The sequence below is a fragment of the Argiope bruennichi genome, chromosome 4, assembly GCF_947563725.1.
Source record: "Argiope bruennichi chromosome 4, qqArgBrue1.1, whole genome shotgun sequence".
Classification (NCBI taxonomy): domain Eukaryota; kingdom Metazoa; phylum Arthropoda; class Arachnida; order Araneae; family Araneidae; genus Argiope; species Argiope bruennichi.
Genome location: NC_079154.1, coordinates 49,159,244 through 49,231,332, shown reverse-complemented (window position 1 = coordinate 49,231,332; position 72,089 = coordinate 49,159,244). Strand labels below are relative to the sequence as shown.

General features: G+C 30.1%; 1 protein-coding gene and 1 non-coding gene across 2 annotated transcripts; both read left to right on the top strand.

The window, feature by feature from the left end:
- The first annotated feature begins 27,153 nt into the window (after nucleotides 1–27,153).
- Nucleotides 27,154–61,443, top strand: LOC129966015 (heparan sulfate glucosamine 3-O-sulfotransferase 3B1-like). Its single transcript, XM_056080348.1, has 2 exons — nucleotides 27,154–28,866; nucleotides 59,820–61,443. The coding sequence occupies exons 1-2, from the start codon at nucleotides 28,466–28,468 to the stop codon at nucleotides 60,436–60,438; spliced, it is 1,020 nt and encodes a 339-aa protein (XP_055936323.1). The 5' UTR covers nucleotides 27,154–28,465; the 3' UTR covers nucleotides 60,439–61,443.
- On the top strand, nucleotides 33,247–33,317 carry Trnag-gcc (transfer RNA glycine (anticodon GCC)). Its single transcript has one exon. It is a non-coding gene; the product is annotated as a tRNA-Gly (tRNA).
- Nucleotides 61,444–72,089: the final 10,646 nt, after the last annotated feature.

Genomic DNA, 72,089 nt, shown 5'->3' with positions numbered 1-72,089 from the left:
ATTTTTCATTATTCCTGCCTTTTAAAAATATAAAAATTGTTATTCCGTTAAAATAAAAACAGGTTTATATAAAAGAGGAACTTATATATCAGTTTATTATGTCTGCTTAAATTTGAAAAAAAAATATATATGTTTAAAATCAAAAAATAAATAGCGCATTTACATCGAAAGAATGTAATTTTACGACCTTTCATTTACTTTTTTAAATGTTAGTTCGTGATCTCGGATTTTCAAAGCTTTATATAATAGATGTTTTCAGAATTGGGGGAAATGTTTATTTTATGAATCTAAAACTGACTAGTTTTGCCAGAAAATTAATTTAACGTTCCAGATGTCTTATGATTTTTAAAAATCGTAAGCACTTTTGTTAAATTAATTTTAATATATCAATAAGTTTAAATTTGGTTAAATAATGCATTAAAAGAATTTCAAAGCAATTTCGAAAATTGCAGTCCAAGTTGGTTCTTAGACTTAAAAGCAGAAAAAGTATAGCCATTCTTTTATTGCAGTTTTCCGAAACACGGTTTAGACACAGCTATAAAGCGATTTTCTGGGGTTGCGAAGTAGTAATCTGACTGGAGAAGAGACGGCACTTCAGTTTTTACGTTCGACGTTCCCCACCGAGTCTTGAAGCGTCAAAAACCGGAATTCACAGTCCACAAATTTTACGACAGGTTCGCCCAATCCAAGAAAATCTTTTCACACTGCGAGCTAGCAGCTGATAAGTTCAGTCGAAATTTCTTTTTTGTAATATTCCATGTTTTGTTTCTTTTTATATTTTGTATTGCCATAACAGCTATGATATAACTCTAGAGTGACTGAACTTGTAAAATGCCTGAGTATAGTGTTCTCGGGGAGCCTCTACCGAAGTTATTACACGGTAATGTTATAGGAGGCCTGAATACTAATATTTTTCTGCATTTCATGGCCAAAGTATCAATCAAATCAATGCCGTATCTAATGGCAGAAAATTAAATTATAACACTCTGAATGATTTCTACATATATGAATTAAACGATCCTTTGAAATCCTTTAACAATATTTTAATATTTCAGTAATGGTGTTGAGTATATTTTTTTTCCCATCAGCTGCATTAAAATTAAGGATTAGAAATTCTATGGAATGCATTACAAATTTTTCTTGAGAAAAGAGATTCTTAAAAAATGAATAGTGACAAATCTAGTCGCTCTTTAGACTGACAATACGATATCAAGATCCTTTAAAAAAATTTCTGTCTGGTAACCATTCTTTACTCAAAATTATCAAATCTCATAAATAAATGAAAATATCCCAGCATTGCAAAAGAAATACGAAAGAATTGCGCAAGTAATCTATGCCAGTCAGCCCCCCACACACACACACATTTTGCCTGTTATGGGCTCTTTCTCAGTTTTCAGTGAGAAAATGCCGATTTTTCAGTTGCATTAGGAAACGATTGCGCTATGGCAAGAGGCTGAATTTTTACACAGATATCGTCCTCCCCATCTGATCGCGGTTCAAAATTACGAAATCCATCCCAAAAAATAGCCCTAGTGTTGCTTTAAAACGGGACGTTAATATAACGAAACTTAACAGGATTTTTACATTTGCTTAATAAATATTAACTGGAACATAGTTTGATTATATAACTAAGACAATATTAAGCTCAACCCCCACCCCCAGCCAATTCTTATACTTTTTACACTATGCCAAGGTAAAAAACAAACAAACCATAACCTTTATTTTAATGTTTATTATGCCTCCGTATCTGGGAAAACCTTTACTATGATTTGGATTCAAAACGGTGGTACTGCAACACCACAATCGGCACTTTTAAATTTCAAATCGGTTTTAGATGACATAGGATTTATTGTTTAAGATAGTTTAATTGTAATGTTCCGAATATATTTGCTTGTAAACACATAATGATTATATAAAGAATAAATATGGTATTGAAGTAACCAAAATGTGTACATTATGTGCAATCTAACAGTTTCAAGATCACTTTGATCAACAGAAAAGCCACATGGACTTTATAAGAACAAAAGCGAAAATTTACAGTACAGTTCCTTGAATTCTTGGATTTTTAATTTATTTTAAAGGCACCAACGTAATTCAATACGGTCAAGTAAATGAAATTTTAAATCTATAATTGAAACAGGAGTTATTTCTATTATCTTCCATCTGAATTTTCTACCTTCTTTCAGAGGACAGAGTTCATAATAATTTCCCATAATGAAGCATTTCCTTCTTGATCAGATGATTAGAACTTCAAATTCCTTTCAGAAGAGAGATTTGTAATTAGCAACTCGATGCACACACATTGTCTTTTTCAAAGGCATCAGGAGGTTTTGCAATATACCGAAATAATATGCCTCATATTTCACTCAGAATCTGATGTGTTCTTTTTCTCCTGCAAAAAAGGGACTCATTCCAGCCTTAAGTGGAACTAATTCGAAGGACAAAAGTTTTCTGAAAAGTTACGGTCGCAGTTACCCCCTGTGTAACACGAAGACCGCAATTACAACACCTCTCGTGGCTCTAAATTGCCCCGCCATCCGGCGTGATTTAGGCACCTTGAAGTCGCTGCTGCCCTGTCACCTCGACGGTTCCAGTTATAAATTAGCGTTAACGACGAATACGAGTGCAGAAAAGGAACAAAGGAACACGGAAATTGCGCGCCAACCCTTTTCGGGCGAGAGCATGTTAACAAGCTGCGCCAACTTTGGAGCTAAATTAGGCGAAGGTAATTTATAAGTTCCCGAATAATAGCGTGCCTATCCTGGTAGCAAAGGCGCCATTTTTTTTCCACGCTTTCTTTCTTTCTTTCTCTTTCTTTTGAAAAGTGGGAAAAAGTAGTCTTTCAGACTCTTTCAATGGCTGCAAAAGTTTCATATCGGAAAATTCCATTTTACCCTATCTCGTAAATTTCTCGTCTGTCTCAATTTTGACGTTGGCGTGACACTAGAATCTGAATTATTCGTTTCAATAATGAAAATTTTTTGGTAAATCCATTGTTCTTCGGGTCCCTAATTGTTTTAGATTGAATGGTAGATTCTGATGTAGGTGCCTTTATTTTATTAAAAAAGTCATTTGAAAGAGGACAGCGTGTGAAATTTATGACTAGTTTGTTGAAAACGATGATGATGTATTAATACTCTTTGAGTGCAATGGTGCTTGTTTTCTTTCAACACATGCTTTCGTTTTGAAATCTATCATTTGTAGAAGAATGATGAAAACATGTATACTGAAATGGCGCGAAACAATAACTAAAATAGTCTTACATTTTTTCTTCATTTTGTTATTGAATATTTGCGTATTTACTGAAGCGTGTTTTAAATGACAGTATTTAAAAAAATCTTTAAATGTACGTTGGAACAAAAGAGCTTTCTACTTTATTTTTCATTTGATAATAATGTAAGATTTATTAAATACAAGCTTTTACCCGCGACTTCGTACGCGTGGAAATAGATTGGAATTTATAGCATCAATGGCTTTATCTTTTGTTAGTCCTGTGCATGCATGAATTTTCAACGCCAATTGGGGCAACACAAATGTATGAATTTTCTACGCCAGTTGGGGTAACGCAATACAGATTATAAATTTTTAATTTCCTTTATTCTGTTTTATTTTAAATTAAAAGTACTTCAGAATGAATCCGAACGATCGATTAATTAACAATGTTTAATTTTAAATGCATCAAACACCAAGAAAATAAATAGAATCGTTTGAAATATTCGGTCGAAAACACGTTAAGCCTAACCTGATTAGAGTAGGAAAAAAACTGAAGCCTTATTCATTTTTGGCGGGATTTGGCCTCAGATTTTTGGCTAGAAAATTAGTTTTTAATTAATAAAAAAATAACCACTCAATTAACTGGAATAAATAGTAGCCTATGTCCTATTCCAGACTATAATCTATCTCTCAGCTAGATTTCATCTCATTCCGTTCAGCCGTTCTGACGTGATTGACTAACAAACATCCATCCAAATTTTCACATTTATAATAGTAGTATAGATTTCATTTATTCAAACTTTAAATTCCATTATTTAATTGATAATCTAAAAAACTATTTTCTTGCATGCTTTATTGGAGCAAAGTATTAAAGAAATTCCTTATACAAATGATACTCATGGTGTAATGGCTCTCATAATATAAATCCTAAAAAAAAAATTGTGTACATCTTAAAACTCTCCATCGATATTGGTCACTACAACCTCAAAATGTCCCTTGTTCACAAGTATAGATTTCTAGATAGCACTTTGTCCATGGTTGTGAATGAAATAGCTTAAGTCGAGTTTTTTTAGAAATTGGAAGGGGGTGTAAAATTTTTGTTACTCCATAATTCCTTTATAAATTAAAATAGCAAAATAATTAAGACGAGCACTTTCCTTCCACATCATAATGAGGTTGTTTTTTTTTTTTTTTGTTGTTGTTTTTTGTATTGAAAGTTTTTTCAATAATGGCAATAGCTTGTAAATCTGAAAAGTGGTTTTCTCTCACCTACCCCAATTTCGGAATTTTGAAACTATATTTACGAACCTTTTAGCGAAGATCTCATAATTTGAATCCTATTCCACCCTAATATCTCTTACTCTTATTAAATTATGGATGGGAATGAAGACTTATATTTCTGAATTAAAGAAACATGTCTCCACTTACCATCAAACCGATGGACAGCCTTTTTAATAAATATCCTCGCGATATCGTCCGGTATTCTGAATCTTGTACAATATGGCCGAAAATATTCATTCAGCATTCTTGAACATTATTACGGCATTCATAAAATCCTTCAACAATTGTGTTTTAAATGGGATCCTGAGGCTTCCATCAATAAGTCTTTACATCTTCACATAAAGTTTTTTGCACATAAAGCCCAGTCAAAGGGCCGCTGTGCATGGGTATCTATAGTGCATCAAGTCATTCCGCAGATGGGATAAAACATCTTCCCGTTGGTCCAATGTAAAATTTGGAAAGCTGGTGCTTTACCATCTGAACTTAAAGAACTCTTAAGATCCATCCCATAATAGTCATCGTGCAGTTTCAAAGAGGAACATTATTATACTTGCAACTAGACTAGATTGTTTGAGAATTGCTTTGGAAAAATTATTGTTATCTTTAAAAATAGACTGGTTAGCAAAATTTAATGTATTAAGACTAATTTCAGTATCGTTATGGAAAAGTAACATTTCTATCTCTAGTTATACGACATAAGTATTTCTATATGGGAACAGTTATCTATTATCCGATGATAAGCACAACCATTGAGTCAGTAACACGCTCTTCAAATTTCCAACGAGTGAGAGAATATTGACGGTTTTTACATGTCCGAGTCCTTCTACTTAATGGGTCTTCTTAAATAAAATTCGGATTTTACAATGAAATTCATTGTCTTGATGGGAGGGGGAACTATGTATTCAAGATCGGGGTATTGGGGTATTTTGGTGTCCTGGAACTGAAGCCAATACTTCAGTCACCAGGTTATCGCATCCTTTTGAATTGGGAATGAAAGTATCAACGTCTCGTCGGTGAAATTAACAATAGTTGATCATAAAAGCTTGCTCGATGATAATGACACCAGAATTATGTTATAAAAATTCTGTTAAATAAGTTTACTAATTTCATAATAAAAATGACATTCTCATTTTTTTTTCAAGTTTTCTAGACATAAAGTCAAAGTTGAAGGGATGTAATTTAAAATTACTAAAAAATCTGCTTACATGCGAAAAAGATTTAAGCAAAGTCAGAAATTGATGAAAATGGTAAAAATGAGATTGAAAAAAAAAAAAAAAGTTCAAATTTCGTTGGTTGCTTTTATAGCATTAATTATTTTCTATCCATTTTCAAAGTATTTTTAAATTAATTTAGTGCTATAAATTCAGCTAAATAGTTTATTTAAAGAATTTTAATTATTGAGATTATTGTATGGAAAACTGAGGGACTGAGAATTTAAGTAGAATGATAGTTGATAGGTATTCTAGATTTCACATTTCATTATCGTAAAAATCGAATGGCATTTGCAACATGATTTAATACGGTGTGGACTGATATTGCATTTGATAATTTTCTTATAAGCATTTGTAATGAAATATTAAGAGTTTTCCCATTGTTACAATGTAGATAGACAAAAATATCCATCCTTAAACAGTAGCACTCCCCAAGGGGGTTTCAAGTTTCAACAGGACATTTTTTTAAGTGCGTTTTGTAGGAAAACAATAGGTACAATTCTATTCATTTTCAAAGAGTGTAAGCTTCGGAATAATCAACGTAATCAGGGGCTTTCTGACTGGATGGAAATGGAATTGAAAATCTTATTGAAATTCTAACTTCAAAGAAACTCTGCCATCCCGATTGTTGAGAAACTATTAACTCAAGAATTGGCGATGATTTGTCATCAATAACTGCATTATGCTTTTGTCATATTCTGTCCCGTTTTTATGTCTATATTTTTACTTCTTTTTTTTTTTTAATTCTATTCTATTAATATTTTTCCCCTTTTTCCTTTTTTGAACTATTTTTTTAAAGTGTTCTTATTTTCTAGTTTTTATTTTTTATTATTTGGTTCCATTGCTTGGCATTCTGAAGGGAATAAGTAAAAAAAAGCTGTCGTTCTCAGAATTAGCACTTTGGTCATCTGCCCTTTTCTTTGATGTTTTCCTATCGGATGGGATGCTTCAGAGAGATATAGGTTTGAGAGAGATTCAGATCTTATATTATCCTTAAAAATTAAACATATTGGTATCTCTAATTACTAAACGGACAGTTTCCTATTCAAATGTACCCTTTATTATATCAATACATATGTAATTGCCAGATAAATTACCAGCAATTAACAATAAATGTCAGGGACTCTTGAAACAGGTGGTAAAATTTTTTGATTGATTGACTACCCATCGATATGCCATTTCGAGTGTATATAAATTTAATAAATCTGAAAAAAGGAATAAGCTTGAATGACGTAGTTCGCTTTGTAGTTCGTCCTCATAAAGAGTATACCTCTGTTAAATTTTGGATCAAATCTTCAAAGGTCTTTGGTTCAAACTGCAGGTTTGAAGTATTGATGAGACATTTTATATTTTTAAATTAATTTTAATATCCATTCCGGGAAAGCAATTTATTTACAAGCTGACGCAGCGCGGCCCAAAAACAGAAGAAAGAAGAGCAAAAAGGGACGAACAAATGATCATTAGTCTTATATAAGATGGGATTTCCTGCCACGCGCCAATGGAATACATGCTTTGACCTTGAGAAGGGCAACAGAAGTATCACTTTCATTTGATACATACTTCATTGATACGTCTCATTAATTAAACCGAAAGTGGAATTGGATCACAAAATAGGGGAATATTTTTAGAATGAAGTTACTATGGGCTAAATTAAGATAAAATCTTGGAAATTAATTAAAATGAAATTAGAATTAATATATATATATATTTAATATATAAATTCACAAACGCATTGACAAAATTAAGGAATATTGTTATGAGGAAATGACGACAACAACAACAAGAAAAAAAAACCCTGAGGGGGTCTCACCAAAACTTTCTCGCATACTCTCTAATAAATTTATCAGACCAGAAAACTCCTGACATGACATTAGCTTAAAATAGTTACGAAATACGAACTTTTTTGCAGGAATTTAGCAGTTTTACTGAATCTAACATGTCATCCTTGGCGTGTTATTTGGCGATTAATCGATGGCACGCATTTAATAGCATCCAAAAATCGAATTAGTGTTTTAGACACATTTTTCTCAACTGATTTAAGCAAAAAGGGGACACAAAACTGCACTTGTACTCACAAAATCCCATACCAAATTTCATATATTTGTCATTTTGTTTTTTTAACTATCATGTTTACATATTTCCGACCAGGTGTCTACACCATTGATGTTAAATCAATGGTGTAGACAATCAATGATGTAGACACCTGTCACTAATTAAATGACTTTGTGACAGTAATTTTTACTGACCTAAAAATTAAAACAAATTTTTTCAATCTAGCTCTCTCTGCTTTATTATTGCGTTTTCTTATATTTGGACATCCGGACTGACGGATTTCCTCTGAATAGACTTTACACAAAATTTGATAGAAATTTGCAAATTTGATGTGAAGACTAAATTTCAACAGTCTAGCTCATATAGCGTTTTTGAGTTACCTTTGCCACAGGCAGACGGGCATTTTCCAAAAATGTATTTTTCGTACTCATGGAATTCTAAAATGTGGAAATTCGTCAAAATCACTATTTCGAATTTTTTTTTTACAGTTACTATACTTCCTCTATACTACGTATAAGAGGAAGTAGAAAGGAGATATTAATTAATTTTCGAACCCTGTTGGTGAAACCTAAAACATATATTTAATTTTCGTCACTACACGATGCAACAAGCTCGTCATATTGTCGAAGTATATCAGAAAACAGATGGGAGGGTGGAGGGGCTATTCTCGCTGTTTTTATTTTCCTACATGTTAATGAAATGTGATTGTCATTGAATTCGAAGATACATACAAAGCATAAAATCAAAAATATAATCTTTAATAGAAAATGTCAAAATATCTCACATTGCCAGACACTGTTATATGCAACACCACAAACTGCCTCACCCATCTTTGCATTCAGAGAACATGTGTCTTCTTCCCTCCCACTTTATGTCCATACTTAGCAGGGAACCTTACACCGCTTGTTACGAGTGACGTTTTAATGTGCGAGTGTGGCACGCTTCCCGCTTTAAGCCGGACACGGCGGACCGTTCAAGAAAGACGGATCAGTGGGCATCAGTAATGAGCGGGGCCCTAATCCGATTACATGGCCCCCCTGCTGCTCATTGCGACGCCACAATAATTCAATCCCACTTCAATGCCAAATCGATCACGAGGACACGTCAGAGAACATCCAATTCGTTTTAATAGGACTTTGCTATTCGCATATTTAAGTGACGTGGTAACAGGAAATTATGAATATTGAGAGATTTTTGAATGCTGGTAAAAGCTTAATATTGGGAAAACAGCCAAGGAGCTCAACACCCAAGACCACAGGGACATTTCATTGAGTTGAGCTTAAGTAAATGCTTCTTGAAACATTAATTATCTGTTACATATCTGAAGCATAAATTACTATCAATATGCCTGTTAGTTTTTTTCGAATAAGTGTTGGCAAGGATTAAAGCATTATTTTTAGGATCCCCCATAATCATGAGCAACTCTAAAAAGCAAAAGCAAAATAATATTTCTCTTCTTGGTACCTTGGAAGATTGGATATCTGTCAGTAAGTTTCTTTTCCAGGTTATTTCATCCAGTTTTTCAAAACTTCTTGCTATATCTTCCCTCACTATTTATAATAATACATTTTGCAATTTTTCTCACTTGTTAATTTTTTTGTCCAATTTCGTTGTACACTGTGATTTAGCTAAAAACAATTAATATTAAAATACTTTATTTCGAAAGCATGCGTAAGAGAAGCTAACTTTTTTTGTAAAAAATTTAATTTCTATTAAATTCATGCTTTTTTTTAAATCTTATTTTAACGCAGTTGAAATCTTAAATAATCATATTTCCATATTAATAGATTAAAGCTGGGGAAACCAATATTCCGAGCGAAGAAGTTGGCCGTCAAAGGTTGCTATTCCATCGATAAAATATTAATTAGAATACAATCTTGCTTCCAGCTTCCCCGTAATATTTTGATAATAAAATGATTAATAGAATGTGCTAACCAGTTAAATAAAAATTAAGATTAAATATCAAACATATTTTAAATAAATTCAATTAAAGTAGAGCTTATTTAGAAGAAGAGTATGACTAAAATAGTTACAAATAACCATTTTTTCATTTTTCATTTCATTACGATGAATGTTTCTTATTTTTATTGAAAGAATTATAACGGAAATTTCACAAAAAAGAAATTGAAAGCTTTATGTTTGATATATTATACTATTAAACATTTTCTAAAAGCTTGCTTTTCAAAGCACCTATCTTTCCGAATAAAATTAATTATGATAAAGCCGCCCAGAAAGCTTTACCAGAATTCTTCATCCTGGAATGTGCAATATGGATGAAAAAAAGAGTTCGGCATCTTCGCCGAAATTCCTGAAAGCGAAAAGTTTCAGAAACCAAAAGAAAATGCAAATTTTAATCATTCGAGTTAAGAGCAGCGGCAACAAAGACTTTATTAAATTCCATCTTATAGCGAAAGCAAGAAAAGAATGTCGCCTGAATAATGCATGAAATAAAAGAGCAATGAAATATTATGCTTAAACTAAACATCAATAGAGAGAAAACAGTAACAATAAACGTTTTCCAAGGATTTTAATTTCTGGGCAGGCATCCAGAAACAAACAAAAAAAAAATTCCCGATTCGATGAAAATTTTGAAAATATTGCCACCATATTAAATGAAAAGTGATTTAATAAATGATAAGATACAATGATTAAAATTTTAATTTTGGATATTTGGTGATGAATATTTTGGTACTTTTATCGCCAAATATTCATCAAGCTTTCTTTTTTACTCATATTCATGGAGAGATAGGATTTAGAGTTTTCACTTTGAGATTAAAGAATTTATAATTCAAAATATTCCCCTAATTTTCGATTTTTTTTTCTTTTTGGACGTCATGAAAATTAAATTGTCATGTTAAAACTTCTCATGCTGGTTATACTCGACAGAGAAACAGAAAGACGTTTCCATCGTCATCTCACAGGTGTAGATTCTATCCTTTTCTTAGAGGTTATACCAACCAGTTAAAAATGCTACTCCTGAAGTGAATTGGATTTTTCTAACGTTCCTTTCTTTCATTCAATGAGGCCTGGTGATAAGGCCTGGCTATGGGGCGGGCCGCGGTGGCCTGGTGGTAAGGTCTCGGCTTCGGAAATGGTGGGTTCCAGGTTCGTGACCCGATTCCACCGAAGAACCGTCGTGTAAGGGGGTCTGTTGCACGATAAATCCGTTATGACCAAATGTCCTCTCGCTGGTGTGGCGTGGAGAGGGGGGGGTGCCAGCTCAGGTGTCGTCCTCGTCATCTGACCGTGGTTCCAAATTACGAGGTCTGTCCCAAAATAGCCCTAGTGTTGCTTCAAACGGGACGTTAATATAACCAAACCAAACCAAACCAAACTGGCTATGGGGCCAGAGTGTTCCACGTTCGTGACCCGATTTCTTCCGAAGAACCATCGTGTAAGTGGGTCTGGTGCACAATAAACTGTCGGGCCAAATGTCCTCCAGTTGGTGTGGTGCGGAAGATTGGGGAAGGGGCTGCCAGGTCAGGTGCCGTTCTCAGCATCTGTCCGCGGTTCAAAATTACGAGGTCCGTCCAAAAATATCCCTGTTGTTGCTTTAAAACTGGGCTTTAATATAACTAAACTAAATAAAACTAAACTCTCTAATTCATTAATCTTTTTCGACTCATTTTATTCCTCTTACTTTACTTCAAATTAGTAGCTAATAGTTATTAAGGGTGAAAAAGAGAACAGAATTTCCAGAGTTGTTGAAGAAAATGGGAAATTTTTACTTTCAAATTCTGGAAAAGAAGGCAATACTATTTGCTGTTTCCACATAAAATCTTTGTAAGATAATACTCGGTTCGTTACCATAAGAGTTGAAGTATAGCTTCAAAATGTAGCTTTATACCAAATTAAGTTTAAATTACCCATTCTTTTTGTTTGTTCCAAAATTTGTTAATTAAATAGATGAAATCATTCATTTTCAATTCAGTACAAGAAAAAAAAATTAAAGCTACATATTTATAAACAAAATATTAAATTATCATCAAAACAGCATAACCAGAGATAGTATAAATTTTATAAATTTCAAAAACTTTCAGTAAAAGCCCTATTTGAGTCTTAGATGATCGGAAATTACATTTTTAAAAACCAAATTTTGATTGATAGAAAGTATATTTATTATTAATATAACCGATTCATATATCTTCAAATAAAGTGATGAATGGGAACTATTCATTATAAAACTAAACTTCCCAGTCTTTTCTTATTTGGAAAGCTATCTCTTGTTTCTTTGAGTCAGTACAAGACTGGGCAAGAACTGTAAATTCAGCTAGATGTAAATAAGTGAGAGAGATAACTTTTATTTTCCTTCATTGAAATTCTATTCATCAGAAAAATTCAAGTATGTTCTAAATGCCTGGTTCTTAGAAATTTGGATTAATATTTTTGAATATGAAAAACAGAAAATAATTTTCATTAAAAATAAAAGAACCTATCCTGAAAGTTTTAAGCTATTATCTTAGGAACTGTACACTTTTACTATGATTTAAGATTGTTTAGATACAAACAAACACCAATCGGACATTTTTAACGCGCACTCACACACATTTACAAATTTATTTCTTTGCTTTTATGTAACGTGAGGCAGCTCTGCTGGTACTTGACAAGGGCAATATCAAGTGCAAGCTTCGAAAGATCTTTTAGCTGACTGCAGCTTATATTTTCATATCTCAGAGCCTCAGTATGACAGTGATAAATTCTTAATTAATTAAGGATTTAACTCTTTTTATTACAAACTGATTTAACGAAATCAAATCTTTCGCGACAGTAAAAACGAGGAAGGGGAATTTATAACATTTTCGACACTTAAAGTCTTCAATATTGTTTGGAAGTAATGTATTTATTTTTATATATAAAAAAATGACTAAAATTATTACGAAAGTCCAACTTTTCATGTCGTAATACATTAATAACGTGTTAATTTTAATTCATCTTTGAATTTTTGTGTCATTGTATGCCTTTTTATTTCATGCAGTGTATTTTAACTTTGTCACAGGTTGCAAAGATATATGATACATGAAACATTATTAAATACTAGAAATATTATTAAGTGTTATTAATTATAAATTTGACAATATTCGTGAAATAAATGTTATTGTAGGTGCTAATATAATGAACAAGACTTTTGAATGATTTTATATGTTTTTATTCGGAGTTTTGATATAATGCATAAGGGGAAAAAAGTAATATATATATACTATATAACTTTTTTATTATTTGTTTGCACATTCCTCTTCCATGGATTAAGAAATTTGTTCACATTTTAAATTTTTTTCAAGTTTGATAAAAATAAAAATCATTTTTAATTCGTGTTTCACAATGTACTAAAATCTACACATTAACAACTATTTGGTTGATTGGGTTTTAATTAAATTATTAAAATTAGAATAAAGAAAATTCTTTGTATAAGTTTAGCATAAAACTTTCGAACTGATTTTATAAAAAATTGTTTCCCAAACATCTTTTGAAATATTCTTATGATACATTTAAAATTCAAAGGTTGTCCTATATAACAATTATTACGAAGCTATTTCCATTATTTAAATCTTATAGATGGCAAATTATTTTAGAAACAATAAGGGTCTCATTTCAGTATATATATATATATATATATATATATATATATATATATATAATTGTTACGAACCTATAATATTGCTACCCGGCACGAATAGAGTCATCGTAAGAAAGACCGCTGTACGATCGGTCCTGTACGTGCTGAGATCAATGAACTTAGAGCTTGGCGACAGACTTGGCGAGCATTTGGCGGCTTGGCGATAAATTTGGCGAGTTTGGCGACTAAATGGATAGTACCGGAAAGTTCGAGAACTTTCAAGATCCATCCACTAACAACCGAGATGCAGCCAGGTACGCCCTGATTGGTCAGAAGATTCTAGCCCCGCCTCCCGGAACTATAAAAGACGGGCACTCAGAAGCTACGGGGTAGTTGTTGTGTGGATCGTCCGAGGAAGTCGTGTGTATCGGCGGAAGTTGTGTGTGAGAGAGTCGGAGTCGCCGACACGTAGAGACACTGGAGGATTAGACAGCAAGAAAGCTGCTGAACTATAGCAATTAAATGTGCTGCGCTATGTCAATTGATTAGCGGTATTTGTTGTAGAAAAATTTGTAACAATATATATATATATATAAGAAAGAGTGCAGTTTAGCTATTTTCTTTGGGCCATTTTTTATGTATGTTCGCCAATGTAGGCATAGTAGACCAATCAGAATTTCAAAATTATGTAAGTATTAGTTTAACAAAAACTTTCATTTGAGATGATAAGAAGCAGTATAACAAAATGCTTGATATTTATTGATACGGCGAGAAACCAGTTAGTCGTTAAGGCTAAAATCTTATAATGAAATTAAATTTTCTTATACGAAATATTAGTTTAATACTTGAGAAAATATTTTTAACCAATATTTTGCTTATGTATTCTATCAAAATAACTACAAAAGAACGCCTTTATATAATTACCTTCTCTCAAATGCATTTACTTAATTTAATTTGTTTTCTATTTGCAGGATGAAATTTTGCAATTTATTTTTCTTTCACCTTCCAAGTGTACAAGAACTCAAATCTTGCACTTTTTATTGAAATAGTGCTTTTTTTATTGAAAATGTCAAACTCTATTGATAATTGTGTGACAATCCAGTATCTTAATAATTTAAAAAATAATCATCATTTAATTGATTGATTGAATTAAATTTCGATTGCATATTAGTGACGTCATCTGGTAATGACTTGAGGTATTCTGATTTCAAGATTAAATGGTAAAAAATATTTAAAATAAAAAAATCAACTATTTAATATACTGATAAAAGTGTCTTTTTAAAAACTCTTTGTAGTTAAATTTACTAAGCTTTTTATTGATTCTGTATGAAAAAAGAAGCGAATTGGGTTCTCGTTTGCTTTATTTTCTACGAACTATTCTTGTCTATTCTATAAAACTATATTTGTCTATTCTATAAAAATTTATGAATGTCCTGTAGTGAAGAACAATTCACTACAAGACCAAATAGCTCCACTCATTACGGGGATAAAAAAAATGTGAACATCACGATTCATTTTTAAATTAATTTAAACATCGAATAAATATTCAACATCTAGACAAGCGTAATACTCGCTATCATCCAATCTGCACATGCCACAATTCCCTTTTCTCTGTCCGATCTAATCTCACACCTTCTCAGATTCCATTTCCTGCGAAAAACTTTCCCGTCCGTCATTAATCCCCCTCCCCCTCATTCTGCTGGTTCCTAAAAGAACAAAGGAATAGAGGGGGGGATCTAGGGGTGGTAACTGGAAAAAGAGCCAGCAAGTCAGTCAGTGAGAGTAACAGAAATCAATCGGGATGTCGCAGCAGTGGCCCCCGGAGGCGAATACCTATGCGATATTGTTAATCGATTAATCGATGGGCCTCTCTCCTCCCGGGGATGGGCCTGCCTTTGATCAGTGCAAAAGAGAACCGGCTTCTTTTCGATTAATTATCTGGAAAAGAATGTTTTCCGGGGGGAGGGTTGAGGGATGAAGACGTGGAGGACCCTTCTGGGTTCGTTCCTCGTAATGATGACTTCACCTCTTGGGATAGTTGTGGCGACGTTTCTTCTTTCTTCTTACGCATAATTACTTTAATCGCATGATGCATTTCCCGCAGAGTTTGGAACATTGATTTCAAATTCGATTTTAACATTTTATTGAATAAGGTGTGTTTTTTTTCTATTCATGAAGAGAAAAACCATTTTCAATAAGTTGGATTTATGATTAAAAAATTGTTTCCGAGTTCAATTTTTTTGATCAATTCATCCTTCTAAAATTTTTAGATAACATGGAGTATTTAAAGATTTCTCAGTTCATTAGGAACTATGAACATTTCCCGTTTATTTTATGAACGCCGCTGAATATTTCAAAATCATTCTTAAACCAACATACAATCTGCGCCAAGATAGAAATGGGAGTTTTATTTTAGGAGCCTTTCTTCTTGGTAGTAAAATTTCATGTTCTAATTCATTTAACACATACTAATGTCTTGTTTTGAAGCCACATATCAACTATTGTGGGACAATTTTGAACCGTAGTCAGATGACGAGAACTTCCAAACTTCCTCACCGCAGAAAGGGGGGACATTTGGCACAAGACGTCAGATTTAATATGCACCACTTACTCTCGGCAGATTAGTAGAATTGAATCTCTAAAGAGTAACTCTCCGTTAAAATCTTGTGGAAGCTGTCCCTTTTATGTGTTTGTTAAGATAACGCTAGTATAAAATGTGGTGGCGTATTTCAACTACGCAGGCTAGTCAACGGCTTAGGACCGTTGGGATGAAACGGCGCCATGAGTAAGTCAAATTACTTAATTGTCAATAAATAAATTTGTGAAAAATATAAATTCTATGAATGGTGAAATATTAGTTTGGCATTATCATTTTATCAAGCATATCTGGTGATGCTCTTCTATGTTTCATTATGTTCTCTTAGTTATGAGTATGCTTGTAAAAACGAACATCTGCTTTAATAACATTGTGCACAAACATGGATACAGACAAACTGGAATCATTATAAATAAATAAAATAAAATAAATACATAATCGTAAAGTCAATAAAATAAAAAATATATATTCTAAAATGAATCATGTTAAAAATGGGCTGAAATGTAAAACTAAATTCACTGCTTTATTAAAAGAGGATGCCTTTTAATGTGCACTACCTAGGGTCACAAAATATCTAAATCGCCACAAATAAGATAATTAGTAGTAGTGTGTCACTGAGGGAAAAAAAGAACATAATTTAAGTAGTAAGTACTACACCATGTTGTCCTTCAAACAAGTCACAAGTGCTTTTATCTGATTTTTATCGGAATGGAACCAACATTTATAAACGTATACTTATATGTGAGTAAAAGCAGTTTTCAGATAGCGGAGTGATTTTCGCATTCACGAATCAAGGTGATAAATCTTTCGTAGCATGTTAGCTGCTGAATCACATTATCATGATTAAAATGACAATCCTGTCGGAATACTGCATTACTTGACATACAAGTATTTTTTCTTCAAATGACTTCAAAAAATTTTTCTTATTGAAAAATTCTGTTGCAATAACTGTAATGCAGGTGCTAACTGCTCAGGGGTATCTATGCCATTGAATTAGTTGTTTCGCCCCTTCGGTTCCACTTAACGACTTTGCCATTCTTTGGTTTATATCAGATTTCATTTAGAATAAAAACTCATCTGCTAGGTATATCTTAAAATTCTACACTATAGAAAGTAAATAGCTAGAATTGTGTCATTGGTCATGGCGTTTTATGAAAAAATAGTATTGTCGTTAGCAGATGCATGTCCTATTAAAAATCTTATCAAATTTAAATTCATGAAATCTATTACAGAAATCCATCCATATTCTTTATAAAAAGAAAGAAAATAGTTTTTTTTTTGGGGGGGAGTGGGATTAGGGATTAGTGATGTTGTGGATTTTGTTCTAGTGAACTCATGATTTGCCCGAAGATGAAAGAAAGCAAAAAGTAAATCATTTTCTGGAATAAAGGACCGTTTAAATAAGAAGGAAAAATAGGTAACATTTTGATAGTCCCTTATCATTTTCAAAAGACATTTTTCCTCCGTTTTGTAAAAAATTCAATAAGGTGCCGATATGGTTATACAGTGAAAGAGACCGTAGTAAAATTTAAATTTATCCAACAGTTAAAATAAAGAAAAATAAAGTCTAAAAGGAATATAGCTACAAAAGAGCAACAAATTTAAGACTGAAAACGGAAATATACAATTATTTTTAATATTTGAAGTTTTTATAAAACATATATGATATAAATAAATAAAAAATACTTTTTTAAAAATACAATGGTGATAACCATGATGTAAAACTTTATTCATTTTAAAATAATAATTATAATGAATAAGTAAATAAATTAATTAAATTTTGTCTTTTATCATATCTATCATATTTTTGGATTCCTTTCTAATTAGTCTGATCTGCTTTCTTTCTTAGATCCTTAAAGCATTTTCTTTTTTCTTACCATAAAATGATATTTTAATTGAAGTTGCCAAATTTAAGATTAAAAAAAAAAAACTGCCAGACTTTTAAGTAAACGTTTTTGAGAAAAATTATAAGAAAATCGAATATGGTAAAATTCTATACCATTTAATGAGAAGACGTTATGATAATATATACACACACGTTAAAACATGCATTATATAAACGGTGTTTTCCCTAATTTGACGTACCTTCTTTTAATCAGTGATAAAATGTCAAATGAAATACATTTGGATGAAAGAACAAATTTTAGCTTCACCATGGCCAATTTCCCTGAGCGATATGTTTTTAAATCGAATTTTAATCTTGTTTACAAGTACATTTCTAATAATCTAACTAGAGTTCTAGGTTAATGATTCTGATGTTATACTAATACTAAATATATCTCAAATAAACTTATTTGTCGCTACTAACAAAATAAATCAAAGGCTATTTTTTCTGACTTCGTTTGTACTGACATGATTTCGATGGGAAAAAAATAAATAAAAAGGACGATTGCCAGACGAACACATTTCGAACATTCTATATCCCCTTTCCTCCCCAATGTAAGATATTCTTTTCCTCGGAACTTTTTCTCCAGAAACATTCCTTTCCCCTCCTGCGAAATCCCCGTGGAGCTCCCCACTCCCTCACTTCCATTTATCTCGATGGGAAATCAGTTCGAAGGAAGAAAAGTCTCTCAGCCGTTATCCGACATCTCACCTCGACCAAACGATTCTCTCCTCTCTTTATTTCATGTCCTTTGGAAGAGAAATCGCCCGGATTATCTCGCAACGAGAATCGACAATTATTGCCCCTGGAACAAGCGGCGGGAAATAATGTCCGCTTCACAAGATTCGTCGGAGACAAGTCGGAAGAAAACTTTTTTTGCTTCTTCCTTTCAAGTTTATTTTGAAAAATTCTTAGCAAGTTTTAGCAGGTAGTTTTCTAAGGGTGCATTGTAAAAATGAATTTAGAAATAATGCATTAATTATGCCTCAGTGACTATAAATTTATATTAAAAAGAGCTTGGTGCACCATGAAATGTAAGAAAGTAAGAAATTTCTGATTTAATAAAAGAGAATAAAGCTTCGCGCTATATGTAGTTGCAAAGGGGAAATGAAATTTGCATGAAGTGTTTTTATTTCTTAAAATATGGGGAATGGTTTTGTCTGTGAGATTCTATAAAAAAGCTGTTCATTTGTTTAAAAAAAAACAATAAGTTGTATAAGGAAAGGAAAAAATTAGTATGGTTTCATATATTAGACAAAACGTATCATTGCTCTAATATATTATTTAATCAAATCTATAAATTCTTTTTTTTACTAAGGATAGTGAAATTAATGGTAGTTACCAATGACGTAAGCGAATTTCAAGAATCATTTTTGTTAATTATATAATCAAAGTATGGTAAAAGGATTTTTAGTGCATCGGCAATTCTATTAAAAAAAGAGAGATGATAATGGATGAAAAAACTGCACGATCGAAAATATAAGATTCTTTTTAAAAAATCCCAGTTTGAAGTAATAGGTGAGATCGTAATCATATATGCTTTATGTATTTATTAGTCCTTTATTTTAAACTAAATAAACGAAAAAAATTCAAATATTGTTCATTTTTTTCATGACACTTAGAAAGAATACAGAGGGTATAAATATAATGGTACACTTTAAAACTTGATAATTAAATCATGTTCGGTATAATATTTCAAAAAAAAAAGTCCGAAAATTATGAGTGTTTCGAATGTATGAATTCTTCCTCTAATAATCCATATTGATATAAAAGATTTATGTAAATACGTAATTATTCAACGTTTTAATGAATTTGTTTAAGCCATGCTGATTTCCATTCTGATGTTGAAGAATTTTAGAGAAGATAACTATTTGTACTTCAATTTCGGATACTATTTTTGTTGTTTCTTATGGTATTTACCATAGACAAGCCGGCTGATGAAATCAGCGATTTTAAGCCTGTGAGAGTGTCTCTTGTTTCAGTAGCGCCATCTAGGGCCAAGAGTACGACGTAGTTACTCGTGCGTCACAATACTTTTTACGGGGTGGACTTTATTCATGCATTTCATTCACTCATCCACCAGTACCCCTAGTGGTATTGTCTCGACATGGAGGATTTTGTGGCCATGACAGATTTATACTTGCACCAGCTATTACATACATGGTGAGTCTTCGGCCGCGGGGTTCGAGCTCGCAACCCTAGGGATGCGAATCAAACGCCTTACAAATCAGGCTATCCCGGCCTCTTCGCATGCTATTTATGAATTAATCGAAAGAGAAAGCGTTTAAATATAAGTTAAGTCACTCAATGCTATTTTCAATTTCTTCAGTTGATTTTGCCATCCAGAATTCGAGCATTTCCAATATCTGACAAAATCTTACAATCTCTAAATTGATTTGAATTTTGAAACTTTGTGATAATTTACATTTTGTCTATTTATTATTTATTTAAAAGGCATATACATTTTTGATTTCCCGAATTTTTTTTTTTTTGTATGCGATGAGAAAGTATTATAATCTGCAAAAACTTGAAGCTCAAAAATTGGACGATTCTTCGCGTTTCAAATATCCTCGAGTGTGGAAAACATGTTTTTAGAATTATGTCTGTCTGTCTGCCTGTTTGTTTAGACAATAGCTCAAAAATATTTGCAGACAGATTGATGAAATTTGATATTTAATAATTACTTCGAATTTGTAAATTTCTATCAAATTTTGAACAAAAACCAATCAGAAGTCTGTCTGTCTGGTTGTACGAATGCAAGTCAGAGAACAAATGAATGAAGAGTGCTAAATGAATAAAATCTTATACAGAGATTTGATATTTTAAGTGATGATCGGTATCCAATTTTAAACTAAAACCGACAAGAGGTTGAGCGTCTATTTTTAAATGCATGTAAACACTATAACTGAAAAATGTAATGATTTAAATATATGAAATTTGATATGCGATCTTGTGATTACATTTTTAATTTTGTATCCAAATTTGGTTTTAATCGTTCAATTAAAAGTTTCAAAATTAGAGATTTGTGTTCTGGTGCTTTTGTATTAACTGCATTCAGCGATGAATCGTTGAAAAGAAATCGCCAAAGATCTCACTCTAATAAGCACTTGCGATCAACTACTGTTCACCAATAGCATACAGTTAATAATATCTAGTACGTTTCTTCGAGAATATACGAGGAAACTTCAGGGAGTCTACTTCCGCTGATTTGTAAAAAGAAACGAATTTAAGATGAGCAATGAAAAACTAAATTAAGTTAGTTTACTGTTCTTAATATACATATATAACGAAGCATGCATCGCCATTTAAATAAAAAAAAAATATTAAGCAGATTCCGACTTTTGTACGTATAAGATACATTCTTATGGAGGGACATAAATTTTCTGTTAAGAACCATCCATTCTTCTTACCAGAAAACGCTTAGTAACCGCGATTCAAGAAGATTTAGTTTATTTATTTCAGTTGTCGATTGCAGTGGACTTACATTTGTCTAACTCTAAGCCGCCCTCACTTATCCCTCGGGATCATCCATCAACGCTCCACCTACCCATAAAAGACAAAAAAAAAAAAAAAAGTATTCCATTCGAAATGGGGTCCATCTTTCTCTCGTTCCCCTAAACCCCTGATTAAGAGGCAGGCATTAAGAATGTAATTCATCTGACGTCTGGGGAGGTTGGCTAATGAAAGAACAACTTCTGGGTTGAACCTATTTAGAAAAGACAAGGCTTCTTCAATGCTTCATATATTTTTTTACCTCCCTTTCCACTCGCAAACGGTATTAATGCTTTCGAAACCCACTTGCGAGTGTCGGAGCAATTAGAACCTAGGAGAAGAAGGCAAGGGCTGTTGAGCTAAGAGGGCCCTCTATCGAGATCTTAGCAGTTATGTTTTCCAGATGCTGCCGGGGCTGTAATTAGGGGCGTAGGCAATTATTTCGGGGAATTATTCTTTTATGAAAATGAATGGTGGAATTGAACTAATAATGCTCTCATTCTCTCTAGAAATTACCATTTCCTTCCAGAAGTACTTCAGACAATGAGCAGACACTGGAATGGACTTAAATGCTCAACGCTTATTTTATTCCAAAGATGTGAAATAAACTTTATTTCACTTACTACCCCCAGCCTTTTATGAGAAATCATTTTCGTAAATTTAATTTTAAAGATAATTGCAAAGGAATGTGCAGAAAGCATTACAGTACCGAACACTGGACGTTAATGCTATTACATTGAGAAACGCCTTTAATTAGACTCTGGAGGGACATCATAAAGTAATGAATTTATTAAATATTTCTCTAAATGGAATGGGCAATTATAGAGTGGAAAGTATTTTTAAAAGTTATGCGCATTCCAATCATGAATTTATGATTAATAGTAATCCTATGAATGATGAAAAAAAAATCCATTTAGTTTCATCAAATATGCTTGTAATTAATAAAAAAGAATACTCACTCGTCAATCTTCTCGTATTCTTCTTGAATATGGCGCATTTTGAATTTAATTTCTTCTTATAGTGAAGAGAATTGAGTATTCATTTTGCAGCTCTCCATTTTGACCGTCTGAATCCGAAATTTCAAATAGATCTACAATTTTTATGACAAGCTCTCAAACTATTCAATGATCATGTTTGCTAACTTTTCTATTTATCGTAGGAATGTACACACCAACATTAAATTTCTTTAAAAAAATTCTCCCTTGAAGGAGTCTGTCTAAGACATATATCTAAAATATTTTTGTAAAAATTATGCGTAATTTTAATTAATTTATTAAAATTAATTGATTTAATTAATTTTGTAAAAAGCTAATTAAAATTCAATCATCTACCTTCATTTTTTTGTCAAATACTAGTTGATATTCCCAGGATTAAAATATTATCAAATATATTATTTTTAATATAGAAACTACTTTGTATAAAATATAGGGTGTTCATTAATTATTGTCGGGGTTTCCGTACCTCATAACTTTCGAATAAAAAATATTACGCAAAAACCGATTGCGTATTCGTAAATTACAACTCAAAGAATTTTATTAATGATATTAAAGTGTAAAGCTTGCACAATTTGCACTTTATAGGCATTCAGCTGAAGGCGATTATGTATTCGTAAATTACAACTCAAAGAATTTTATTAATGATATTAAAAAGATTAATGAATTTGCACATGGCTGCCCTTCGTGGCTCGTAACACATAGAGACGAAATTCGATTTCCCTCCAAGTGTTCTCTAGCATTTGTGGGGTAACATTTTGGATCGCAGTAACAATTCTGCGCTTCAGTTCATCAAGGAAGGGCACAAGGGTGTTGTACACAATGTTCTTCACAAACCCCCATAGAAAGAAGTCCAGAGGTGTTACATCTGGTGATCTCGGAGGCCCTGGGATTGGTCCACCTCTTCGCATTGTTGCCACGTAAAATTCTTTGAGTTGTAATTTACGAATACATAATCGCCTTCAGCTGAATGCCTATAAAGTGCAAATTGTGCAAGCTTTACACTTTAATATCATTAATAAAATTCTTTGAGTTGTAATTTACGAATACGTAATCGGTTTTTGCGTAATATCTTTTATTCGAAAGTTATGAGGTACGGAAACCCCGACAATAATTAATGAACACCCTGTGTAATAATAAGTGTGCAAAATACTTTTCAATAAGTAATTATTAAAATAAAAGAGAAATTATAGCAATAACGATATGTAGTTCAAAGTCTTACTATTACACAGCATAAGAATCAGTACTTTTAATTTTTCTTATTTCAAAATCATCTGCATTAAATTTTCTAAAGAATTAATGATAATTGAAAGAAAAATTGAACCGAAAATGAAATTGGTATCATTGAATAGCTAAAATTTTTAATTTAAATTGATTCTTTTTGGAATAATTTCCTTCAAAGTGTCTGTAGAGGAAAGCAAAATATTGGTTAGTTTCTTATAGCCTGAAGCCATCAATCTTATTTAACATCTGTTTCATTTGCTCACATGATCTTTATTTCCTTGCTGCCGTTTGGGTTACTGATTTGTGCTCATTTTTAGGCATCGAATGAATCAAATAAAAGCCAGGTAAATAAATAAAATAGAAATAGAAAAATAGTGGTAAAATAGTTTGAAAGTTAATATTAAGACTTTGGAATGTTTTTAAAAAATAACAACTGAACGAAATTCTATGCAGATATTATCACTGAAATGGTAAAATTTTGAAGTTGAAAATGGTTTTAAAATATTTCTTCTAAAACAATTTCCCCTGAAATTACGGGGGTGATGGCTAAGTTCTTATTAAATTCAAATTAATTGTGTATTTAACTAATTCTTGAATTCTGAAAATTGATAGTAATCTTTCTTCTGCCTTAAATAATAAGTGTGCAAAATTTTTCTGAATTCACACAGTTGTTTAAGGGATGTTGTTGTTGTGGTTTCTTATGGTACTTGCCATGGGCAAGCCCGCTGTTCGAAGACAGCGGATTTAAGCCTGGGGGGGAGCGCCTCTTGTTTCTATAGTAGCGCCATCTAGGGCCAAGATTAAGGGATGTGGAATATACATACATACGTATCCGCGATTACTTTTATTTATATTAAAATTATATTCACATTACAAATAAATATAACCGCAGAAAATTAACTAGTGTACAACGGATTTTGCGATTCTTGCATCGAATTTACCATGCCTCTTCTATCCGTAAGCTAAACTCTGTCGTTCTTCTGTAACCAATTTAGTCTTCAAAAATATGTATGATCGTAATGTATGTTTAAAAATATATATGAAAAATATGTGTTCTTTTTAGGCCCTTAAGTGTTATAATTGTAAGCAAAAAATTTTATGAAATAATTAATTTGTCATGAAAGCATTGCAGCATAAATATGCATATAAAAATCTGGTTAGAAATCAAATTACAAAATGCTGACTTTATCAAGACGATAATGCTCCTATCCACATTGCTAAAATAGTCCAAAATTGGTTTGAAAAGCATGACAAGGAAGTAGAACGGCTTGCTTGTCTTCTTCAGCCTCCTAAAACGGACATTTTTTCGGGCATTTGTGGAGACATTTGGAGTCAAAACTGAGTGCTCGATTTTTTCCACCGTCTATACTTAAGGAATTGGAGACTGATCTCTAGAAAAAAATAGTGTCATATTCTATTAAATGTTGTTCATGTCCTCTATACATTCTTTTTATAGAGGACATTATGCATCCTACAGGATTTTACTTTATTTTGATAGTTCATATACACAATGAGCAGAACAATTACCAGGCTAATAAAATAACACCTCTTTGACATCCATCACAATTTAACGTTTTGGAGGAGGAGTCGTGAGCGTTAAGCTATGCAAAAGACTATTAATTGAAAATAAACACTATTCATATTTCTTACATAATTAACTCAATCATCTTAGATAAGTCCATATGTGCACTGTTAAAGATAATACAATGTTAAAAAAACATTTCTTAATTTCCTAGCTACTGGATAAGCAGAATTACAAAGACAAAGTATAATCTGAGAATAATTTATGTTAAGTATTTAAATAAAATAAATATTAAGAAATAGATACGTTACTACAACAAAATATTAGTATTGTGCATTTTTGAAACTTTTACCTTTTTCTTTCCTGAACTTTTCTACCTAAGTAGATTCTTTTCCATGATTTACACTTCTCTACTTCCTTGAAAAGTGTAAAATTAGAGAAAGAATGTATATTTTGACAATTGAAATTAATATCTTTAGGTAATTATAATTAATAGTTGTTCAATTGTTAATTAAACTATCACAATATTCAGAGAAATGCAAATAACTAATTTTTTCGAAACAAAAGTGTTTTTTATCACATTGTTTATTCTCACATTACATAAGATCTCTGGGATAAACCTACGAAAAAGTGAATTCCCATATTTAAAAACGTCATAAAATTTATGATCTTTAATGTAAATGTTAATTTGATTTTCTAGGCCATATGATATAAGTGAGTTTCTTTATGTGATAGCAATCATCATTTAGCTTAAAATGCGCAAATAAAAAACAATTTCATTATATGTATTGAATCGATTTAATTAATTAAGCTCGAAGCAAATTGGAAATTTTAATACAGATAAAAGATTTAACTCTATTTATTGAAAAGTTTTTTTCACCTCTCTTTAACTATGAAGCATTTGTAATTGATCTTAGATAAAACTTATTATAAATTCAAATTTTCGGAACTTAATAATATAATAGATTTGATTCATTAATCTTTATACTATTTTCAAAATTTATTTTTAGTTACATAGCAGTGAAAACGTGCGTGCAACTAAGTATGTACTGAATATCGTCACAAAGTGCATGAGTATTAGCGCTGTCATTAAAACGAAGAAAAGTACTATTGTAAAATATATTTACAAAGATTTGAAAAATTTTTAAAAAATGTACTGAATTAAAACTAGAGCCATTAAAAACCCATTTTATGAATTTTTTTAATGGTGTCAAATGTGCAAAGGGGGACTTTTATACAAAAATATTCTTCGAAGTTAACAAGAACTTTGCAATTTTTTTAAAGAATACGAATATAATTTAAATTTTCAAAAACGATTTCTTTCTGAGAACTTATTAGTAAAAAAATAATTATGAGTCAAATTTACTATATTTTGGTCTGAATGATTTGGCTGCCTTGCAGAAAGATTGAAACGATGTTTTTATCGAGCATGTCACATAATGCAATTTTGCACAACATGACAGTCTGTAAATATTGTCATATTAAAAAGTAAGAAAAAATATAGTTTTCTTCAAATGAACATCATTTTAAATGCAGCTGTAAAAAAAAATGTATTTAAACTGTTCTTTTAAGTATTAAATCATATTAAAAAATGCATTTAAATTGTTCTTTTAAGTATTAAATTGTATTAAAAATGTATTTATTGTTCCTTTAAGTATTCAAATTTTTGAAGCATCTAAAGTAAAGCAAAAAAATGAAATTTTAAAATACTTTTTTTTGTTAAATATTTCTGATGTCATCATTGAAATTTGAATGTTGGTGTTTTGAAATTAAGGAATACAGACAATAGTATGCCTATTTCTCTCTCTCTCTTTTTTTTAATTTTTAGAAGCATTTTTAAAAAAAACCAATGATTTAAGAGATATTTAGCATATGTTTACCTAATAAATTCTTTCTTTTATATACTATATCCTTTTTATTTAAATTATAAGAATAGATACTTTTCTAATGAAAATAAATTCTACAAGCCAAATAAACGTAAAAATTCTTCGATATTCATCTCCATTCACTTAGCATCCGAGATACAGCTCTTCAGGTTTACTAATCCTCCCTCCAGGGGGCGTCGCGGATGCCATCGAGAAAGGGGGTCGGGCGTTCGACGGAGGGGTGCTCCACTTTCCAGACGATTTCAGCAAGGGTCGGCTGTTCCCGGATTTTTCTCCCGGACTGAGAGCAATTTCGCGCAATTAGCCTCTAACAGCTCTTTTATCTGCCTGGGGGTGTGAGTCTCGCCGAAACCGATTACCTGATTACTTTTTAATTACTTTATCGATAATTCTAGCGCGATTATTACCTCTTTTCGGCATTGCGACCCACCTTCCACGTGGTGATGAATTCCCTGGACGACACCTGACTTTTCGGGCAGGGATGGAAAATGAATAGGATGTCTGCCCCACTCAACTTGACAACAATGATTCATTCATTGGATTCCAGCTGTAATTAACGACATCGGGAGGAATGGTTTGCTAGTGGAGAGATAACGGTACGTTTGATCATGGAAAGCAGAGCCTTTGTGATTTACGTGAGATATTTGTAAACAAACAATGGCATAGAGGATTCTCGATGAACTGACTTACAGAACTGGATTTGATGAATGGCATCAGAAATTTCATGTTCCAGTTTTGATCGTAAAATCTTTCAGATATAATTAATAGCAAGTTCTTTTTCTATAAGGAGTCGATAGAAGAGTCATTGATAGATGAATAATTGTGTCTCATGATTCATTGATAAAAACTAATATGGGAAAAATAAGAAGTTTTTTTTCCTCTTTATGTACATCGTTCTGAACCCAATTTAATATTTCCTTATCTGCTGTTATTCTGTGATTTAATACAAGAACTATCATTAATTTTCGAGATTTAATAATTTTGTAAATTATTGTAAGAGAAATAGCATCACAAATGCAGTCTAAAAACGTATGAAAAATGGTCTCTTATAAATTTTTTGAGGAAATAATACATATTATCTCTAAAAACATTTTGAAGAAAACTTTGTTGTGAACGCGATTTAATGCAGCTATGCTTCAAGAAATATTTGATGGAAAAAAAATATGATGATGAGACTTAATTGAACTATTATATTGGCTTCATATATAACAGTTTATATAAATTATTTCGAAGTTATCAAAAAGTTTTTAATAAAATAAAAATATCCTCCTAAAATCGCATTGACATAGGGGTCAAAACAAACATAAATACTCATATAAACAAATTTCCACTGTTATTCTATTTATATGTCTTACATCAATGAGAATGGATCAGAAAATTTTCTAACTTCTCTGCACTCTCAAATAATTACTCTGAAAGTAATTCATTAAAATGTGGACATTTAATTTGTTATATCTCCATCAAAGGTCTGAATTTTCACGTCTGAACTGACAATAATGAGATATCCAAATTTCCAAGAAGGTTTAAAATGAAATCTAGCTTTTGATCTCCTCTAAGATGGACTTAACCGGAAGATGCCGTATCTTTCGAAGAATGCTCACCGCGACGCTCGTCTGTTGTTCTGTCATGTGTTACCTCTTCTCGCATCACCCCCTGACGATCACAACGGGGGAGGAAGGGTCTCCGGATGAGGGAGAGTACGACGTCCGGACGTGGCTTCCACGTCGAATCAAGTCCGGATCGGAAGAGGCTGCCAGCAATGTTTCCGGAGAACTGGAACGTGTGTGGGGCAACGGCGGAACCCAAAAGCGATTGCCCCAGGCCCTCATCATTGGAGTCAAAAAGTGTGGAACTAGGGCCTTGCTAGAGTTCCTGAGGCTGCATCCGGATATTCGAGCGACGGGTCCGGAAACACACTTCTTCGACAGGTTTTACGATCGAGGATTGGAATGGTATAGGTAAGTTGCTGATTGGCATGATAATCTTACAATACTGGTTATAATATTCGTAAATTGCAGTTAAAAGATGTTTCGAAACACTTTATATGGCAGACCTTCGAATCTATAACATTAAATTTTATATAAAATTTCTTCTATAGTAGTAGATAACAGTACTAAAGCGTTTTTCAAAATTTCTATTAGATTTTTAATTAGAGAATTCTTAAAATTGAAAAGATTATACTCAATCATTTCGAAGCATATCGTAGCACAAGAATTAAATTTATAACATTTAAAATTCAAAAATTAAGTCTTTTAAATAAATTTGTATTTGATTTGTATAAATTTGTATTTTTAAATTTGTATTTGAGCAGTTTTTTTTTCTATAATTATAATCAATATACGGAATTTCTTAAAAATTCCGTGTATTTATTTTCTTTTTCCTTTTTCTTTTTTTTTTATTTGTTGTCAGTATTTATTCACACAAACTTTGCGAAAATATTAATTACAATTTTTTTGTGTACACATTATAGCTGCAGTATGACTAAGAGAAAATTTGGATTTTTAAAAATTGCAGTAACTATTGAATTTTATTGCCATTTGATTTTGACACGTATCAGTTTGTTCATTCCAGAATTTGTTGATTCCTCTAACTAGAAATGTTTCAGTTCCTAAAGGCGATTTTTTAGAAATGGTCGCTGTCAGTTTGTCTTGTCTATGAATATCGAAAACTACTGCAATCATCCAAATTTGTATTAGATATGTTACCGTTAAAGTATATAATGCATTATTTCATAGAATACCTAGTTATTCCATGAAATAACTGATAGTGTCTATTAAAGTGTGTAATATGTTATTCATTTGACACTTATTCTATGAAATAACTAGGTATAACTAATTATTCTATGAAATAACTAGGTATTATATAAATTAACTAATGAGAGACAGTTAAAGTGTAAAATAAACAATTTATCTAAAATGAAATTAAACTAATGATAGACAATTAAAATGAAAAAGAAGCAATTTATCTAATTTATGCAGCGTATAAACGGCATTTATGGAAACGTACCATAAAATCATTTGTTACAACAAGGATTACTAAAATGACACTTGGAATTACAAAGAACATTATTTCTAAAACAAAAACATTTTTTGTTGACACACTGGGTTTTACACTAACATTTTTTAAATCCCTGACAGTACCTAAACTTTGAGCTGTAGCAACCGACCGGAGCGATATTTCTACATCCGGTACTTCTTCGATTTTAATTAATTTTTGTTCGCAGACACTGAACTGGGATCGGGAATATAATTGTTTTATGCGGCCGTTTCTTGTGTCCAATTGCAAAAATCCTTCTTCGGTTATTTTTATGATGATAGCTAAAATAGATTTGGCCTCACCTTTTCCTCTGTCAACTTCAGGCACTGGGATACGGACGGTAAACCCTACAGAGGCTTCAGAATGAGATTTATCCGACATTAATTTCATCTTTTCCGCTTGAATTTCTAAACATTTTTTTAGACTTTTCTCTTTCTCTTTGAATATTAAGTTCATTAAAACACAATTTGCAGATTTTCTGCTCAACTTCATCTTCTGAAACATAATCTTCCGAACATGATATATGGACAGGCTCCATACATTTGAAGCAAACTATATCTGGGATTATTTATGGGATTACTGGGATTTTCGTAATGGGATATAGATTATTTTACACTTAAACGGGCTGCAGATCTTTATTCTATGAAATAACTAGTTAAACCAATACAAGAGAAATACAAGAGAGTTTTACACTTTAACGGACACGATCAGTTATTTCATGGAATAACTAGGTATTCTATAAAATAACGGATTTCATACTTTAACGGTGACATATATATCATAAATGAAGTTTTAAAGTTCTGTAAATCTCCATTGAGTTATTTAGGGAATGAGCTGCTAGATCATTTTGGTAAAACTGTCATACCAAATCCTTATTCTTATTTCTAGAAGATTTCTAAATGTCATATTCGTCAGAAATTTAAGGCATTTTGAAAGTATTTTTTCCCATATGCTTCAAGTATTATATGCCTATGATTATGATAGCAAATTAATAATTAATGAACATTTTACTATCCCAATAAGTGATGAAAGACCCTCTCATACTCATCTAGATTTGATTTAGTTAATAATCCTAATTAAGTTTGAGATACCTTCACTGTAATTTAGTAACTATGCATTCATTTATTATATCACTCAGAACTTTCATTTTTTTTTCAATGGGTCATAATAAAACCTGTGTCAGTTAAAAATTATGTCAACAAAAAAGAAATTTGAAGCCCATTTTTAAGATATGACAACTGCATGAACAAGCTTTAAAAACTTTTTTATGAAATACTATCAACTGTTGAATTTATTTCTTCAAGCTTTTTTATACGGCCTTAATTATTTGATATAGAAATTGTGATTTATATATTATATTATGATGTGCTCTTGTATTATTGATTTTTGTTTGAATTCCTTTATGGAATGAATTGCATACCATACACTTATTAATATTTGATTAAGAAAGATTCTCTAAAAATATTAATAAAATTCGAAGAGAGTTTTATCAAAAATTTAAAAAATTCTCAGAAGATGAAATTTGATGTGTTGTCTTGATACCAAATGTATAGATTTTTATCAAATTTTGTACGAAATCCATTCACAAAAATATCTGTCTGACCGAAATAAAAAATGGATACAATAACTAAGGAAACAATAGGACCTATATAAGAAAACTTTAGCAAACGGATTTAATATCTCACAACGATTTGGATAAATGAAATTTTTACATAATTTCAGCCTATAAAGTATATATTTTTAACAAGATTTAAACCAAACTTATAAAAGAGTTTATTGTCTGTCAGTCTATACATTCGCATGCATGTGAAAATGATAACTAAAATATACAAGGATTTAAACAAATGAAATTTGTTACTTGATCTGCTTATTAAAATTATAGTTTGGTATAAAATTTCGGTTTTAATTGGTGAGGGGAAAAAGGATCTCAAAATATATTTTCGAGTTTCTTTATTTTCCTACGAACCTCAAATCTCTTAGAGAGGAATTAAAAAAATCTGAGCTCTCGTAGTGGTTATGACTTTACCTAATATCTATAATTTTATGTGAGGAAAAGATAATATCTTTATGAGAGTTTGCGAGTAAGTTTTGGGGAGACCGTTCTCGCAGGTTGTATTTATTTTTTCAGTTGATACATTCGGTATTAATCGGAATAAAGATGTTTTTATTATTTGTGTTAACAAAATATAGACTGTGTGATTATCATGAAATATTCACTTAAGCGTTTTTTACACTTTCACATTACTAAGCAAAATTTTAAAAATTCCGTAGCATAACAAAAATTATAGTTATCACATTAGATTTATCACTATTTTGGGAGTGTGATGTAAACATTATTCGAAAGAAAAATACATGAAATAATGGTATTGACAGAATAAAAACACACACAAATATATATATATATATAAAAATTCATATATTATACATTTATGTAATATACATTTTTACGTAAAAAATACTGAAATACAATATAATCACAATTTAATATTTAGAAATTTTATTTTTATAATTTGTCTTTAATTCAGGCATCTTTGAAAATTCTGTCTATTCATTATAAAAATTAGACGATAGCGTTGTAAGCATTGAATGGGCCTGAATCTGCTGTCAACTAATATTTTCAGATTCAATCCAGCGGCCGCGGTGGCCTGGTGGTAAGGCCTCGGCTTCGGAATCGGAGGGTTTCAGGTTCGAGACCCGATTCCACCGAACCGTCGTGTAAGGGGGTCTGTTGCACGTTAAATCCGTTCCTGACCAAACGTCCTCCCGCTGGTGTGGTGTGGAGAGGGGGGTGCCAGCTCAAGTGTCGTCCTCGTCATCTGACCGCGGTTCAAAATTACGAGGTCCGTCCCTAAATAGCCCTAGTGTTTCTTCAAACGGGACGTTAATACAACTAAACTAAAACTTCAGATTCAATCCGCGAATTAATTATGCCATGTTTTCCAATCGTTAAAATCAGATATAAGATATAAAAATAAATTCTTTTTAATTATACATTTTATTATCAACTAAGTAAACAAATTAAATCATTTCTTAGAAAAAATATTGTAAAAAAGTTATGAAAGGAATGAATTTATTATTAGTTTTAATAATAAAATTCGTCTTCAATATGTGCATTTAAATAAGAACAGGAAGAAAAGAATCAAGAAAAGTTTATTCCTTAGCGCGTATCAGCCACCTGATTTTAAGACGTTTATCGCCTGAAGAATGACAAGCTGGGTAAATAACTTAGAAAGTGACATACTGAGTGGGAAAGAATGATTTATTTTTCTGCGTGATTTGACGAGGGACGACGGTTTGACGTAGCATCGGTGGTTCAGTGGTAGAATGCTCGCCTGCCACGCGGGCGGCCCGGGTTCGATTCCCGGCCGATGCAAAGTTTTTTTTCTCTTTCCTATCATTTTTTTATCTTTAATTCGAGAGTTAATTAGAGAGTTTAGAAGGATTAGTTTTCAACTTATCCTTCAATTGTAATTGTACTCGTCTGCAATGCATCCGGGATGGAGAATGAAGCATGACGTTGCAGTTCGGAAAAAATAACAAAATTATCTAAAAGTAATTATTTTCTGTCACTTAACTTTTTCTGTCACTTAGTTCAGAAAATAAGCAGGACAATAATTTTAATCAATTAAGATTATTTTTACAATATGAATGCTGTTGCTTTGTTTAAAAGGTTTTGAGAACCGTCAAGACGTATAAAGTGTTAATACAACAAAAGATTAAAAATATGAAAACCATTTTTGGTTTCATAAAGAAAAAAAAAATGTTCTTCTGGTTAGTAAAAGTAGTTATTTAATTTTAATTTATTTTATTTGGAGATTTTATATTATCATTACGAACATTTTTAAGAACATCATATAAAACGTTTTTTAAAGCAGAAAATAAGCGACATTTATAAAATTTCGTCAATAACAAATAAAGATTTGTAACATTTTCAAACTCGCGACATATCGAAGAACAGATTTCTGAGTTAGGGATACCAAATTTTATTTCTGATTTCAATTTTATATTTTACTTTTCATAATATACTAAAACACAAACTGAACATCAAAATTTTTTTAATTTCTTCTTATTTTCAAAACAATATTTTCAGACATATTTCGAATTTTAATTAGAGATTTTATTAAGTAATAAATTAATGTAAAAACATAAAATGAAAGTATTTTTTTCTATTAAATCATAAATAAATTAAATAAAAAATAAATTTTTCAAAAAATTGCTCCAAATTTCCAAAAACTGCTTTTTTAAATTGTTCAAAATAATTTTTTCATTTAATTTTTTCTCAGATTGAATTAAAATTTCCTTACATTTTAATCCAATTTGAAAACACATTAGGTGACGAGCGCAGTAAATAGTTCTATTTAGATAAACGTTTAAAATTCATTTTACCTTTAAAAATTTTATTAAAATTATTATAGTAAATCTTAAATAAGCAAGTTTGCTATCTAAAGAAATAATAACCTATTTTGCTACTTATTAAATTAGCAAAAGGGATATTAATCTTTTTCTTTAAAATCGATGATATCTAAATCGTAACATTTAGTCTCTAGCTCTAATCCTGTAGCGCTCACTTTTTAACATGTGTCACGTTTTCTAATCTACAGCCTCATTTACCTAATTAACGACCCAAATAATTAAAATAATTGAAATTATAATACTGGTCCAATCCAAGTTACAGAACAAATTTGGCTTTTTCGGTTAATACTCATATACTCTAAATGATGAACCATTCTGCCGTAATTTTTCAAATTCATAGCTTTTTAAAAGTATACCTGCTTTCAAACTTCATTTTAAATTATATTTTTGTATTCCATGTGTGAACTGCCTTACAAAAATACGAACTAATTCCATTCCTCGGCTCACAAAGTAAAATAAAAGAAACGAAATATTTTCATTATCTGTTTTTTTAATTAATTTTCACTCATTTCTATCTCTACTAATAATAAAGGATAATGCATGTGTGTGTCTGTGTATATCTGTGTGTTGTTTTAGCTCTCTATAGGACAGACTGTTAAACCTAAAGTTATAGGATTGGTATAGATATTTTTTGAAAGTAGAATTGTGCATCTCGGATTTATTTATTTATTTATTTTGATATTTTAAAAACTATCTTAATTAATTAAAATTGAGAGTTTCATTTGTTTTCACGACAACGTCCAAAAATACAATATTATTGTGCAAAGACGAATTTTGCATCTAAAAATTATTCTTTCGATCAAATAATAATTGGGTATTTTTCTGGATTTTCGCAAATATCTTTGTCTGATTTCGATACATTGTTGTTTCGAAATTCAAATAGTTTAAATAATTCAGTATATGGTTTCATCAAATATTTGATCGTGTGAATTTCGCCCATTGTTGAAAGATATGGAAGGAGCACACAAAAAAGCTTGAATGACAGAAATGTCGTGTCAGCTGTGGCAATAACTATGGTTGAATCCTAAGAGTTATTACTGTCCATGATACTACTCTCCAGTGGAAGACACGTCCCGTCATCGGTAGAGGGTAACCATCCCCACTTCTTATCCCCATTTTTGAGATGCTACTCCCGGGTGGGAGATAGGCATTGTATATAAAAATGACCTTACAAGAAATTATATTCATTTATAAAAAAAGAACAAATTTAACATTTACATTTAGCCATTTTACAAAACAACAGCTTCATCTTTTAACGCATTACATTTTTTAAAAATATATATAAACTGCAAATGAATATATTTCACGTTCAATAGCTTATTCACATCACAGTTGGAACCGCATCGTACTTCCATTTCGCTTGTTACAATGCTAATTATCACCAGAATAATGTTGTTAAATTTGAAAAAAAATTTGCTAAGATAAAGATTCACAAATATTTATGGAAGATTTAGATAAGAATAAATAGACAATAGAATGGAAAAGAATTTTACTTTCACAAGGATGGAATGAATTAGTTTATAATGTAAGAATCCTTACTTCATCTATCTCAACAGAAGTTGACTTTCTCTGACTCTTGCTGAAGGACCTCCCCCCCCCCCTCCCCTTCTTACAGCAGCACCAGTTGCATTGTCGACCCTTCTTTCATTCCCAGTCGCAGGGCCATTGGACTCACCTTGGAGGAAGTCAAGCACCCATCGTCTTTTATGACTGCCCTTCGGAGCGGCTAATGGACGGGGGAGGTTTCATGCCCGACTGGAGAAAAGGCAGCTACTTTTATAAGGGGACTGAAGTAGGGGAGATAGATAGCATTCGGAGCATGTACTGGAGCGTAGAGCATAGAGTAATATTGTTGCAACTTGTTTCGTTTGACTACATCGATCAGAATAGATAGCAAATCAACTTTAATGTAGGCTCGTGTTTCTTAGAAGAAATCAGAACTGAAATTTTGTAGTTTTCTCTAGTATTTTTCTTCTTGCGTCCTTCTCATATTTGAAGCATAGAAAAAGAAAAAAGAATTACAATCGCCAAAATAATTCGAGCACGAGATTTTTATGAAACTTCTCGTTTTAGAACTCTCTTTCGAAAAAGCATTTTTAGAATTTTGTTCGATTATCGGTTGTTTATGAATGGATTTATTATATTCTGTTTATGAATGCAATAGATTCCTTTTACTAAGCGTTAAACTAATGAAATTTGGTTTGTTATCATTTCATCACAAGTGTAAATTTTTCATCGAATATAAGATGAAATTCGTCTAGAGAGAGATTGATTTTTCTACAATCAAAATGCAGACAATGAATGGAGTTATCACGCGGTTTGCCTATTTGTAAAACTTTAAATATTCGGTCACATTTGGCGAAACTCTATAGATCCGTCTATATGAACGTCATAATTCGAAATGCAAAAACAACAACAAAAAAGGATGAATTTTCAACAAAGGATTTTATGATGAAATTCTGTAAAATTTTGTATCAAATCAGTCTGTACTTTACAATCTATCTGTCCATATATATTTTAAACTTGTCTTAAATTACCTTCTTATGCTAAAAACCTATTTTTTACCGAGAATCGCGATTTTTTTCTTTTTATATTCTTAATTCCTTAAGAATCTATTTATATAATACATCTTTGCAATTATAAGAGTTTTTATTTGTTTTACTCAGTTCTTCTAAAGTCCCAAAAATTTAAATGAAGTTAGAGAACAAAAAATTCTAGTATTATAAATGAAGTTTAATTAGGAATGTTTTTTTTTTTTTTTTTTTTTTTTTTTTTAGAAAAATGTAGGTTGGGCAATAAATTTTTAAACATGAAAAATGCAACGGGAAGTAAATGGAACAAGTTATTATAAAGAATTTTCTGTTTCATATTTTAAGAAAGTGCGTTCATGTTGACAGAAACTACACAACAAAGAAAAAAAACCAGACGAAAAACTTTATCGAATTCTTATGCTGAAAAGAAAATGTAGCATTTACTCGCAACTGTTTTGAATAGGTGGTGACAAAAATTTTCTCTATGAAAGGTTTTTCCTTTACACAACAAATATATAACACATTTCGAAAGCAAAAGAAAAACAGAGTCTGCTCAATCTGGCAAAAATATGTTTCAAAAATATTTTGATCGAAACAGTTGTTTTCTTTATCGAAACCAAAATATGATATTAAATTTTAGGATTTGAATGAAATTTCTAGTGGAAGAAGAATAAAATAAAATCTTATACTTTTCGAGAATACCTTTAAAATTTTTATTAAAACTTATATACAATAAGAAAATAAATTTTAATTTGACTTGTTTTTGAATTTTATTACAAAATTTCAGTACATTATGTCAGACAAATACAAAATTTTAAATAATCGATATTGCTTTAGAACATTGCAGGAATTAGATTGCACATTGAACACCTGTCTTTAAAATGTTTGTATATTTTTTTAAATTTTGTTTTTCTCAGCAGATTATAGATGCTTCTATGAAGTGTCCCGATTTCGCTCATGACTAATACGTTTAACTTCCTATATATATATATATATATATATATATATAAATCTCTTCCGTTCTTTAAAGTTTTAAAACATTGTTTTGAATTTAGAGAAGAAAGCGTAATGTGATTTCGGGTTTTATTTTGCAATGAAAGTTACAAAGTAAAATCGGTGATATTAATATCTTTATAAATGAGAAAATCTCCCAATATTTTTGTGCTATTAATTTTCCGTCGGTAATAATATTCATATATGCAAATAAATACCCATTCGCTGAAGCTCTACAGTCCTATACAGCTAGGGGGAAAATTAACATCAATGACAAGACCAAAATCCTGATTCAGTCTTCGTTTACACTAGTGACGTTTGAAATGAACTCTCTAAAAGTGCGTGTTTATACAACTGATATAGTCGCCATTACATCCAAAAATAGTGAATACAATTTTCGTTATCTAATATGAGTTATATTTATATTTACATTTCTACAGTCTAAATTATATTTACATTTCTTGAATTTACTGTATGTAGGATAGCCATAAAATAACTTTCATATTTGGAAGTATCTATTGTAAACCAGTATCTAAAGAAAACAATATTTTATATACAGACTCTGGAAATCATAGAGATGAATTCCAGATGCACACACACAAAAAATAAACACTAAAAGTTGTTGCTGTAATGTTTCATATTCAAGGAAGATCAGCACAAAGAAAATGTTGCAAACAGGTCATGGGATTTTAATATTAATAAATAAAAAATTATTTTCTATGAACTTTATATTACGTATAATTCATTTTTTTATTCCAAAGCTCCAAATTTCTCATATCAACGATTTTTATTATTAATATTTTAATTGATAAGTCCATGTCTTCCATAATATGTGAATGAATTTTTTTTTCCATTCTAATGATTAGTTTTAGCAGTAGATACCTTCAAAACAGGTTATTTTATTATAATCTTACATTTAATTAATTTTAATTGAGACACAATAAATTATCTATTTTTTATTATTTAAAAATATGTATTCTCTATGCTTAAAGAATGAAAAAAAAGTTTAATGTAAACGTGAATGGTTTTAGTACGACAATCGACCTTCTTGTTTGTATTAGTCGGACGTCAAAAATTGCACCTTCTTTTTATTGAAAAAAACAAAACAGTTTCAGTAAAATATTCTTTTGGAATAGAAAAAGACGTGGAGGATAAGCATATGATCAAATGTCCTATAAATAAATATATAGATGATATACAAATGTAGGCTTATCGTATGGCTGACTCCACATGAATGGCTTCCATTAAAAGCTCTAAATATAAGGAATATTTTCATCCAGGCAATTGAATTTCCTCTTTACCTTCAAATATTAGATTCTAGCTTGATGCTGATGGATATGAGAAATTGTTAATAGATAGGGGAAGGAAATATCATGAAATGAATCACTCCTGCTTGCTATGGGGTTATTGAGTTTCCAGATTTTAGAATTTCGATAAGTTATAGTTATTTAATAATTTATCCTTGAAATATTTACCAATAGAATCGGTATCTGATATATGCAGTACTGCTTATATGGCCACTTCAGCGTTAGTTTTAGCTTTTATTAAATAAAAGTCGTAATATCTTTAAAAGAAAGCCACGGAAATAATTAGTTTTCTTGTGGATGAGGAAATATGTGATCTCTTAGCTTCCAAAGCGATCATTCCAATTTTGATTTCTTAAGTTTATCTTTTTTTTAGCTATTAAATCGAAGAAATGAAATATACTACTGAATCTGAGAAGATTTTTTAATACTACATAATAATTTCTGATGACATTTGCAAAAATATTCATAGTTCTTTCAAGCGCCCCAATAGATTCCATAAAACCTGACTATAGAAAGATAAGTACAATGGTGATTTCGTGCCCCTTATTATTTCAAAATTTTTAAACTTTTTTGTTTAAATTCTTATTTATTTCTATTGCATCATATTTTTTAGCAATGGTTACAAAATTTTTAAGATTATAATTTTTTAAAGCTCTTTTAAAAATGTTTTTGAATTTATCTTACTTATATTTCCAAATAATTAAAAAAAACAAAAACTTTACTTCGCTAAAATAAAAAGCTTTTTTTCTTTTTATCATTGCCTTTTTTGATTAGATAAGAAAAAACTTTATACAATTAGATTTATTCTAAAAAATAGTTACCTTTGTAGAATATCACCTTCAAAGATGGAGGTTTTAAAATGGAAAACAGCAATCACAAATAGAATTCAAGTTTTTTAAAAGAGAGATAACAGTAATAACCAAGTATTCTTCATTTTTCTAGCAATTTAACACCCATCACAATTTTAATTTGGCCTTATTACTTATTAATAATTTATTTCAAATATATATTTTTTAAGAATGAGTAATACTTTTTAAGCTGCACAACTTGCTATCAGTTTCAAGATCTTCTTCCACTTATCATAATATTCATTACCCATATAATGTATTTTTGAATCGATAACTTTGTTTTATTATAAAAATAGGAATCAAAAAATTTTGAATTTAGAAAGTTTTTAAAAAATGAAATTCCAGCAATAACAGAAACAAATCATTTTGGCATTTACTGTATAAAAAAACAACAACAGAAAAGTGAAATGCAAATAGAATCATGAAATCCGTTCCATAATGATTGCAAGAAACCCACAAAAAAACCATGCAGAATTTCGAAAAAAAAATCAAGCATTTCTGAGCTTTTTCCAAATTTTATACCGTCCCTAATAAAAAAATAAAAATTGAATTTTTGATTATGGGGTGGGGAAAAGAAAGAACCTCTATAAAAAGCGAATTTTGAGTGGAAGTCCTTTTTCCGACATGCACACCAATATCCATCTAGCGTCACCTGCCCATTTCCCTTACGCGACAACATCCCCCAGGTCGACCCTTTCTCATGGCGGACCCTTTTTCCCTTACTATCCTCCCCTCTTCCTCTTCCCCAAATCTGCTCAGCACCCCTAATGATAGGTTGTTAAATGTTTTAGCATTTCATAAGCCCCCTTCCTTGTTTGCAGAAAGGAAGAGGATCTCTATTGAAAAAAAATGCTCTTATTATCTGTGGGTAATATTCAAAACAGCGTTTGTGCTGTAGTGACACAATAGGGTGATGGAAGGAACTGTCAGACCACATACGGTGCCACATCTTTTTGATGCTATAATTTTTCTTTTATATATATATATTTATTTATTATCGGGATGTCCCCCCTTCCATGCATTGATAATGTCCTTTCAAATTTATTTAGCTAATTTTTGCCGGGAGTTTTTTCCATTCCGTAGTTGTTCGTTGGATATTTGAGAATTTTTAGGAAAACGCACGGAGGAATTGAAGTAAACTAGAAGCATATTAGGGGAAATTGGACAATAACTGAACATGAAAAAGGAGGGAATCTAGAAAGAATTGAGAAAGAGGGATTTGTGTACATGTAAAAGATATCCGTGAAATCTTTATAAAACTAAAATATTCACTCGCACGATTGAGATCTTTTATTATTTTTATCTGGCCATAAATATAAAACTATTCCAAATTCCTTTTGGATATTATCACTATGTCAGAATCTAATAGTATCTAGAATAGTGCTATATACAAATTCTGTGAAAAAATAATACTTCTACAGTCGCTTAGGTTGCAATGTAAAATATTTCTGGCATAAGTAAAATATAAAGGATGTTTAAAATTGGATATCAGTGTCTTATTTGCTTATTGTATCTCTTAAATCAATCTTATAACAATACAAGGTTGTTTCGAGGTTATTCGTGTGTATCCCACAACGAATAATTATGTGGCCAAGCATACATAATAGTAAATAATAATAAAAAAATTAATAAAAATTACTTGCTTGATTTTTTAAAATTCCTAATTATATACAATTATTAATAATAAACCGCAACATTTGCGGACAGTTGATTACCCGTCGTGTTACATCGGAGTATAGTTTCTTGCAGCAATAATAGCAAATTATTTAAGGGCTTGAAGTTGGAGCCTGACTTTACAAATATTTACCAGATAGATTTGAAAACATTCAAAAATTGGCATATGAAATTATTTTTATATTTGGAAGTAGTTATTGAGTCCAGAAAATATTTTATCAGATTAATGATTGTAAGTTTCATAGAACGTATCAACGTGGATCTGTAAGTTCAGATTAATGTGTTTTAGTTATAAATTTGATTCCTATAAACCGAGTAATAATTACACCTAAAGATGATATCACGAGTTTCAAAGTACAGTGCAGAATGTCTTTGTAAAGAATGCGGAATAATCGCGAATTACTGAAAAAAGAAAAATTTTAAACGAAGAGAAAGTTCCACATGTAAGAACAGCAGTAAATGAACTTTAATAAAGAGTTTTTGTGTGGGGGGGAGGGGAATGGGGTTCATTTAGGATTAAGCGTATGCACCTACGGTTCCAACTGCCTTATTTGAGAAGAGAATCAAAACTGTCTGGCTCTAGGATTCAAATCAAAAGAAGAGACTAAGACAATCGAAATCAATTGCTCTAGGACGGATCCGCATGCAGAAAGAAAGTGCCTATTGCATTAATATTTTGTCATGTGAAAACTGCGCATATTATTGAAAAACTGTAGATAAAAAAAAATATTTCAGTTGTTCTTTAAATTTTATGGGTCCTTTATCAAGGTTATTACGAGTTATTAAATACTATTACTTAACTTTAAAATTACATTATTCATTTTGAAATATTCGATTCGTTAATTAGCCATAGCTGTCGAGTTAGTTCAAAGGTAACAAAAAAGAGTTTACGCCGTAGTACAATGTAAGTTAGATGTTAAATGACCTGCTCTGTGTTAGCTTGTTATGAATATCCAGATGTTTTGGCGGATTGCATCAACTCATACTTAGAATAACAAATAAAAAAAAAATTCAAATTCTCATTCCATTAGTCCTAGTCCTGATTAATATCTACTTTCTCGTACACAAAATATACAAAGACAAAATATTATAATCATCAAAACAAGTGAATTTGATATTCTATTCGATGTACAGGAAAAGGTAAAATGTTAAATATTTGGACAATTTCTGAATAAATAATGTTTCAATTAGGGTTAATAATCCTTTGTGACGGAGAAAAAGTGAACTCTTGGAGAATTTTTCTTCCTTTGAATTGCAATGAAATTTTAAATTGATATATAGAAACAAGGAACCTTTTGTAGCAAGATCATTTCTTAAAATTTAAATACCTTCACTCGATCTGGATTCAACTCTCAATATTAGCGATTTAAATCAAAAGGAAATAGCAAATGTTTACCGCTAACTAAAAAAAAAAAATTGTGAGTGTTCAAAATTCATTCGATTTTTTTTTAAATATCCTATTATTAAAACTGTTAAACTAATTAATGTATACGGTAACTGTGTAAGTATATGTATGTGCATGCGTGCTTGTATGTATGAATATGTGTATGTTGGCATTCAATAAAGCAGAAAGTTTCACCTAGAGCTGCCGAAGTTGACACAAATATATTTTGGAGGATGAAAGTTTGTACTTTGGTGCAATTTTTAATTAAAAAAATAGATTTTTAAATTTGAAAATTAAATTTAGCTAGAGTTTTAATTTATTAATAATTAAGTAAGATGGCAACGTTTATCCGAGATAACTTTTTAAAACTTGTTGAAAATTACTTGAGAAAATTAATTTTTAGAACATTTTAAAATTTAAAAGAACATATGCTTAATGATATCCATTTAGTAGTGTGCAGATTTTTCCTTGAGTTTTGATGGTTTTTATAAAGTGTTGTCTTAGCATAACAATATATATATATATATATATATATATATATATATATATATATATAGTAGAATAAATTTCAAACCATTTTTTTTTATTCATTAAGTAATTAATCAGGTGATTTTCTTACATATCTGAAATTAAAAAGAAAAAAAAAAGATTTCTTATTATCTGTGCTATTTACATATGGAATAAGAAAATTAAGTTATAGTACTGTGAAAGGAGGCGTGCATTTATAAGCTAGATTATTCCTCAATTAATGGAACTTGACTAAATTAGGAAAATTTATTTATACTACATAAAATTAATTCCATTGCATAAAATTAATCTTATTTGTGTTAATAGAACAATCAAAATAACATATCTCTAATGTCTACCATAATTTGACGATGAAAATGGAAATATGAACAATAAAATTATGAGTAGGAAACACATACAACATTCCAGGTACACCAGTTGATCTCTAAGTGTTTGGATTATTGTAAAGGCTGATTATTTAAAATAAAATATGAATAAACAAAAAAATTTTGACTTTATTTAATCGAAGGCTTGCTTTAAAATTTGTATAATTTTTAAATTGATTTAGAAAAGAGTACTAGATTAAAAAAGATTAAAAAAAGAATTATTTCCAATTTATACTGCAAATAAATGTAATTTTTACGCTTTATCTTTACCGCTTAAAACGCTTAAATCACGTGACCTTGAATTAAATCTATTATAACGCTTGAACCCATTATTATTATTATTTTTTGTTCCTTCTCTTTTTTTAATGTTATTTGGTCTCACTCTTCCACTTAGAATCGAATTTTTCCTGTAACTCGATTTTTATCTCTTTTGTCTCTGAAAATTGGTTAGCAGGACTCTGAATATTTGCATTTTCAATTAAAAACGAAAGAAATGAAAAGAGATTTCTTATTCCTTTTTATAGAATTAAACGAACACGAATTTATTTAAAGCAAAAAGAAAAGAAAAGAAGAAAAACAACTGGAAAAGAAAAGCCAATAATATATATATATATATATTTTCTTTATCGCACACCAACTTAAGCGAGAGAAGTGTTCGGCAGATAAATCCTCTTCCATCCCCATTCAGAGTAGAAATAAAAAAATAAAAAAAAAATAAGCAGACCACGATTTTCTTCGCTTCCGTAAGACGAGTGGAAAAGAAAAGAACAAGAAAACAATATGGCCGCTGGGAAAAGGGATGATGGGAAAAACGGCTTCCGCACACACACTGGATGAGAAAAAAGAAAAGAAAGGTAATTTTTGTCTCGTGAAACTAGCTTAGATATCAGTAAGAGGTACGAGTTAAAACTCCCCGCATTCAAATTCCAAAAAATTGCCTTTTTCAACCTAACTTTCTCGTGAAATTTGTTCTCTAAATAAATTAATGTTAGAGATTGTGTTAAATATTTTTTGACTGTAAAGAAAGAGAAAAATATCGATGCAATTTATAAATGTAACATAATTTATTCTGTTAGTAAGTAGTTAAAATTTTATATTAAAGTGATTCTATATAGAGATCTAGAGGATGTGCTAATTTCTAAGATCTAGGGGGTCTATAAAGTGCTAATTTGTTTCTTATAAAATAAAGAAATTAAACTATTTCTAACATATTTGTTAATCGTCACACATTTGTAGGGTATATCAATGCAACACACAATATTGCTTGCTCGGTTATTGAAATTTATGTGAAGAGAATGAAAAATGAGAATATTCCACAAAAGAGATAAAACATTACTATTTGTATTCGAAATGGGTTTCAATAATAAAGGGTGTCCCAAAATTAACTCAAGGTTTGAATTTGCCACCATTCGAGCAGTATAGTGTTGGAAACCCTATTAAGAAACATTTGACAGTTAATAGTTTAGGGTTAGTAAAAATGGAGTGTTACACGCTAGAACAAGGTGTTAACTCAAGATTTGAATTAAATGAAACACACGGTTTTTTTCTCTTTAAATTGTTATATTTTAATTGAATTGTAAAGTACACAGGATATGTATGAAATAAGACATAGGGCAAATAGCCACCACAGCTTTGCTGGCACATATGCACTCTTTTGTCGAAATTTTCTTGGACCATTTTTTATAAATGTGGCTGAATTTCGTTGATGCAGTGTTGAATTTCCTTCTTCAATGCACGCGTGCTTATGGGTTACCTTTGATTTCAAATAACCTCATAAAAAGAGATCCAATGGTTCTAAATCACACGATCTAGGGCACTGATTCTCAAATGAAAGAACTGTGCACGTCAGCCTTTAATTATTTCTGAAATATTATTCAACAATGAAAACATGTTGTTCGTTCGTGTTACGCTCTATTTTTACTAATCCTAAACTATCAGCAGTCAAATGTTTTTTTAATAGGGTTGCCAACACTTTAATCCACGAATGGTGGCAAATTCAATTATTGCTTCAATTTTGGGACACCCTTTATAATCGTGCACCGTGGAGCAGGAGAGCCATAAAGTTTTTTACACAACAAGACAATCATGCATTGGAAGTTCACCTAATTGTTTTTATTATCTTATCACTCACTATTGTCGCTCTGATTGCGAAAAATAACAAATATTATCTATTCTCAACTTATTATAATTTGGGGCCCAAAAACAACCTTTATAACTTAAATTATAAACAATACAACTGGACATAATATGGAAAACTGCTATATTTGAAATAAATGTTTGCCACAGGAAGATTTTTGGCCTTCATTTAATCCAGTTCTTATTAGCATGTTCTTTCTAAAGCATTTTTTCATTTTAGGACGATAACATTACATCATTTACACAAATCTGATAATAGATATATATTCGTTCTTTTAAACATACACTAAATTTCCAAATATGTATCAATTTATAGTAAAATTCTTTAGTGAGAAATTATTTCTTTTGCGAAATACCTATCTCACATATTTCTTCGATATTTTTTATATATATATTTATATATATATATATTTAATTTTGCTAAGCAAATGTAAAAATTTTCTCCAATAAAAAATTAATTAAAAGAATTTTTTTTTTGTGCTGTTTCCCAAAAACTGCGATGTGAACAAATTTCATTGTGTAAGTGCTAATTTCCTTTTTTTTTAATTTTAAATTTGTCATGATTTTTTTGTAATGGACAAAAAAAATTAGAATAATTTTTTTCCATTCAATTAAAAAATGTTTAAAATTGGAGCACTATCGATACAACTAATAAAAAATACGTTGTCTTTCTTTACAATTCCCGCACTTTTCTACAGTTATTACTTTATTCGAGAGAAAAATTTTCATTTAGCAGACAATTGCCAAACAAAAAGTTTAAAAAGATGTAAATTAATTATTTTACAATACCAAGTGGGAAAAAAAGGTTAACATAATTTGCATCAAACTGAAGTCATTTTAAACCTGCAGGAATCGGCTACTGAATATAAAATTGATTTACAAAAATTAAAATTTTTGGTATTTTAACTGGTTTAAGTTATTAGGGAAGTTTTAGACTTTAATACATGATTCATCAGTATTAATGTTTTCGATCCTTGAAATTCAAATTTTTTTAACTTCATTACCATGTATCAATCCAAATGTTTAATTAAATTAATTGATTAACTAATAACAAATTATGGAAATACAATGATGTCACCAAGAACACAAACATACAAAATTTGAAATCCTTAGCATATTGAAAATAATAAGAATATTAATATAAGGATAATAGAGTGACGATGTGTCCGCGTTACCACGGAAAGGGGGTGCAGTAGCTTCTAAGGATAATATAGTACGTAGCGTAATATAAGGAATAATATAGCATGTAGCAATAAAAAAAAATTCAGCATTACAAACATGAGAGAATTCAAATTGCGTAAATTCTAGTATATTTTCTTCTCGTCTCTTTCATTTACTATATGACTTTTTTATGTATAACATTCATACTATATCAATTACAAAAGAACATCTATATTGGAAAAGCGCCTTTTCACCATTGGAGGATATAATGAAACATTTGATACTTATGTACGATTTAATGTAATAGCTATCAGTTAAATCTGCTGAAATCAGTATATTTAACTTATTATGTTTTTCTGTCATCATTTTAACAGACAAACATATAATGGAAAAAATGCTTCTATAGTTAAAATTTTGAATTTGTTAAAAATTTCAAAATCAAATTTTTTTTATGATTTCAATAGTGTCTTTGCATATATGTTGTGTTTAGCTAAAATACAAGGATAAATTAAAAAATATAATTATAAAAAAACCCTCAATGATTCATAATACATTCTATTAATACAAAACTCAAATCTCCACTTACAAAACTAACAAAAAATAAGCAGAATTTTTTATAATAATTATATGAAATTCTCCCAAAATGTTTAATAAGGGTAGTATTTCAATTAATATGAAAACTGGAGCCAAGTATTTAAAAAGCTTGAAAAGCATTGCAGTATGCATTTATATCTAAAAGACCAGAAAATTATGCGAGCGATATTAAAGCTAAAATGTTTTTACTATCAACATCCAAACATCCTCCTTCTGTTGTGATGCCTGCATTTATTTGAAAAGGGGATGTGGACGTCGCCATGTAACCATAATTCGAAATACCGATTAAATTCGATTCTAAATATTTGATATATGAAATTCGTCCCCCAAAGCTAAAAAGATGCATCGAAGCAAAATTTATCTAAATATCTGCAATTTTCAATTCTTTCCTCATCCCCTTGCTAGTTCACCAGAAAAAGAAATCAATATCTATCTGCATTTTTGAAAAATCTAGCAAGCACAGTCTTTTCAAACAAATCGTAAATTGCTCTCGATACTCCGATCAATAATAATTTTTTATATATTCTTTTACTTTGCTTCAGCTGGCAACTTCCGACTCGCGTTCTCACATTTCGTTCTAGAATTCAAAATTCGATTTTGCATTGTAAATTCGAAGTTCTCGAAGGATTTCAGCAACAAAACTTTTATTCCGACTAAAATTTCCGAAGCTCCCATAAGGAGAGCAAACTTGCAGACAAACGGCACAGTTTTGCGGATAGAAGATTTTTAGAATTTGCATATTTCAAAATGCTATCTTGAAAGAAATATTCAAAGTATTGCAAGGCATTAAAATGGATAAAATAGAAAAAAGGGAATAAATTCACTTGCTTTCAATTTTTATTCTTTAAAAAGTTTTCTCAGCGTTTGTTTTTTTGAATTAATTTCTTTTATATAAGATAATATTTAAACTTAAATTACATATTTTTAAAGAATATATTATTCACAAATAAAATTGTGCTTTTGACACAAACAATGTAATTTTTGTTTATCTCATTGTTTCAGTTTTTTTTTCCTTTGGGGCATAAAATGCATGTTTTTTCGCTGTTCAAGAAGTAAAAATTATATTCGAATCTACTATTTGAATTCTTATAGTTAATCAGCATATAAGCACTTGAAGTAACTGCGAGTTAAATAGGCAATGCTTATAGAAACAAGTTCAATAATAAAACCTAAAAATATCCTTTATAGCAATGATAGAATATACGCAAATTATTTCTGAAACAAATTCAATAAATTTGTCAGTGTATCCATTCTTTTGTATAAAACTCTAACCCAACTGTACTAATATAAAAGAATTCGTATTCCTGTTTATTGGTATCGGGATTTCACAGCCTTATATTTAAACTAATTTTATGAAAGAAAAAAGTATTACAACTTTATTTTAATTTCTCTAAAATGATTTTTTTTTAAATTTTACATATATATGAAAATTTATATTATTTTAATTTGATATGTATTTCATATATTACATAAATCTTATTTTATGCAATAAAATAAAAATTTATAATCTTAAATTAACAAAATTATAAAATTATTATTATATAATAATTATTTTAATTATAATTATATAATATTTAAAATTTACGTTTATATGCATTTTATGTTATTTCTTAAAAATAATGTTTTTTTTTTAAATTGTTGTAATTTTTTTCATATACTTATATATTTGACATTTTTTTATGAATAGGTGCATAATTTTCAGTTAAAAGTAATAAAGAACAGTCATTGAGAAGAAATTATCAAACAAACGAAATTTGTATCAAAGTATCTAGGGAAACAGTTGAAACAACATCTATCTTATCTATAAGTATCAACATCTATAACTATCTATCAACAGTTGAAGGAATGACTATCTTATAGCAGAATATTCGATATTTAGATTCATATTCGATTTATCAACCATGTTAAGGATGTTTATTATTAATTGAGAGAGAAAAACTTGTACTAAGATTTACCTAGGGCCATCAAATTTTCACCTTACTTTTCTTTAATTCATTTACAATTGATTTGTTGTATAGCAGTCAGTGACTGACAACATTTTTAACTCTCGTAAACTTCGGTAAATGAAGATTTTTTTCCGAGTTAACGTAAGTAAAATTCCAAATAGTACTTTCTGCAAAAATAATTGATAACATTTATATAATTTAGATAAAAAAATAACTTGTATAAAAATTTTTGGACAACTTTCAATAAATTTAATAATCAGTGAAATGAAAGAAGCAGTTCATCAATACATTTTATTAAATAGTAGTAATAAATTGAATTTATCTATTCTTTATGGCAAAAACTCGGCTTTCAACTTATAATAAGTACAAGTTGGTATTAAAAGTCAAATTCTCTGAGCTTACCACTTATTAATGTATGTTTATCTTTCACTAATAACCAAAATTCAGCTAATTACGAGATGCTAAATTTTGTTTTTAAATATTGGTTGTATAACAACACAATCAGATGTATTAGCAGTAACATTGCATGAATCTTGCAAAAATATTATTATTATCCTTTTGAAAGTATAATTCTTAATTAAGTCTATAAGTTAGGATTTTATTGCAAAAAAGGTTCCAAATTATGAAACTGAATTTTTTAAAAATGCAAATGAAGTTAGGAAAATTGTAGAATATTTTCCGGCGCCACTTGAAAAAAAAATCGATTCTCGCCACTACACACGCTCTCAATGCTTTTTTTTTTTTTTTGACGCAGATAAATTAATAAACATTAACTTCATCTATTTCAATATAGTGTAATTCAAAAGTTGTATCAGCTGATGATTTTAGGAAATAATGATACAAAAACAAAAGAGTACACATAATAATAGAGGAAATCAAAATCATCTTTGCATAGATTAGCGATATGCAAAGGTAACTTGAATGCACACGGTTAACATTTAATGGTTTGTTCATTTCGTGTTGCACATTGAGAAGCATACTCATAATTATCGACAGCAGAATCTCAAACTAATACTATAGGAATTTGTAATTCTATACTATTTACTATTCTTCGTAAGTTGTTCTGTATGAAGACTGTTCAAAAGAATGTAAAATTCTCTAAAAATTTTTTATACTATACCTTTGGCTTACTGCCGTTTTTCCTTTTGTACAGACATTCTGTTTCGAGAAATTGTCGAGGCCATCTGCTTTGTAGATCTCTAGTATTTGGAGATATTGTAACATAATTGAAATTTTCTTACGGTAAAACATTTCTTCATCTCTAAAATGTAGTCCGATTTCTAAATACAAATTGAAAATTATTGTATTATTGCAAATGCGCCGGATTCCGGTTTCTTTGTGTTTGCTTTACAACTAAAAACTAATTTTGAGTTTTCTTATCTCTGAAAACCTAATCTTGGTATCATTTTTATTAAATAATTGTCAGCGTTTGTAATTGGGACAATCCTTTTGAATGAAGCAATATAAATTCTTGTATTAAAATGATATACAAAGATTAATTTCATGTAAAATCCACATAAAACTATAAAGCATTCTTTGGGCTGTCTTTCTCAAAGCCCTCAATGACTATCAATCACATTCTCATCTTCCCCGAACAATTCTTGGGGGGGGGGGGAGAAGAATACAGAGCGAAGAAGAAAATCGGCCTTTTTTTGTGGAAAGCATTGAGGTTGAAAAAAGAGAAAGGAACGATACTTTTAATACCCTATTATCCGACTCACTCAATGCACGGAAAATAGATCCGTTCCCCCGATAATAAAAAGTCGAACGATCCAGGTGACAGTGACGGGGGATGGGAGAGGGGTAAGAAAAAGACAGCCGCATGACAGCCACGACGGAAGAATAAAGGGCAGAAAAAAATCATTGAATAACAAGACGGCAGTCACCATGGAAACATAAGTCTGAAAATTCGTCAAGGGATATTTTTTTCTTGGGACAGCGGAATATTACGCGGCCACTGGACCAGAGAGGAGATTCAACTCCCTACTCTCTCCCCCTCGTTTTCTTTTATTGTCGGAGATTTCTGTAGCCGTCGGAATAACATCCGTGAATGGGATTTCTCCGGAGTTATATTTTCCGGAGGAAAGAATCCGCGGGACGTAAATCTTATTTCTTGAGAGAAGGAGTCTCCCCGAGCTTTTTATTACTGTCTCCATCCTTCGCTTTTCCCTTGCGTTTTTGTATATTAGCTCCCCCTCCTCCTACCCGAGATGCGCTTTAAAATATGTTTTCGTTCGGTGTTGTCTATCGGATGGCTCGGGCGTATGAAAACGTTCAAACGGATCGTAGGGTTTAGGGTTGTAAATGTTTTTATGTGGCTTAAATATTGCGAGATGGTTTGTTTCGAATAATACAATTGGAAAAGAACACGGTGTCAGTTGCGGTGCGAATTACGGAAATAGTATCTGTTGTTTTGAAATGTATATATACAGCGTCGTATATCCACGGAAGTAACGTGTACCTGGTACTACTTACGATGTACTTATGGCAACGTGATTATGCTGAATTTATTGAGACATGTGATTACAAAGACCCAGGAGATGAAATAGAGAAGTTACAGAAAATAATAAAATGTAAAGGATATAGGTCAAAAAAGTCTAACTTGATAAATGTAAGTTATACCTTAATAAAAACAAAGACAAAAACGTTTCATATAGTCAAAAGTTTTATCAAAACATGGCGGAGATTTTTCTGATTAAATTTATGAACTTTTTGTGGCTTCAAAAAGGATTCGCCAAAAATTGAAATATGTGTTCTCTGTTATTAGCATACAGTAGCAAACAACGGCGAAATGGAATTCAAGCAACAGCAACAACAACAAAAAATTCAGGGGGGTCTGAAGAAACATTAATCCATTTTAAACGCATTTTTTTTCTCCCTTCAAGCCATGGAATGTTCGTAAATTTAATCACAAATGTTATAGATAACTCCATAAAACTTTTTCCTATGTTTTTATTATGGTACAGAGCACATTTTTCTAACTGAACCTTTTTTTCAAATCTCCTTTATTTTTTAGTTACTTTTGTAATCTTTTTTCTTTTTTTCATGTAGCCGTTTGGGGGCTCTGTAACCTGTCTCAATGTCACAGAATTATTTAACTAGAGCTATAAGTTACTACCATGGCTTACGAGAAGCCGTTTCGAATTCAACGGGCTTAAAAGGATTTTACCGATCACCTTGTATATATATAATTTACAAAAAAAATTTTTGTAGATATCAATGGTAAATACTACCTTATTACCATATTATTAACTTTTGCCTTCATTTCTTCTTTTATTTAAATTGTCTTTATCAATCCAAGGTTATAAACTTTTTAAAAGAAATTCTAAATACTTTTTTATGAAAATGCTTAATCAGCGAGATCATTGAAGAGACCGAAGGGAAAAATTAGCATACTTTGATTAACTGACATTATAAAATTTGACAAGGTGACGTTAAAAAATCTATATTTAATGTCATGGAATTATTTCGTGCCATTAATAAAAATGCTATATCTTTAAAAAAAATGTGAGTACAAGTTAAGGATTTTTTCAGTCCATTATGAAACATTTAACCGACGATTTGTAGAAACTTATGCATAAGCTTATTATGGAGTTGCTAAGCAAGAACTGGATGGCAATTGTAATTCAAATGAATATTTTAAATGAGTATCTAACTTTCTTATGTATTTTAATCATTTTTATTTTATTTCTTTTCATTTGTGTTTTTGTATACATGTTGTATCTTTTCCATCAATTTTTAGTATTTAAAAGAAAATGTTTAGTTTAAAATATAATTTTCGTTTAAGCTTTTTTTCTTCTTTAAACGTCTTAAATGTGCGAAAATATTTAAGCGGATGATACGTATTCTAGGAAACCAAATTGAAAATATTTTTAAGTGGCATTAGTGTTTATAAGCACAATACCTATATCAAGTTCCCAGTCGAATCAGTTACATGAGAAAATAGCATGAAATTTTGCAAAAAATAGTAATTATCAATTTAAATTTGCAGTAAGTTTAAAATTTTGCATTAACTTCTTATTATTGATTTTAATCGTCAATTGTGTTATTCAGCTTTAAGCTCCCACTTATATGTAAATGCTCTTCTTCAATAGTTAATTGTCTTAAATTGAAAGAATAAAATTAATATTCTCCCTATATATACGGCTAATACTAGATAGAAAGGGTATCTAATTTGCTACCTTTCGAGCTCAAAACAAAGATTCTACTATTAGCATGCAAAAGCCTCTTAATTGTATTTAAATCCAAACATTTTGGATTTAAATACAATTAAGATCATAGAAACAGATCATAAAAAATTCAAATATATATATAAAAAAGAAATATCGGGTAACTTATTTCTGTATATCGTTCAATGTCTAAAATAAAAAATAAAGCTTAAGCATCAAAAATTAACTAATGAACAAAATGGAAACATTATGACCATTTGGTGTGCTAGAAAATTGCAAAAATGTAGAAATAAAATTCATATTTCTAAAATTTTGTTTAGCTACATGTTTTTGTTTGTGATTAGCATATTATTTTTTATTTAGTGTCTCTAAAATAATACAATAGGGCTTTTAATAAAACTTAATTAGAAATTAAAATTTTGGGACTAAAACGTTAGGAACAGGAAGTAAGTTTTATCAACCGCAATTAATTAATCTTCATCCAGTTAATAAATATAAATCCATTAATTGCATTGAAATTAACTAATCCATTATTTATATTATATTTGAACATTTTTAAACATGATCAATATTGCGTTAAAAACAACTTTTTTGTTTTGTTTAAATCTGCTTTCCAATAATAATTATATAAAGTTTCTAATAAAATTGATAAAAAAAATAATTAGCAAGCTTAAAGCATCAAAAAAAATATTAAATAAAAAAATATTAAAATAAATAAAATTCAATTAATAAAAGCCTTTTATTCATCAAAAAATTTCTTGCTGATGTAATTTATTATAAATATGCTGGAAAAGTAAATATCTCCACAAAGTTGTTCTATGCATAAAGTTTTCATGAAATTTATGGGTCCATTTTCTAGATGATAAACTCTTAGCTCGTGTTTCTCTAAAATTGAAAAGTAAAGCCTTTCATCACTTTTAATAACAGTTTTCTGAATTTTGAGAGATTGGCCTTAACGAGGAGTTTCAGAATGATGAAGATTAAACCCTTTAATCTTTAGCCTCATGACTAAAATTATTTTCACTGCTTCGAAACTCAAACTTTCAAAACCTGTCATTAATTATCTAAACATATTTATGCTCAGAGATAATTAGTGAAAATCTCAGCAACAAATATCTAGTGAGTAAATCTAGTAATGAAATTAATAATTATAAATTTTAGTCTATTTTTACCAAAATTCAATTTTTAAAATATTTCTGCGAACAATTTTAATATAAAATTTACAAAATCATAACTTTTTGCCTTGTTTTTCTCAAAATGTTACAAATGCAGTTCTTTTTCTCATAAATGCAGAACCTAATTATTCGTTTAAACTTAAAACATTCAAACAATATTCGAAAATAGTATTTAAAAATCTCTGAATAATGCCATTCATAGATAACAAAACTTTTATGAAGCAAATAATAAAATACATAAATAATTTAAATTACATTATGTCGTCAAATAAATAAATCGTTTGCGATAGCTTATGAAATATGAAAGTATGAATAAATTGTTTTCAAATAATATATTATTTGGCAAAAAATAAAATGGAATCGTTTGCATTTTTGAAATTTGATATTTTTGAAATTTGATATTTTTGAATAATGCTCTTAATATATTTATAGTAAATGGGAGAATAGTTTGTTAGTAAAGAAATACATGCTATTTGTGTCAAATGATTTTTGAAAAATAGAACGCTTTTAATTCCCATTTTTTTTTCCCCTTTCTTTTGCAAATTTAAAGTAACATTCAATAAAGAGAGAGTTAATAACATTTTTTTATCTTTTAAGTTGTTTTAAGCTCAGTTATATAGAAATTAATAAGAATTGGGTGTTATATAATGAAATAGTTTTTACTATTATACTTGGGTGCATTGGAGAATTTCGTGTTCGGAACTGTTGATAAAAATTAAATATAATTTGATTAAACATAAACAACTCCTTTGAATTAGAGTATTGCACAAAACCAAAAGACTGTAATACATGAATATTCAATTACCTAAGTCGCTTTATGCGTTCAATAGATTTCTCCTAATGCTATGTCAGATATTACGCTTCCAATTCATTTTAATTTACACTCTTAATTTTCTTTTGTAGCTGCTTCATAATTTAAGGCACTGATCAAGATGCATTTTAAAAATTTACTCCTATTGGTTGCGTTTTGTTTCTGTTATTGTTTGAAACTATTTTTTTACGATTTCATTCCTCAAGTATTTTATAATAAGTACATTTATTATTATTTATTTTTTTACATTTAATTTATAATATCATTGTTTACCTATTGCAATTTCAATTATTTCATAAATTTTTTAATGTTCTTGAAGTTTTTTTTTTACTTTCTTCTTCAAAATTATCGTATAATTATCGTTTTACATGAGAAAATGTTGTAATCTTCATTTTTTTCTGTAAATTTACTTGGCTATGAAGGTTGCTGAAGAGAATAGTTTTCAGAATAATAAAAGAATGAGAGAATATCCGATTTAATTCGTAGTTTTTTTTATTGCGGAATCAAAAATGTCCATTTAAATTTAACAATTGGATACTCTGGATGATAAAGCAATTTTTCACTGTGAATGTCACCAAAATGGCATGAATGTGTTCTGATTCTATATGCATGAAAAAACGGATTCCTTTACTGTAGACAGAAAGTTTCAATAGTTCATGTGAATTATGTGGATGACATATGCTGCTAATAATAAAGATACACTCACAGTGCATTTTTATAAAGGCTATTTTTAGTGATTTAACTAATCAACTTCTAGAATTTCAACTAAATTATTTTTATAACTTATAACCAAAAGAAAATAACAACCCGTATTTCTGACTTAACACTGTTTTTTTTAACCTTAAAAAACTGTCTAGAGTTTTAGATTTTGCTTTTATTCAAAGTTTGTTTTGCAAGTATATCTGTAATTTATGAATGTCCTTATATTCTATGTTAGAATATATCTGCACAATAAAGACACTATTCGATATTCAGTAACGAATCTCAAAAAAAAATTATATATGGACAGAAATAAATACTTCTCAAATATATATAAAATTACAAAATATCAGAAAACTCAAGTTAAGCTTTGCTAATAATAATAGTATCACAATAATTATCTTCTGCTTTTAAATTTGTGCTTATTTTCACAATACGAGACAAAATCGAATAGTTTCAATTCATTTTTAAAATATCATTAATTAAAACCGTAACGGCTTAATTCGTAATAATAGATTATAAAATAAATTTTCCATTCAATATCGTCAAGATATTTCTCACATAAGTCTGTCACGGTGCTCATAAAAATACCTCAACTTTGGGACCACTGACTAATGTTTTCAGGATCACATTTCACAAAAGATTTGCAAAGTAAGCTCACCTGGAGTGTATTAATTATGTTCAAGTCAAATATCCTCCAACTAGTGTGCTATCGAAATTTTGAGAGGGTTGCCACTTCTGGCATATGATATTCAGAAGACGATTTTAGTATGTCCTAAGATATGATATGGCTTTAAACTGGATTACTAATTTAAACACTTACAATATTATGAATGCTAAGTGATGATCTTTTATTGAATGTTAGCTTCGTAGTTAAAATATTACGCAATCACTCAGCATGGAGTTTCAAATTCATTTTTTGCACTCATGTTAAAAAGTGAAACATTTTATTCTTTAATCATTTAAATATGTCATAGGAAAATTATAAAATAAATTTATCAATTACATTACAAAAGATTATTTCAAAAAATTGAATATGAAAGAATATTCTCCAATTTGACTAATTCTCGTACTTAGTAATTATTCTGAAAACTGACCATGTATAAAAGTCAATAATTGTACATCGTGTCAAAGACAATTTATTTTCGAAATGTAATTAGATTTTAGCATAGATAAAAGCTATCACCATGCATGGAAGCGACTTAGATTGGGAATTTCAAGTGCTGTGAGGCCTAACTGGCAAATGGTTATAAATTTCAGGAATTAATACTTCGTAACAACTTTTATTTAATGTATGTAACTATACTAAAATGTTCATTTTGCTGGACATTTTTGAAACTTATTTTATTTGCTTCTTTTATAAGCCATATATTTCGATATCCAAAAAAGATTTTCTTACTATTACTAGAAGCAAAGCCATGGTAATAAATATTATTCCGGAAATGAATCTTTTGAAATAGCAAGTGGATTTTAAAGAGCCGTAAAATGGGAAACAATTAATATGTACAGCCATTTTTTTTTAATTCTCAAATAATATGTTGCTTAAAAATATAGATCTGAATCTTCCTTACTCACTTTTTTATTTTTATTTATTTATTTGAAATTTAAATTTAAAGTAGAAAAATCATGTGCTATTAAACGTTTGTGTTTCAGTTATTTCCATTGATTCTTTAAAAATTGTAGACTTCGATGCAACGGTGAAGTACTGCAAAATATGTGAAATGAATATTATAAACAAATCTTTGTTTTCAAACTATAACGACAAACGAAACTCTTACAGTTCAAAAACTCGAAAAGTGTAACATAACAAACAATAGTTTTCACAAATCCTAACTGATCTGATAAAAGCAAATCAATCCATATTATTTAGCACTTAGCTATACAAATTTGCTCAAAAATACTAGCATGGTCTCACAGAGCAATAACGAAAGATTTAAAACATTTAATGAATTATTTTGCTCAAAGAAGCTTTAATTAATAGAAAAAAAATTAAGAAGCATATATATATCAGCTCTATTATTTAATTAATGTCGTTTCGATCTACAACCAATTTTCAAATATTTGGAAATATCAGTTGACCGACTGATGCTTGAAAACTACATAGAAATTCGCAAAGAAGAATTTAGATATAGAAGCGTCCATTCACCGCCAACAAAAATGTAATTCAAAAATAATGTATAAAAACTAAAAGCAAAGAGAATTAGTTTAAAATTAAGGGGAAAAAATAGTTCCACCGGCAAATGTGGCAAGTTTAACAATTCAAAATGATTATAACTTTTTTTAAATTTTTGTGTTAAAATATTTAAATATGTTTTCTCGTAAAATGTGTTTTTCATTATTTCCCTTTGCAGTAAAAATCTTTCAGAAAAATGTTTTTAAAACATTGAAATGAAATTCTGCCAAAATGTTTTATTGAGTCCTAACTATATTATAAACTAGAATCTGATTTTTTTTTTGTTCATATTTATTACTTTTTGCTGAAAGTAATTTGCATTAAAAGTTTGAGTTATTTTACACAATTGGGAATAATTCCAAAATTTTTAGAATTACGAAAATCTGAATTATGTCTTTTATGCCTTTTTATCTCTGTTCATTTGTTTCTATATCTTAGTATTATATTTATCATCCCTTCTTAAATTACCATTTGTTTGGCACTGCATTACCAAATATAACTCTTTCAGCAATAAACAACAACATAGATTGCTTAAAGATTCATCACAAGTTAGTTAGCTTTAATCAAAAATATTCAAAGGATAATCAATCATTTAATACTTTATCAACTGAGAATACATCCAGTACAGTCAATGCAATCTCATACGATACACGTCAAAAATATTGTACCAATTTAATTTTAGAAATCTCAACGAGTCTTAATGGATGAAAAAATAAGTGGTACTATAGCATATCGTCAGGAAAAGATAATTTCGCTGAAAATAGCGTGAGCACATGAGTTTATCATATGACTGTAGAGTCCATGAAATTACTTCATTATGAAGAAAAAAAAAACTATGTGATAATTTTAAAAGTGATTGGCAGGGAAATTTACGAAATGAAGTAAATTTGTATTGTAAGGATGCAGATGTTAAATGTTGTTAATCCAAAATCTTCTATATCATTGACTCTTGATTATTTCCATTTCAGACAACAAATGCCTCAGAGTCTCGAATCCCAGATTACGATGGAGAAAACCCCCAGTTACTTCATTACACGGGAAGTCCCACATCGCCTGTACAGAATGTCACCGACGGTCAAACTCATCGTGGTGGTTCGAGACCCAGTCACTCGAGCGATCTCAGACTACACCCAGACTGCCAGCAAAAGATCCAGCGGGCCTTCTTTTGATCAGATGACCTTTCGTAATTCTACCAGTGGACTCGTGGATACGTCATGGAGTGCCATTCGAATTGGAGTCTACTCCAGATTTTTGGAGTGGTGGACGAGGCATTTCCAAATGGAACAGATCCATTTCGTATCAGGGGAGAACTTGATTCGAGATCCAGCAGGAGAAATGGCTCGAGTTCAAGATTTTCTTGGACTCAAGAGAGTCATCACCGATAAACATTTCTATTTCAACGAAACTAAAGGTTTCCCTTGCCTCAAGAAGTCCGAAGGCAGTGGAAATCCGCATTGTCTTGGCAAAACCAAAGGCAGGACTCATCCGGAGATATCTCCTTCCACGATAACTAGGTTAAGAGACTTTTACAGACCTTTTAACCTCAAGTTCTATCAGATGGTGGGGAGGGACTTTGGCTGGCTATGACGGAACGCCAACTTCTCAAACAAATCATATCAGTGAAAACTGAAATTGTGTTAGTGAGACTACGTGAAAGATGCCAAATCTGAAAAGTCCGCCCTTTCCACACATGTCCAGTGAAGACATAAAATCGAAAATCCCAAAGAAAATATCTCATAACGAGGTTGAGGAACTTTTATCGACCTTTAAACTCCCAAGTTCTATCTTGTGTTATGGAAGGGAAAGAGGAAATAGAGGAGGTGGATATGATGGAACGCCATTTTCGTCGACAAATCATATCAAGAAGTTGGAATTGCGTTAGCGGTGGAGTTTGCTTTACCACTTTGTAAGAGAAGAAGTGGACTGTGTATCGTTCCAGTAACTTAATCAGTGTGTATCAGAGCTTGTGTCGTTTTCGTGGAAGTAAAAATGGCAACAAAAAAAAATGTGCACTAAAAGCATCGCCAAATGGAGTTTCTTTTTTGAAGGAAAAAAAGTTAAAAGATTTTTCTATTCGTTTTTAACTGTGGACTCCTTTTCGAAGCCAAATTTGTAAAATAGAAAAGGTGATTCTTTGAAGAATTTTACTTCTGTTTTCCCACTTTACTTGCTTAAAATCTAGTCAGTTACCATAGCAATGATGCATTCCATATATTTTATTTTATTTAATAATATTTATAAACGGTATTTTAAGTGATCCATAAAATTTTTCTGCAACTATTTGTAAATGAATATATATATAACGAAGCATCAAAAGTTCTTGTTAAAATTTTCTTTTCTTTTATTAGTGTCTTAAAATAGCCGATGTCTTAGGAATCAAATAATAACAATGCATATTTTGGATTGATGATATGGAAAAAAGTAGAGAAAATTATTTTTAAATGCATCCGCTTTAATGTGAAACTCTGATCGTCTAATTTCTTTATTGGGACGAATATGATTGCAGAAGAAATTTTGAGTAAAAATTTCAAGACAATATAAGCTGTAAAACAACAGTGTGCCAATCAATTTCTTTTCTATGTCCAGAATTAAATAAATGGTAAAAAATTTCCATTGTATTGTTTTATTCACAAAAATTTCATACCTCTGGAAAGTAAAAAAGAATATATTATTCATTTTTTCCAAATTAGTTCGTAAATTCACATTTGAAAATCGTTTAAATTTTTACTAACCATTATTTACCACATAAATTAGCTTGAACTGAAAATGAAGCATGACTAAAACAAATGAAACATAAAATATCAAGGCAAACAAGTTACAAACAATGGAAAAGTTATTTTGTAAATATTTTACTAGTTGAAAATTTCTCTTTAGAAATGAAAGTTTCCGAATTATGGCCCGAAAATATAAAAATTACGAAATCAAAGAAACAACGATGATTAAATGTTTTTAATGGTGTATCCGATATTCCATTTAATTGACAGATTCATATATATATATATATATAAGTAACCAATCTAAAGTAAGAAATAGTTTGAAAACGAAACTAAAATGAAAACGAAACAAAACAGTTTCGAAATCGCAACTAAAATTTATTACCTATTCAAACTTTTTTTTCCCCCCCTTTAGTGCTATTTTTTGTTTATATTGTTATTTTTGTTATTGTATTTTTACTTTGTAATGGTTATTTTCTTCTAATTTGTTGTTTTGTATTTTCCTTTCTGTTAAAATGGTATATCTCTTGGGCATAATTTCAGGGGATTTTCGGGTCACGAGGAATTATTATTAGACAAATGTCTGTTTTTCCTCACAGAAAAAATCCCTTTCTTTGAATCCCTGCCTGAGGGTGACCCTTGAAAAAGTCTTCAGGCCGGATTCTTTTTTATTTTTTTATAATTTGTTTTGGTTTAATTTTTATTTAGTTTTTTGATTTTCCTTTTAACTTGATTCTAATACTTTTGTTTGTTTATATATATATATATATATATATATATATATATATATATATATATATATATATATATATATATATATAAAAGAAATGTTTTGTCAAATCTAGTTGCCGCTACTTCGCTAAATTTTGGCTATTTTGTGCATTAATCTATCTTGCTATAATCAAATTATTACTATTATAATTATCTAAGTAATTAAATAATGAAGTTTTTAAAATATTTGTGCAATCAATGGTGAAAATCACGAAATTTATACAACTATACAATACAGTAAATTGTAAGAAATCTAAACGCCCCTTCTTGTGTACTTCCTACCACCCCACCACCACTGAACGAGGCAGTATCCATATTGTAGGTTTTCAGGTTCGAGGCCCGATTCCACCGAAGAACCGTCGTGTAAGAGTTTCTGTTGCATGTTAAATAAGTCATGCCAAACGTCCTCCCACTGGTGTGATGTGGTGTGGAGAGGAGGGTGCCAGCTCAGGTGTCGTCCTCGTCATCTGACCGCGGTTCAAAACTACGAGGTCCGTCCCAAAATAGCCCTTGTGGTGCTTAACAACCGGACGTTAATATAACTAAACTCAACTAAACTAGCAGATCCATATTCTAAACGCCCCTATTAGCTAAATAGATTAATACGCAGACAAATTTTCAACAGATTAATTGACCTTAATCGTATTATATTTATGAATGCTGTGATGCATTTATTAGCATGAATTTCAGCTAGCAATGCAATTTTAATAATTTGAAATTAGTGCATTTAATGGCTTTGATAACCACTAAGTGTGAATTTTAAGTAACATTTCTGATTTATTTCTTCTAACTAAATTATCAAGTTATCGAATCTTCAATTCAGCTGCAAGAGAAACTTCTTTATTTTTTATTTATTTTTACGTATATGGTCACTGACATGTTGAGATGAAGAAAGGTAAATTTTAAATTGTGCTGAAATATTTCAATTTTTGCTGCACGCTACAAAATTACATTCATTATTGCTTAGTTAGGATAATGGATTGCAGCAAAATCACCACCAGGCTATCACTTTACTATGATCAAATTCAATTTTGGATAAGAATAAAAAAATTCACTATTTTATGATAACTCAAATGTTTACAGAACATTACATGTGCTGTATTTACAAATTATATCAATCCATCAAAAATATTTCGTATTTTATTCCGTAAACAATGTTTCAACAACAACAGAAAAAAAAACATTTTAAACAAATCACAGCAAACTATTTGTCAAACAACCCACAAATAAGGAATTTCCCTTTCACCAGTCTTTTCAAAAAGTAATTATGCCACACTTAATAGAAGCAAACTTCTTGCAATTTAATTTGTCTACTTCAAGAAATTAAAAAAAAATCAACCTAAATTTTTAAAAAAAATATAAAAATAACATAAAATTCAACTGCATACTAGGTAATTGAAAACCACCCTCTTCTCCGTGACTATGGTGCTAATCATTACACAAGGATTCAAAATTCAAACCCGAAATAATAAATAAACAAAAAAAAACAAAAAAAAAATCAAATGCCAAAAAAGAGAGAAGAAAGGAGCAGAAAAAGTAAGGAGACTCCAATGATGTTTCGGCTTTTGTGTCTCCTTCTTCTTTCTCCTCCATTTTTTTTTCCTTCTCCCACTCTCCTTTTTCACCTCAGTTAATTAAAAGTTTTTGAGGAAAGTGCTGATCGTTAGCTAAAGACGGAGCAGAAAAGGCAGTAATAAAAATGAATCGTAAATGTGATGGCGTTTTATTGAAGAAAGTGGCTGCAGGTAAGGCTATCGATTGAACGGAATGTCAACGGAGCCAGTGGAGGAAAACCAATAACTGAATTACTCGCACCTCGGCAAGCGAGGGGGGAGCGTCCAGAAATTTTTCTTTCGTGGTTGAGGGAAAAAAATTCTTGTCAAAATAGGACTTTTTTTTTTATTTTTGCTTTTATTTGTCTTTAATAGGGTACAGGAATCATTTTAATGAACATTGAACTGGTCTCTTTAATGCATTTATCTATAAAAAAGCAGTTCCTCTCGAATTTTTTTAGAGGTGTCATTTTTGTTTAAAATAAATTAGCGAGAGAAAAATACAAGTAAAATAACGAAAAGAAGAATCTTACATTTCACCTTTGAAATGATATTATATTTGGCATTTTTTTCTTTCTAGTATACGTAACATAGAGAAAGTACAGTAATCGTCAAAAAATTCGAACACAAGATTTTGACGAATCTCCACGTTTTATACCTCTCTGAGCTCGAAAATCACATTTTTGGAAAATGTTCGTCTGTCTGTCTGCGACAAAAGTAACTTAAAAACAATTTAATCAAGACGGTCGAAATTTGGCATATGGTCTTTACAACAAATTTGCAGATTTCTATCAATTTTTGAACAAATTTTTTCAGAGGAAGTCCGTCTGTCCGGTTGTTCGAATATCAGTTAACACGATAACAACAAAACAAAGAGAGCTAGATAAATGAGATTCGGTACACACATTTAACATCTATAGTGTAAAAACCTATCAAATTTTGATCTAAATCCAACAAGGAATTGACCGTCTGTCTTTCTATACTTTCAGAAACATGTAAATACGATAACTCAAAAACGTAGTATCTTAAATACATCAAATTTGGTGCGAGATTTTGTGACTACAAGTGCAGTTTTGTGTCCTATTTTGATTTCAATCATTTGGGAAACATGCCTAAAACATAAATTCGGTTTTTGGATACGATTAACCGCATGATGACATGGAAAATTCAGACTCTCTAACTCTAAATTTTCGCCAAAAGCTAGTATTTAGTAATTATTGTACGCCATTGCAATGTAAGGTGTTCTCAGGTATAACACCTTTATGAGCGAGTATAGAAGAAAGTTTATGGGATTCCGTATTATTATTCCGTTGGATTAAATTACGGCATGTTGTTTGAGGTGGAAGAACAAAAAAACAGAGAATTTAAAGATTTATGTAGCCTATATATTGTCTACTCTAAACTCAGTATCATACTTTCTTCTGAGCCGTTAGAGATACACATTAATTTTAATGTATAAATATACTTTAAATGACCTAAAGAGTGAGGCTTTATATTATCTAAATTAATAAGTGCACTATTAGAAAAAATTACGAAGGGGTTTTATAGTGAAAGACTCGTGGCATTAATAATTTGAATTTTTAAAAATTCCATTCTCCTTGTAACCCAAATTAACTGAATTATGAACTTTTAAATTGATTCATTTAGACCAATCAACCGCAGTGACGAAGTATCTGCATTGATTGGCGTATCTTCCTCGAGGATGCAACTGAAATTTTCTGTAATTATTTAACTCGGAAAACTAACTCTTAAAATTCATGTTTAGAGAACACAAATTAAAGAAATAATTAATGAAACACTTTAATGCAAGGCTGATTTGATGGAAGAACAAACCAGCATTTCTATCAATTTTTAATTACGGTTTCTTCAAAAGTATCAACAATTTAAACCTAAGTTTAAAAGTTAAAACCAAAAATAACGCAACATTCAATCAAAACCATAAAGGAAAAGAAATAGAAGACTTTTCAAACAGATTTATAAGTTTAAAGAAAGAAATGTGATTCGTTTATGATTCATAATCTGTATTCAAAATATCGGATGGATTTACTTTTAGCAGAAAGAATTGAAAGCATCTATTTAAATGGATTTAAAAATATGGGTTTATCTATTGCATTTAAAATTTACAATATTAGAGCATATTTGCAAATATTTTTAACATAGTTGTATAATATATAATTGTGATATGGAATCGAAATTGATTTCCTGTTAAATATTATTAACTAATTTTATAAACCTGGAAAAATGTTTTTAGCTACACGGTTTTAAGTCATGGTCCTTTCTTTAAGAATACGTTACCTGCAGAAATTTTATAAATCGTAGCTCGATATACAGAAAAGAAGTTCGGAATTCCCTTTTTTAACACCGTTATTATTTATAAAAATTTATGAAAGTAGTTTAGATTTAAAATATTTGATTATAAGAGAGAAATCTTAACTCAAATAAAATAAACAATATTCGTCTGAAGATACTGATTTAAAAAATTCTTTCTGGGCGTCTTTGAAATTTATTCAGCAATCAATTATAAGAACCGAAATACGCTCTGAAGTTACAATATATAACAAATAATTCAAGAAAGGATAACTTTTGCTGGTTAAAAAATTCAGCATGTAATTAGCTCCACAAAAATTTCTCGTATACTCTCTAATATAGGTATTAACCCAGAAAATATTTTGCACTGCATTGGCGTAGAATAATTAACAAATATTAACCTTTGGCGTGAATATATCATTTTTACTAAATCTATCGTATAATCTTTGGCGAGTTATTTGGCGATTAATCCCTAGAATACATTTAATGGCATCAGAAAATCGATGATTTTAGATGCTTTTTCCCTAACCGATTGAAACAAAAATTCGACATTGAGCTACAATTGTAGTCACAAAATCCCATGCCAAATTTAACCCGTTGTAGGATATAGTTCGAAATTGCATAGATGCCTAGACTATAGATGTTAATTATGTGTATCGTTCAGTGTATAGATTTTAATTCTGTATAGTTTATCTATCTAGTTCTCTTTGTTTTGTAGTTATAGTGCTAAATTGCATTCGAACAGCCAGACAGCCGGCGTACTTGCATAGGGGTAGCGCATGTTCCCCGAGATATGAGCGTTCCGGGTTCGAATCCCGATTCGGGCATGGTTGTTCTTCATCTGTGTTCTATCTGTGAGGTATGTGAATGTGTCCCCCTGTAGAACGGGGTTGTGCATGTGAATGTGTGAGTTTCATCTACATATGAGCTAGAAGTCGGACTTCTGCCCTCGGGTGCTCTGGGATCTTTAAATTCAGAAACTGCTGCACCCTCTTTCCGTGGTAGCGCGGATGCGACATCATCATCAACAACAGCCAGACTGAGAGACTTTTGAGCGGATTTGATTAATATTTGATCAATTTTGATATAGATAGAAATCTGCAATTTGGTATAACGACAGTATACCAAATTTCATCCGTCTAGATCAAAGCTAGACGACAGATCCTCCGTCTGTCTTTGTCAGAGACAGACAGGCGGGCTGAAATCTTTCAAAAATTTGTTTTTCAAACTCAGAGAGGTCTACAACGTGGAGATTCGTCAAAATCTCAAGTTCGAATTCTTTGACAATTACTATACTCTCTCTATACTATGTATACAAGAAAGTAAAAAGATAATTTAGATTAATGCCTTACTGAACTGTTCATGATTAACTTTATTTTATGATTGAAATCTCAATTCATTTCCTCGAAAAATTAAAATAATATACTTTTTTTTTATATGCGAGGTAGGGTTGTTCAATAAGTAAAAATGAATAAAATATTCTATTTTTTCTGAAAATATTTCTGGTCCTGCCCGTAACAATATAAAACTTTTCATCTGAAAAACTGTTTATTAAGAAAAAAAAGCAAGAAACAAATGTTATATAGAAATTTCAGACCTCAAGCTTCCTGTACTTTTCCTTCAGAAATTGTTAATTCTTATTCATTTCCAATTTTGACCTATGAAAGAGTTTTGGAGGAAAAAATATGCTCCTTTTAATAGAACCATTAATATCTTCCTCATAATTTTGTTGACCGAAAACGGCAGTTTGCCCATTCAAACTAAGTTCACAAATCGAGCACTTTTCAATTTTTGCTATTAAAATACTGTTTTAAATAACTCTTTGATTCAATTTATTAACATCTAAAAACATTCGTTTGATTTTTACATTTATCCCTGTGAATAAAAAAAATCTTAGGGTACATTCCATATAGCAGGGTATTAAAATTCGACGTGAAAAGGAAATATTCGATATTCACTCACTTCTCCGAGGTGCAAGGGGTGCTGCAGGAAAATCGAAGGGAAGGAGAGGGGGAAGGGGCATTCGGTGTGGTCACTCAATATTCGACTCAATTTTCGCATTTCCTGCCAGCGATCTCCTCTACAAAAACATTCCGACTCCATTTCTCCGGGGAAATCCTGAGAAATGCTGGCTGTCAATCTCCCCGCCCAACCCTATTTCCTCCGCCATTCAATTCAGTGTGTTACTCGGCCTTTATTTCTTATTCTCCTTCAATTACTGTTGTCTGTGCCGTTTGACTGTCCCCGTACTTCAACTGCTATTGGAACATATACTGATATTTAGAAAGTTCTGGAAAAAAAGGAGTAATTTTATGCCTTATCAAAGAATATTTTGCATTAATTTGGAAATAAAAATTGCTTTTTTTATGCATATTTAAAAGTTAAAAATTTGATTTAGAAAGTTCTGAAAGAAAAGGAGTAATTTTATGCCTTATAAAAGAATATTTTGCATTAATTTAGAAATAAAAACTTGCTTTTTTTATGTACATTTAAAAGTTAAAAATTTGAATTGAAATTCCAAAATTTTGCGCATCATAAGGTAGGGCTTTGTTAAATCGAAGGTAATTGGACCTCAAATAAAAATCAGAATCAAGTAAAAATTCAAATGTAAGAAAATTCGATGCAAAAAGTGAGTAATAATGAAATGAAATAATCGATATTTTTTTTAACCAAAAAGAGCAATTACTTTTACTCAGAATTCTTTTATAGATCACAACAAGTTTTATTAAATAAAAAAATAATAACTATAAGCAAGATCTTTTAGATAATTTTAAAAATACTGATCTCAATTAATAAGAAATTTTTTCTACTAATAATGTGTGTGCGGTTGCGTGCGTGTGTGGTTGTGTGTGTGTGTGTGTGCGAGTTTTGGCATTATATAGACCAGACCTTCTACCTAAAACTAGCAAATCTAGCATATATATATATATATATATATATATATATATATATATATATATATATATATATATATATATATTTAAAGTAGAAATGTGCAACTTGAAGTAATTTTTTTTAATTTTACTAAGAATTTTAATTAATTGAGCTTAATCAGAATTTTATCTTTTCCCCTGATAATTTCAGAAAATATTTTTGCACAGAAGAAAGTTTTTCGCGTTTAGAAACTTAAAAAATCATTTTTTTATAGTAATTTAATAGTTGTATGCCTTTTTCCTGAAATTTGGCAATTATTTAAAAATATCTTTTTGAATAATTTTTAACAATAGAATTACATTATTGCAAAGAAATTCATATCGTTTTCATTTCATCAAATATTTAAGCACGTGACTTTTTTTTTTCATTCTTGAAAGCTATAAAAGGTGTTTAATATTCTATATAGGTTATAAGACGAATAAAAAAGTGAATTTGCAGTTCCGCGAAAGTCGAACCGAAAATTTATGTTTCTAATAGCGCTAAGATTTTTTAGAACTGATCTCCATTAAAAAGCTTCATATACCCAATGACTATATGAAGTAAATAAAATGACACGAATTTTATATCTGACAGTTTGATATAAACATGAGCATGAAGTTACATCTAAACGGTTTGATTGCAAGGAAATTCAATCAATATCTCTTTAGCACTCGTTGACCGTCTGAGACGGCTAGTAATAAATGAATAGTATACAGAATTTTGAAAAGACATACACATATTCTCTTTATTAGCAGAAGCTATAAAACTATGAATTGAAACTACAAACAGGATCATAATGTAGAAAACTCAAGAATTTTAAAAGCATTTTCTATCAGCCTCTTTAAAATTTGTATGTAAAAATCATCATCGAATTTGAATTGCAAAGATTTTCTTTTGGATTTAACTGTATGAACTATTTAAAACTAGTTAACTTATTTTTTTAAATTTTTGTTAAATATATATTTTCTTTTTCCTTTCAAAGTGAAAAAAAAATTAGTTTCACTAATAAACAATTGTATAAACGAAAAAGTTTTGAACAGTGCGGAAAAGATTTTAAACTAATTTTAGAAATTTTAGAATGTTCCGTTACCTTTGGTGACAACCAATCTCAGTTCTAAAAAAACCTTTATAACTGAACATTCCTACATTTCTTTGTTCATTTGAAAACCATAGCAAAAAGTGGCGCACTGTTGCTGTACATGGGCAACAGAAGGAAACAAATTGAGAGAAAATTCTCTCTCCCAAGAATTTTTTTTTCCTTGTACCAGAAAAACTTATTTTGGATAGACGAAAACTGAAGAGAAATCTGAATTTCTATCTCGATTTTGCTCTATGTATCCTATGAAAATCGAAAAAGCTAATACTATATTGGTGAATGATTTCAATATTATATGCAGAATTTAAAAATGATAACATTTATATGCAGAAAGCCAATCTGCGGTCTTAAAGATTCGTAGATCCCATACAAAAGTTGAATCTCTCTCGATATAAAATTTCTGAAAACGGTAAAAAGAAGCGCATCATTCAGTTTAAAAAACAATTAATTATTCTTAGTGTATTTAAACTGAAAAGTATTACAAGTAGAAAGAAAATATAAGCATTTCGCTAATTCGATATAAATAATATCCATGAAATTAAACTTGAAGGAAACACTTATATTAAGTTTCAAGTTTTGTTTCTAACATAATTTTTCTATGTGATTTCTTTTCGTCAAACAGTCAACATTCGTGAAGCATTTTTAGTATGTAAAAATTGTATGAAATTAAATTAGAATACATTTTTCAAATTTTAGGTTGAACTTTTTTTTTTGAATCATGGAGAACTCATAATATTAAACGCAGACATCAATTTCAATTTTGGAGATAATTCCATGAAACAATTACTAGATTATTTTTATTATGGTTTAGAGTACTTTTTTCAAACTGTACTTTTGGGCCGATCTCCTTCATTTTTTTTTTTTTTGTAACTTCATTATTTTATTGTTAAAGGTGCTGAAATCTCTCTCAATGAATTCAGCATAATCATTACTATACGTACACGTAACTTCCCAGCTATGTGAGATGTCGTTTTGAATTTAAAGGGCTTAAAATAACTTTATCGATCACTCTGTATATATTCGTCCTTGTGTCTTTATGCAATATATGATGTTTTGTCTATGGATGTTGCTGTTAAGGTATACAGCAGGGCAAGAATTTATTTCGTAAAGTAGAAATGTTGTAATTGTAAATATGATTTAAAAATGTATCCGTACCAATAAATATTATTCTTTAGCGTATTCTTTCGTCAAATCTGATGTCATTGTTTTGCTCTATGGTTTGTTAAAATTCCTCACAAACATCAGCATGTTTTAGCCTCTCTACTAGTATCCACTCTTTCATAACCTGTATTCTAATTTAACCTGCCTGTTTTCACCATAAAAAGCATGTTCTTTTTTCCAATTAAAATAAACCTTTTAAATATCCTTGGATAGCTCATTTTCTGCCTCTAATAGCAACCTTAAAACAACCTCCTTTTTCAACAGTTGGACCAATATCGTCCATTTTTTTTTCCAAAATGATTGCATGTATTGCTAATTGATCAAAATTTTCTATACTGATTGCGCAATATAATTTAAAATGGTATTTTCATTTTGTGTGATGAAATACAATTCGTCAAAGTTGCTTACTTACTACTATCAATTTAGTAGGCAAACAACTCGTCACCGAATGCGGCTAGTTTACAGAAAAAAAATTTATTCGTTTGTAATCGATGCAACTTTTCTCGATAACGGTGTTTGACTCATCTTTTTTTGTAATTTTCTTTAAAATTTTGCTAATAATTTAAAAGATATCTTTTTCTACTCAATTTTATATCAATTCTACACGATCTAAGGCAACGCCATATGTTCAATAAATTCTTATATTAAGTCCCATAAACCAAATCTACTTGAAGAACAAACTTTAAGCATATCCGATGTAAATAACATCCCTAGAAAATATCA

Bases quoted from the DNA above. Each gene is read 5' to 3' on its own strand.
- LOC129966015 (XM_056080348.1), top strand. From the start codon at position 28,466: ATGGACTTAACCGGAAGATGCCGTATCTTTCGAAGAATGCTCACCGCG. The intron at 28,867-59,819 runs GTAAGTTGCTGA...TTTCCATTTCAG, and splicing joins CGAGGATTGGAATGGTATAG to ACAACAAATGCCTCAGAGTC.